This window comes from Manduca sexta, chromosome 22, assembly GCF_014839805.1.
Source record: "Manduca sexta isolate Smith_Timp_Sample1 chromosome 22, JHU_Msex_v1.0, whole genome shotgun sequence".
NCBI lineage: Eukaryota > Metazoa > Arthropoda > Insecta > Lepidoptera > Sphingidae > Manduca > Manduca sexta.
The window spans coordinates 9,781,951-9,844,753 of NC_051136.1; the positions used below are offsets into that span (position 1 = coordinate 9,781,951).

The 62,803-nt window shown below is 33.5% G+C and overlaps 1 protein-coding gene across 2 annotated transcripts; it reads left to right on the forward strand.

Moving 5' to 3' along the window:
• The first annotated feature begins 17,080 nt into the window (after positions 1-17,080).
• Positions 17,081-54,448, forward strand: LOC115448638 (proton-coupled amino acid transporter-like protein pathetic). Of its 2 annotated transcripts, none has more exons than XM_030176131.2 (9): positions 17,081-17,223; positions 41,968-42,051; positions 43,144-43,294; positions 46,990-47,111; positions 48,887-48,971; positions 50,207-50,448; positions 50,883-51,095; positions 51,654-51,823; positions 52,781-54,448. In XM_030176131.2, exons 1-9 carry the CDS (start codon positions 17,162-17,164, stop codon positions 53,017-53,019), a joined length of 1,368 nt encoding a protein of 455 aa, XP_030031991.2. In that variant the 5' UTR covers positions 17,081-17,161; the 3' UTR covers positions 53,020-54,448. The 2 variants fall into 2 exon arrangements, with proteins under 2 accessions (XP_030031991.2, XP_037297285.1); XM_037441388.1 differs by lacking the exon at positions 17,081-17,223 and adding an exon at positions 28,766-28,927.
• Positions 54,449-62,803: the final 8,355 nt, after the last annotated feature.

Consider the following 62,803-nt stretch of genomic DNA (forward strand, 5'->3'; position numbering starts at 1 on the left):
AACGTTTGTCATGTTTAGAAATACCTAGGATAGTAAATTAACATATTTATTTGCGACCTTTCGCTGTTCGCGTAATGGTACAGAAAAAAACGACATTGACTTACATACTTAAATACAAGAGAGTTAACGCGTTTCCGTTTGAACCAGTTTTTTAATTTTATTAAAACTTAAATATTAACACAGTTAAAGAAGTTTCCGTTAAATTATCATAACCGTTTTGGAGGGTCACGTAATTTTGTCATGGATTTTAATATACGTAAACCTTAGTCGTGAATTTCTGGTTCGTCTCGTACAACGAGTCAAATTTAATCAGGCTTCAACGCGTCTATTGTTTCCCAGATTTTTTTAAGGTTGAAAATATGTATTTTTATGGGCGTTGACGATAACAACTCGTTTCGTGCAGGGGCTTGGGAGTATTTCTCAAAATAAATATACGTACAGACATCCGTAAAACCTTTTTCGTTGCCTACATTTATTCTAAAAAATACTGTTGTTTGTTGAATATAAAATAATGATTACTGCTTTTTTTAATTGGAAATATCCTTTTGAATTCATGTTAGAATTATTTTAAGTATTAGGTACAACAATGAAAAATGAACATTGAAACCTACACAGTTTTGTTTACATTATACATAGTCCGGATTAACTGGTTAACTGCTTCAGAAAAATGGCGCGAAACGACAGCATTGTTGTTCTCTTTCATTAATTCAGTAATATTTCTTTTCTAAATTTTATTTTAGGTGCTTGGTCGTAATTTCACGGCCACGTTGCTCTGTACACCCGCTTTCAGTAGTGTTCACTCACTTTTCACTATGTTAAAATATTTTTTAATTAAACTTCTCTGAATTTAATTGCATAAGTCTTTTCTTTTTTCGAATTCCCATCCTCGTCTAAAGGCTTCCTTTTTTGCTATTTTTAGATCTCCTCATATTTTGTTTGTGATTTCTCCTTCATGTAAATTAAATATCCTAAATCAATAACAACCAATTTAACTTCTAATTTTATGCGCTTGTATATTTGTACAAAAATTTATCACCTTGTTACGTTTGAAGTTTTCACGAGTGAGTCATAACTGACGCTAACTATATAAACAACCATGTTTGGAAAACTGTTTGCTCCTAGTGAAATCTTTGTGAACACTTTCTATGCTGTAGAAGTAAATTTTCTCGTATTTGAACGTAGCTGTAACTCCACTGGACCCGTTGGCAAGTTACTAGTTAAATAAGTCGATCTACGAAAAACCACTGCCTCGCGTATTCGTATTTCGCCCGCAGTACGATACCGCTCTGAGGTTCCAAATTCGTATCCCAGGTTGGGAAAATGGTATAGGATTTTTCTGGTAATTATCGGGCTGGAGTCTGGAATTTGTGGACACAAATTTCACATCAAATATGTGATGTGACATTTGTGGACTTTATGGACTTCTGGGTATATAACAAAGTGGAAGTTTCTGGCAGTCGCAGCTCAGACTCACAAAGTTAGCTGTGTGATATCCCCTTGCATCGAAAAACACATAAAACAATGATGTGAACATATATAATATACAATATACAACACAATGAAATATACAACACAACAGACGATAAGGCGATAGGCTCGCCCCAGATGATAACATAGGATATAACACACATGGCGAAAAGTGGGGGCCTTGGCTGGTTCCCTGTCTACCCCTTCGGGGATAAAAATAAATGTGTGTTTGTTTAGAAAAACGGTAGATACAATTATCTTGATTCTGACTGGATGCCTGACGGTTTTAATATTTTCAAGATGCTCCAGCATTTAAATACTTACTAGCCCTAGAAGAGAGGGTTTTGTAATGTTGGACTCATCTGTTTTCCCATACAATTACTATTCAAGTGGCCTCCGGTTCTGGTCAGATTCATACCAGCTTGCCTTAATGATGTACAAGCTGACCTCGTAACGTGAATAGTCATATTTAGCTACTATGACGAGATTTTTACTATCAACATTGACCCCCTAAGAGCGACGATAGCCTAGTTGGGTGTGGAACGGACTGCCGAGACGAACGTATGCAGGTTCAATTCCCAAGTGCATACACCTCTGACTTTCTAAAATGATGTGTGTATTCTTTGTGAATTATCGCTTGCTTTTAAGGTAAAGGAAAACATCGTGAGGAAACCTGCGTACCTAAGAAGTTCTCTATAGGAATTTTGAGGGTGTGTGAAGTCTGCCACCCCCTACTAAACCAGCGTGTGGACTACAAAGCCTAATCCCTCTCCACTAGTAGAGGAGACCCGTGCCCAGCAGTGGGACAGTATATAATACAGGGATGATATTATTACTTATTATTCACTCCTATTGACTTGGGTACATTAAAAAAGTAGTACTATCTAATGCAGGGTTAATATTATTTCTGGACTGTATGGACTTCTGGGTATAATATAACAAAGTGGATGTTTCGGGCAGTCGCAGCTCGAAATCAGGAAGTTGATGGTGTGATATCCCTTTGCATCGGGAAAACACGCTAAGTCCTGCGCCTGATCTGTATCCGGTCTTGTCAGATTGTCGTCTCACCGAACTATGAATGTTAAGGAACATAGACTGCACCAATGCATTGTGCTCTATAATATCTTTTGCATACTAGGCTGATCTCCGCTGAGATTGGTGGCCGAAATTCAGCTACGAGAGATTCCAAGGAATAAATTAAACAACGATTGACGTAACATAATTATAACATCATAATTCTAAATATTCTTGCTGTCTGCGTCTTTTTCTTCTGTCTCTCAAAGAAAGGTCTCATGAAAGGCATTTGACGTAACCCTCTCAATTATAAAGGCTCGTACTCAGCAGTGGGAGATTAATGACTGATATGCTAAATGATTCACTGCGAACACGACCTTAGATAGTAGATCAAGGCGACATCGAGGAGGTGAAGCGGAAAAATTGCTTCATTGAACATGTAGGCATTCTTATGTACTTCACGTATAATGTGTTTTAGGATTTTTAATGTATTTATTAGATGTAAGTATACCCCCACCTCCTTTTATTATTGGGTAGGCATAGACTATTAATACATTTATGGCATACAGAGGTATCAGTTCTATAATGGTCCAACAAATTTCCGGGAAATTTTGTTACTGAGATTTACATATCTTTACAAATGATTTCTTATATTTACGTGAATGTTAGAAATTAAAATAAAACTTTTACAGATTTTATCATGATCGTTCATATTTTTCTCCCGACGTTTCGAAGACGTTGCAGCCTTCATAGTCACGGTGTGGACTCTCCATGAAGGCTGCAATGTCTGTCGAAAAAATAATAATATAAATAACCGCGTTAAAATCTGTGAATACTTTTATTTCAATATCTATACAAATGTATTATGGGACGAACAGGTTGTTTAAACGATTATGATAATTGTCATTCAAATCCGGACACGAGGTTTTTTCTAACTACTACAAAATTGAGCAAATATAACATCTTAATTGAAGACCACTTGTGTTCAAGAAACTTATTTTTATTATATTATTTTTTTTTCATTTTCATTTCTATTTCATACTCTCTGTATATTATACAAAACAAAATACAAACGTTGTATAATAATAATATATAAAGTCTTATAACGATTACAAGATCTCTTTACAGAAAGGCTGTTGCGGCAACCAGAGGTCTTTATAAATTAGTCGAGTAGTAAGGAAAATTTCGAGGTGAATGACCTTCAGAATAGCCTCATAATACCAGCTATCATCGTTAAGCTGGTTGAATCCTCAAGGATAAGCAAGTTCATGATTGTGGCCTTAGATTAGCGGCTTTATTATTATATGGACAAGATTCAATTTATTTTCTCTATTTATTTGATTGTGGACCTTTTTATTTTCCGGCAGCTTTTATATTATATTATTAAATTTTGCAGCTTTTCCTGGGCGTAAGTTATGACATGGAAAAGCTCTTTTCCATGTCATATTCTTTTACACTAAATTCGTTCCAAATCTTCCAATTAAGGTAAGACAGAAAAAAAATATGTGGCTTCGTCTATTTTAATTAGTTAATTGGTTCTAGAATTCTCATGAGCCTTCATCGCAACAAACTTATTGAAAAGAGTCATATGGGCTGCACATTCGCTTTGTCTCTTTCTAAAGAGTTACTTTTGTGAATATATTGCTTCCATTCTCTACGTTAATTACATATAGAGCCTTTCATTGCGCAGTAGACATAACATTTGCGTTACAAAGACTTACAATTTAGAATCAAGATTGTGTTTTTTTATACGTTTTGGACAAATTTGCCCATCTGCACCTGATGGTAAGCGGAGTGCGGTCTAGCAATGGCAAAGGATGTAATTGTCTGAAAGGGAACCCAACACAACATATAAATACTAATATGTATAAATGACAGGACTTGATAAAAGTCGCAGGAACGCGTTGGATGCAGGCCGCTTTCGACAGATCCGTCTGGAAATCTTTGGGGGAGGCCTATGTTCGGCAGTGGACTTTATGTGGCTGATGATGATGCATAGATGCGTTCTGCAAATCATTTGAATGTTAATTAGATTCTACATAAACTCTATATAAAGGGAATCCAGTAGGAAACTCTTTGCCACTGAGATCTATTTCTATTTAAATCCTACATAAAGTGAATCCGGTAGGAATCTCTTCACCACTGTGATCTAATTCTATTTAAATTCTACCATAAAGGCAAGCCGGTAGGAATCTCTTCACCACTGAGATCTAATTCTATTTAAATTCTACATAAAGAGAAGCCAGTAGGAATCTTTTCACCACTGAGATCTAATCCTATTTAAATTCTACATAAAAGAAAGCCGGTAGGAATCTCTTCACCACTGAGATCTAATTCTATTTAAATTCTACATAAAGGAAAGCCGGTAGGAATCTCTTCACCACTAAGATCTAATTCTATTTAAATTCTACCATAAAGGGAAGCCGGTAGGAATGTCTTTGCCACTGAGATCTAATTCTATTTAAATTCTACCATAAAGGGAAGCCGGTAGGAATCTTTTTGCCACTGAGATTTAATTCTATTTAAATTCTAAATAAAGGGAAGCCGGTAGTAATCGGGCTATATGAACTCCTCGCCATTGAGGTCTAGATAGTGTCGACTAACGAGAGATAATTTCCTCTCGCCAGACACGATTATGACACTTATTAAGAACCACTTATCATAGTTTTTTGCGCAAGATATAAAGTAGTCAATGATTATATCAACGGCCTTATGCAACATTAATTTAAATTTGAAGGAACTTAAAAATAATAATCTTATTTGCATACACGTGAGTTTGGGTCACGTGATCTGCTTAGAATGCTATAATTGGAATGCGAATCCTTCTTAGACGAGTTTATGTTAGAACGTAGGCACAAATAATAGACCTACTAAACTGAAACATCGACGTAGAATTATTATTTTTATCCTACATGGCCAGGTTAATTTCTATGCGTAGCTTCTGCTAAGTTAAGATTGCGTTATTGTTTTTTAAACGGGCTCAAGTGACCCCATTACACCTGATGGTAAGTGGATTGAGGGTCCAATAGAATGTTGACTGACGAGAAATGATTACCCCTTTAGCAGTCAAAACAATTATACCGGCCTGTTGGAACCGGATATACACGGGCCGATCCCGGAATGTTACACACTTACGTGGGACCCTATGGCGAGGTTTAACACCTTGTGTACGGTGGTCGCTGTCCAGGCGGATATCAGCACTTTCCGTTGTTTGTGTGTTTAGTAGACAAGAATGCTGATCTAATAATTCCCCTTTAATTGCCATAAAGGTTTATGGTTGGCGATCCTTAGTTATCATTAAATTCCCTAATTGTAAGCCCGTTAAGCAAAAAACGTTTTCATGCAGAATGACATAAAGTAAACAATCAAAAACTTTCGCCTAGACGGTCGTTTTTATTATTTTAACACGACTAAGTTACTTGTCACGTGACGGGAATTGAAACCTAATTATCTTAGCAATAAAGGTTAACCTATAGTTTACATCCATCAAATAACGTAATGGCAAAGATAAGTTGCTGATAATAACCGATTAAAAACACTACCTTCAATAGCCACTAAGACGTGTGATTATTCAACATAAACATAATTGCTGGCCTCCTTGAGCAATAGACTGAAGATATAACTAAACGGGCAAAGAACCTTGGTCCAGTTAATAAATTCAAATCCCTTCACAATTCGTGTTATGTTAGCATTGTATTTTTCTCCTTTCTAATTTTGCACTATTGTTATAGATATTTTGTACAAAGTGAATAAGCGACAGTCCATTTAGTTAACGTATTGTCGATTTATACGAAGCATCAGTGTTATGCAACGTCACATAAGTATGTAAAGAAATACAAAACTTCAAATGGCGTACACTTTTGTGTTATAACATTTTGTTTTACAAAAAGAAAAAAATACAGTCGAATCGAGAACCTCTTCCTTTTTTTTGAAATCGGTTAAAAATATTAGGAATTTATCTTTCATTGGACATAGAAATGTTGATGATGATGGATGTTTCAAATTAACTGTATTTAATAACATCTAAGACAAGGATTAAAACATACGACTAATATTTTACCGTCAATTTCAATAAACAAAACACACATATCACGCCTTAATCCCCGAAATGGTCGGTATAGGTGCAACCAGGGCTCCAACTTTTCACATGTGAGTACCGTCCTATGATGTGACAGGGAGCAAAACTATTCCCATATCGGGAATAAGCCCTAAAACCCTATAGTATCACTGCTTGACCCAGGATGATTGTAGATAAACCGTGAGATTATCCTGAAATATCCAGCAAAATTGTCTTTACCCTATCTTAAATGTCGCTACACATGGGAAATACTTAGGAATAGCTTTTGCTCGAACGCGTGAAAGAGTTTACCGGGATAAAAATCCTGCTATATCTTTCCCGGGAGAGAAAATAGCTTATGGGAAAGATTCCCAGGGTTTCAAACTATCTCCATACCAAATTCCATCGAAATTCGTTGGGGGAGTTTTTAAATTTAGCGCATCAGACAGACAGATGCAACAGAGGACTATGTTTTACAATATATTTTTAGAACGTTTTAAGAGGGACAATTCTGTCATACATGTTTGTTACGTAGCTTTAACCGTTTACGTAGGGCACGCAACAGAAGCTGTCAAAAGGAATAATACATTTACCCCGCTTTTGCAACAATTTTCATTGATGCTCCGCTCCTATTGGTCATAGCGTGATGCATCGAAAATTCAAACCAACAAACAAACTCTTCAGCTTTATATGATAGTATAGAAATATATATAACGTGTGTTAAAAGGCAGGAAAAACCATATCGTTTATAACATTTTTGTGCTTTAAAAGAACTAATAAAAATTCAATCAAAAGATCAGTATTTTTTAATATTTTTTGTATTGCAAAACCACATTAATGTTGACATTAATTTATCCTTTAGTAAATTATTATCTTCATATTATATTATTAATTAATTAATCAGGTTAATATACAGTTTAATATGCCAATAAAATATGCATATAAATTTTACATTCAAATGATTCATTATTGTTATAAAGTGGGTTAGAAGCCTGATATAAAGTTGCCTTCTGAAATAGATAGGATTTAACGAATTAAGTTTACTACTCCAGGATCGCAATAATATTTGCAAGATTAGTAAGGGAAGCGAGGGAAAAATATTTTACATTTCAAATTACTTTTCCAGCAGTAAATTACCATCAAATATTCAAGTTATCAAAGTGAAAAGTTGTCGAAAGCAGTCTTGAATATTAAAATGGAAAGCAGGACTAGTATTTTTTTTTTTTTGTGAGATGGGGTATGCAATTCTGGGTAATCTATTAAAACTTTTTATTCAAAACTAATCTGAGTAAAAAAATCTAAACTAATACAGGTCATATAAAACAAAACGCAATAATAATTTAACAATAATAAATAAATTAACTAGCTCAACAGAGATTAAGCATGTGCAAACATTTAAAAAATATACAAACGATCATCGAAGAAGCGTTTTACAAGTAAATAACGTTTTACCTATGATTAGTAAATACACAAATATGATACGCAATAGAAACCAATAACTTTTATATTTATTTATTACAATAGAGTACACGAACAGCACGACATATAACATTCAATGCTATAAAACAATAAGGTACAGCATTTGATAAGTGTACCACTAATAGATGTACACAGCATTTTCCACCGACAACGTCTTTAATTAAAAAGTTGACTGTCTCAGTGGCGTAGTTGTAATGTGTACGCGTTGCGAGTACAACTAAGGCGCTAAGGTTCTAGGTTCGAATATCAGGTCGGTCCAAAAATAAAACGTGACTGGGTTTTTCCATCTTAAACATTACTCAGTCGCAGCTCAAAGTTTAGAAGCTGTCGGTGTGATATCCCTGTGCTTCGAAAAGCACGTAAAGCCGTTGGTCCTGCGCCTGATCTCTCTTCGGACATGTTGGATTGCTGTATGACGAAAATATGAGAGAAAGAACGGAGAGTGCACCTGTGTATTGCGCACACACTTGTACACTATAATATCTCTTGCGTACCTGATTGACCTCTGTTGTGATTGGCCGCCGTAGCCGAAATTTGGCCAAGAGGAATTCAATAAAATTAAAAACCTAATATTGAAAAGGAAGATAATTATAATATATCTTCTCGATATAACGAATTCAGACATTAATAACTTAGCTTACATCATCTTTGTAAGTCGCAAGAAATTGGAAATTCCCTTTCATTTTCCTCAAAAGAAACAAATGAAATGTGCAGTCAGTAAAGGTAAAACCCCAAGAGTGTAAAGAACTTTGTTATCTCACATTCAAAAAAGAATTATAATTTGACTCTAATGGTCAGTGTTAACAATTAATCGATTCATTTTAGTACTGTAAGTAAACAAAGTATTATGTGTTTAAAATCTGTGTTATATTTAACGAGTCATCATACAAGCGTCAAGCAATAAGGCAGCCAGATAATCTGGACAAACTGGTTGTGGTGGGTAGAGTAGACGGCAAAAGACCTAGAGGCTGTACACCTACCCAATGGTCTGACACCATGATGAGAGGTCATGGGAATCCCAGTTACGGATGCCCTGCGGCAAGCACAAGACAGGATGGAGTAGAAGCAGCTGGTCAGCGCCACCATCAAGGTTTATCAAAGCGGGCACGACCTTCAGTCATAAATAAAACGACATCGAAGAAGATATACAAGCCTCAGATGAATCTGAAAAAGAATATTCAGAGATCTTACCAGGGGTTTTTATTCCATATCATGATAGATGGAAACACTTTTCAAATCAAAGAGACTAAATTAATCTAAATCCGATGTAATAATATGGTTTTTGTAATTTTTTCATCAAAGGACATTGAATTTACTGCTCTGATGTTATATGGCTAACTTCACACACTTTTTTAAGTTTGTAGCAGATTCTTAATAATAATAGCATTGACACGAATTAAGATATAGATAACACCAGTGGCGAAGAGTGACATTTACTGAAAAGTAACCCTTCACAACACATAGATACTACTAATAAACGGTTTGCATAAATGCGGTAGGTATGCAAATCGTTTCAATAATAATTAAATTTTACATAAGTTAGGAAAGGGAAGCCAGCAGGAATCGAGTTGTATCCATAAAACTCGATTCCTGCCGGCTTCCCTCGCCACTGGATTACACTGACCTATGGTCTAACGCCTCTAGCTTCCATCTATATATAGCTGAATAGTTTGTTTCAACAAAAAATGGTTGAAGACTTCTATAAAATTCCAAGATCTGTTTGGTTTTCTTGATTGCGGTAATTATATTTTTTTTCTTCTTAGGTGCATTATTATGATCCGTATTTTCTTTAATTGCCCATTTATAATAAACAATCATACTAATTGTAAACACGAATCAATAAATAATAATATTGATTGTGGATTTTGGTTATATCATTTCAAGTTTTTATTGTCTTTTTGAGACCTTGTAAATTATACCTATAGCAACGCCTTAGACAATTATTATTACTTTATAAAATTATTTTTCCTAATGATTTAACAAATGTCGTATAATTATATTTATTTTTACAATACTGTGGTTCGCTTTGGTTCACATTGGGTGTCAATGGGGAGCGAGGTTCCTCTATTTGATACGTAGCTCGCCCTACTTATTAAGGTTATTACTATACGCGAAAATATAAAACTAGTCTTGGGGAAAATCCTGCTTGTCTTTCTGAAATATCTGTCTTGGCCCGGCTGAAGGTAAATGAGGAAAGTTTATCGAGGTATACCTCTCATGTTGCTGAATCCCTATTACTGAACGGATAAAATATTGTTGAATATGTTTTAAGGCGAGAGTTCTTTTTATCCTTGCTATTATGATAAAATTAATTTGCTTCCCTTGATTTAATTACTTATAGGCAATCAAATCTATACTAATATGTAAAGTTGATAAGTTTGTTTGAACGCGATAATCTCAGTAACTACTGAACCGATTTTGTTTGTTTATATATTAGATAGTTACATTATTCCTGAGTCTTGTAGGCTACTTTTTATCCTTGGCAAATGTTTATCTTGTAAAAACTTTTTACGATAAGTTCATACATGGTGTGTTAAATTCATTAGCTTTCCTTGTTTTGCCGTAGTCGGGTAAAAAATTTGCCTCAAGTTACAATCGACATATGAACCATGAAAAGATAGGATATAGTCAAGTACACAAAAAGAATTATTAACTCAACCATTTTGCTGCGTGCTACCGATCAGATTTTTTTTTAATTCAGGCATAAATTCTCACGTCATGATTATATTTGACCTGACAAGATAAAAAAGATCCAAGAAACAAGTCCGTAAGGTGGGCAAAAAATCAAAAACTTGTTCGCTTAAAAAATATCCGCTTTTACGTGGTATATCGATACTCGTGGCAAAAATATTTTGTGGTTTTAAATAATTGCTGTCATAAAATTACATAACATAAAGACAAGTAAGTTAGGTAGTTTTATTTTTGATATTTTGTCAAGATTTGTCTATAAAATAAATCGACTTGTGCGGCTGGTATATTTTCTCTCTAAGCTGTGTTGTTTTGTACGATCAGTGCGATTTTAAAATCGATAATTTTCTTGACGAAAATCACCATCATTCCCATTGCCTTAAAGCCAAGTAACATCCTCCATTGTTATGGTATTGCTGCTGTGAAGTCAATATCAAGTGACTTCATAATCCTCATTCACTAGTTTTTCCTGGGGCTCCACGGGCAGCAAAATTTTTACTAGAATAAATATTTTTCCCGGTTAACAAGTAGCTATGGCATTAAAGAGTAATGTAGCTTCCTATTAGTAAAACAAAATCTAAATGGGTTTAGTAGTTCCTGAGATTAGCGCGCTCAAATCATTAAGCAAACTCTCCAGCTTTATATATTAATATAGATAATACTTATCCAGAGATTTTGCTATAAAACCGGCCCCTGTCAGACTATAAAGGACATACGTAAACATTAAAATTATAATCATTTTCTGGAAAATCACTACGTCCGGGTATTTTTAAAAACATATCCAAATATGTAAAAACCAATGTCCTCCTAAAATGTATCTTCTCATTAATAACAGCCAAAATCCTTTAACCAAAAATAAATCAATACGAAAATTTCGAAACGCAATGCTCTTGCAATTTGATCTGGAGGTCACCTTTAATTACCTTGACTTTTTCTCCTCAACATGATGAATATGGTCAGATTCAACGCGTGTTACGATCTGATAAAGGTTGCAAATATATTTCTTTGTTTCAATAAGCTTAAAACACCTGATAATACTGTCTAAGTTTATATAAACTGGAAACTGTAGTTATTTTTAGTTTGCTATCGCAATAAAGTTGTCTATAAAATAAATGGGCTTGTTCGGTTGCTATTATTTCTTTATGTGCTGTTTCGTTATGTACGTACTATCAGTGCGATTTTAAATTAGATTTTTTGGACAAAAGTCGTCACCTCTTTTCCATTACCTTAATGCCAACTACCATTCGCCATTTTTGTGTATGCTACTGAGGGCTCAACGTCATGTGATTTCATAATATTCTGATATCTCTATATGAAATCTTATTACCTAGGTAGGCTAAAACTGTATGAATTCATTGCTTTTTTATTGCCATAACTAAATCTGTTTTACGTTGCGATATAATTTATAGCCCGTTTTAACTCTGACTAAATATATATTTTGATAAAACTTCCTTCAACAAGGAAATATATAGGGGTCACGAAACAATAGATCATTGATATAAATGATTTCCTCGTACCACGATTAGACAACGACTGCTAATTTATTTAAATTTGATAAAATCTTGTATAACTTCAGTCACTCTTAATTATATGCAAAATTTGTGTTCCTAAGAACATTTAACAAAGTATACAACTTGAAATTTTAAACAAGTTCCAATTTAACCCAGTTCTCTATTTCCGAAAAAGCGTCCTTTTATTTATTCTTCTGCCTTCCCTATTTCTGCTCCAATGTTTGGTAGTCGACACAACATACTTTATCAATCATGCTAGAGAAGTATGCCACCAAATTTTCATTTAAACTATGGCAAATGTAAGTTGAGATTTTACTACTTTTAAGATTACGAAGCAATGATTCCGTCACCATTACGTATATTTCTGATAAATGAGGATGGGATAATGATAACAATTCCGAGAAGGTTCAATATTAAGTCACGATAATACTTGTTTGTAAGTGACCGCAATGTAAAATCCTTAAAATCAGATTCTATTTAGTTTTGAGTCATTGGGTTTTGTCGTGATTTTAATTTAATTAAAGTCATTACGTTTCTTGGTTTTGACTCATCGTTTTTTAATAGTTTTAGGTAAATTAAATGGTTTTTACCATTATTGTATTTATCATCCTTTACCGTTTGCGGTTTTGTTAATTTTGGACTTATATTTTTCGTTTTACTTACTAAATATGATATGTTATTCATGTAGTCGGTTAGTGGACTAGGTATTCGAACATTACCTAATCACCAGCTCAGTGGTCATCAGTGGAGAAAGGTCCATAGAACCCGATTCCTGCCGGCTTACCTTTATTTTGAAAATCTGTATAATTTAATTATTATTATAATGATTTGCAGATCGCATTTATGCATATTAGTACCTAAATGTTGTGCCAGGTACACCTTAGAAAAAATTTACGGTTCGCCACTAGTGATCATAAATTTGTAAAGATAAATTAATTTTGTACATAACACTGAAAAAACATCCCTGCATCAAAATCGCGCCCAGCATCCAGAAAATTAAGTCAACATACTCAACATATGTGAGAGTAGGCACCGCCGCAATATCTATTTCTGCCGCCAAGTAGCAGTGTGTAGTCACTGTTGTGTTCCGGTTTTAAGGACATTGAAGCCATTGTAACTACTGGACATAATGAGACAACATCTCACGTCTCAGGATTGCGAGCGCAGTGGAATACATACAATAATTTGTATTACGAGGTGTTGGATGGTGTTTCTACTGTTTATGAGCGGTCGTATCGCTTACTATTAGGCGAACGGTAAGCTCGTCTCGTCTTTCAAAGCAATAGGGAAAAATAAAACAATGAACGGCTCGTGTGGTGCTAACTAAAATCACATTAAAACGTGTCTGCACTTCAGCTATTAATTACCTGATAAGGTTTTATTGGCATCGACTTAATGCTGAGCAGATATGGTTTTCTGACGTCTCTCATTATAACTACATTCTTATCGATAGTACACAAAATAAGAGATTAAACAGAAGTTACTGTGTTGTAAACTGAAACCTTGTTATTTTTGTAAACAAATTAATATGTTTGGAGGCTTAAAATAATTAGTGTTATACAGTGTCATTTGAACATTGGATTATTACAAGAAATCACATACTTGAATGTACCTCAGCGAAAATGTGCCAAAAATCATCCATGAATAATAATTATTTTCAATAAAACTCCCTGTTTTACTTTTTGATTTTTAATGCAAATAGGGCGTGCGTTTAATGTATTTCCAACTGAAAGTGTGATATTGCTACTACGACCAATTCTTAAAATTAAAATGATTTTTTATTGATATTTGTTTCGTCCGAATCTGATTCTTTATTATTTAGTAATTATTACTAATTAATCTACTCGACAACATTTTTATTCTTTAGACATGTTTAGTTTAGTTACTAAATTACTTCCTACTCGAACATATCACTGGCGTAGTCTGAACTAAGCTTTAGCGCCCGGGTTACGACGTCTTAGCATTGAATGCTTTTCGATAATAGGTATAAGACGAGCAAATACAAGTCATGCTCTAAACTAGGCTTATAAGTAATAAACAATAGAGTACTAGATGTCTATGTTGATTTGTTGATAAGATTTAGTTGAACATTGTGAACCAGATTTATATCCTACATTTTTTATTGCACAGCAAAGGGATCCCACTGCACTTGATGGTGAGTGTAGTAGGGTCCAATAGAATATTGACCGACGAGAGATGATTACTCAGCAGTCGACACAATTATGCCGGCCTGTTGGAACTGAATTTTAGCACATTACAATGCCTTACATTACATTGTGGAATCGAAGTTTTGAGTGAATGTGATATGAAGTAGCTGTGACACTACATTATGAATCAATGACAATGACAATGGAATGACGACAGCCCTTTAGGTGTATTGCAAAAATCTTGAGTTATGTGCAAGTTGACGTGTTTTAAATTATTTTCCTTACATTATTGGGTCATCTTTGAGGAAAATTTCCCAAACACGCAACACTGCGGTTTGTTGATTGATGTGTGCTGCTTAACTGACAGGATAGGTCTTGGAAGGACTTTGGATTGGATGGTTTATAACTCGTCATTGAGTGCTACTTGGGTTTACTAACTCGTCCAAGTTTCTCGTGAATTATACATGTACACGATGACTTAACACTTTGTAAAAAAAAAATATCTCTATTATCCTTACAATATTGTTGTCTGTTTTGTTTGTGTTGACAGTTATGAGTGCTTTTGTACGTTTATTTACCTCGACTCTTTAAGACTGATAAAGGAGTTGGTAGATAATACCTCTTATGTTTTCAAATAATTACTCTAATAGGCCGGGTACATACAACAGCGATGTACATTTCTGCCGTCAACTCTATGGAAAATCAATTTTAAATTACATGATCTATATTTAATTACTGTTCGAAAGTGCGGGGCCTTCTAACACACATAACTATACTTAAGAGAAGTGCTCCATAATGACTAATCGTAGCTTGGTTAAAATAATTCAAATAAAGAATATTTTAGTTTATTTATTATAGAAAGCTGCACTATACCTCAAGATATATAATAAATAAACTATATTAATATATTAAATTATTTTCTTCAGTTTTTGTCTTATCCAAACAAAGTAACACCCGAGCTGGTTCGCGATCAAATTAGTTGTTTATACCACGAAACTTGTTTAACAACGTGATAAATTAATTTTAAAATACTTTGCATCTAAAACGGCAACGAGCGCCTGCGGGTCGAGATTACATTTATTTAACTCAAGTCAGATGTCACTAAAGCGAGTTTACGTGAATTTTACGAATGGCGTGACTGAAAATATATTTTACATAATATATATTTTTTTTGGAAAAAAATAATAAGAATAAAAAAAAAACTGACTTAAAAACACCTAACAATAATTTCACATTATAGTATACTGGTTACTAATTTTTGAGACTAATTAAAAATGCGTCTTTTTCGTGTTATGGTAAGTATTAAACAAATGAAGAAGAAACTAAAATTCCTTTCTATTTCGAATTCTTCGCTAGCAGTATTCGACTCCAATTAAGAACCGGCGTAATAAATTTTTTCGGATTATTTTTAACAATTGGCCTTCTGACCGTCATCAACCCTTTCTGAAAACCCATGTCACCAAATTAAGTTTTAATATCTTTACATTCTAAGTAATTACCGTAATAAATGTGAGTTGTTACAAGCCAATATCTTTATATTCAATATGTAATTTCGTTCTCTACAGGTGTTCAAGAACAAATCACCTGTACAAATAGATGAGGACAAATTATTTATAGAAGAATAAGAAATACCCATATATTTTAATTTTGAAGTTAGTGTGGTATGTACTCAAACTCTTGAAAGCAGGACTCTTTGACAAAATGAATGAATCCCTCCTAGCCGAATTCCGCTCACAACGGCCAATCTCAACTGAGGTCAGCTAGGAACGCAGAAGATATTATAGTGCACAACTATGTGCGCAATACACAGGTGTACTCTCTGTTCCTTCACTCATAGTTCTGTGAGACGGCAATCCGACACGACCGGAGAGTGATCAGGTGCAGGACCAACGGCTTTACGTGCCAAGACAATATACGCAGGACGCCACGCATGACCTTCCCTTTTTGTGATAAGTTGAATTGATCCTGCACATATTTTTAAAAAACTATATTTAGCAGATTAGTGTAAGTAAAACAGAGCAGTGATCAAAGAGTTGTAAGAACTAATTATCTATACTATACGTCTATAAATATAATAAATAAATAAATAGGAACATACTCTTTTGTGTCATTGCTAGTGGTTAAATTTAGTCATGCGTTTATAACAACACAAACGGTATAAAAATGTGTGCAGCAATTTGTTTATGGTAGTTCCATTGAAAGTTACATTATTTTGTACGTCTTTTCTAAATGGTCAAAGGTAATATTCTGAACACGTCGTAATATTCTGAAGTACTAAAGTTTTTTTTACCGTGTACTTTTTTTTTTGCTTTAAGTTGTTACACTTGATCATCTAAATAATGTGTACTATATATAAACTATATACTCATTGAATATTTCTATAACATTTTTATATCTTATGTATATGTATGTATTTTAAAATATTCAATAAACATACATATTCATACAGACTTGTATTTGTAATTCAGGTAGATACATACGTTAATTGTTTTATAGATAAATAAGTTCTTCGGGGTTATAATGTTCGACATGACAATAGTCTTATCATCCATACACTTGAACCACTGCCCATGTTTTTTTTGCCAAATGTGAACACATATGATCAGTAGTATACATAATTTTCAATAATATACAAATATTATTAAAAATCTATCTTCTCACTAAGAGTTCTTTTTAAAGGCTGTTTCTTATTTAAATTCTCCATTTCTTCGTTTCAGAAATCAAGAAAGGCGATGCTTACTTGAAGGAACACAAACCTTCGAACTTTAAAATACCAGGAGCTTTGAAAAAATCTGAACATGGAGAAAGAAAGGCCATCAGCACCAGAAATCCGCACCGTCATCGACAACTATAGTTCTAAGTAAGTATCTATATTAACGGATGAAAGGCTAATTTACTTAAGCGACAATTTTGCGACACTAAGTATAAATATTTAAAACTAGCTTTTGCTCGCGGCTTCGCCCGCGTGAAGGAGTTTTCCGGGATAAAAGTCCACTGTATGATAAAAGTCTTGATACATATTTTCCCGGTACTGATAGGTTCAAACTAATTTTATCCCCTTAGGGGTGGAATTTATCAAAATCCTTTCTTAGGGGATGCCTTCGTCATAACATCTACCTGCATGCAAAATTTCAGCCCGATCCGTCCAGTGGTTTGGGCTGGGCGTTGATAGATCACTATGTCAGTCAGTCAGTCACCTTTGAGCTATATATATTTAGATAAGCTCTTTCTCCTATGTTTTTTAACCTACATAGTAAATTTTTTTCTAAAAAAAATGTCGATTATGTCAGTTTGCTTTTCAACCGTCGATATATATGTTTAACTTATAAAAAGAAACGCGTAACATTTACTTTTCGATAACATACAAATAACCATATAAGTGTAGACATAAATGTCACATGTTAGCAATGACAGAAAAATATTTTGTATTTTAACTTATTTAATTTAACATTGAACTTTCAAGAATTTTAATTTAAAGATGAATTTTGATTACGCTGACCTCTTATAACCCTAAAATTTATTAGAAAGAGAAATTATCTACTTCGTAAATTTTGGTCGAATGCCCACTATAACGTTGTTCGATATATTCCCAAATCTATAAAATATATCATCTTTCATCTCTTTTCATTCAAAATTCTTGTTTTTTTTTTATATTATATAAATATTTATGAAATTATATTTTATAAATATTTACAAAAATAGCCACAATACTAGAGATCATTATCCATTGCGTGTGCAGTACCTTTCTCATATATCTAAATCTCCACTCGACCCTTGTCCACCGCACAATCCTTTTATCACATCCTTATCCATGATGATTAATTGCTTTTGCTACCACATTTATAAAAGTTATATGTTCCATATCAGAATGGGGTTAGGATATATTTAAGTAATCTATACACATAAGGCCGGCATAATTGTGTCCACTGGCGAGGGATAATCATCTCTCATTAATCGGCACTTAATGTAGACCCCATGATTCTTAACATTGGTGCACTTTGCCATACCCGTTTAAAAAGAGAAGTCCAATATCTTCTCAGGGGAGGACAATTGAGTGATTAGGGCATTACAGAATTTTTGATTTTGATCCAGTCTTACTAAGACGCGATCATGATATCAGGAAGCCGAAATACCTTCGTCCCTTCCATTATACCTATCATTTCTTTAAAGCTGGCAAAGCATCGGACTATTCTGTATTATGATCTCTATTGCCTATAAATTGAGTGGAGATCATTTGAAATCAGAAGATCTACCAGCCTATTTAAAAAAAAACCTAATAGTAAGACTAATCCACTCTAAGTATAATGTTGACGCAAAAGACCTAATCATTTTATATAACAATAGACACAATAATTCTAGTCTACCCAATACAATTATTGTGGTTGACTTCGTAAATCCGATTATAGAACTTCGAATACCCGCCATAATAGATTTGTGCATTGTATAATGTAATAGCAATGTAACCAAATAGGTTTCTGCCACAAAATCATTGTATCTGTACTTTATTTTGATTAATTTAAATAAATACCTCTAGATTTCCCATGCATATGAGCTCATCCTATTCAACCATTCATTTCCACTATAATTGAATTCACAGTGCCAATATCCGGTGGCTGTCGGATATATCACTGAAGTGTCATTGCGTCAAGGTTGTAGGTTCAGGGCAAAACAGCCTGTAATTACTATATAATTGAAGTAGGGTTGCTAACTTTTTGTGGGAGAATTTTTTGTATCGATGGCTCGCATAGTGACCTCACTGCTAAGTGAACTGAAGTTCAGAAAATGTCGAATGGCAAGAGATAAACATCCCTGGACGGTAAACACAGTGGTACGAGCCTAACATGGGTTTAGTTCTTAAATAAAGAACAGTATGTTATTTTTTAATTTGGAATTAATTAATATGATTGTTTGTCTTTTGCTTCACTACCTTCGAATACTGAAAAGGTTTCAACAAATAATTACATTCATTAACTGTCCTACATGACACAGTCCGAGTCACTGTATTATAAACTTTAATTAATATTTATATCTCTTAATAAAAATAACATTGCCCATTCTTCATTTAAACGGGAATTTTAGTTTTTACCAGTATAATTGGTAACCCTAAATACATGTATTTATGGGAGTTATAAATCATGAGCCAAGGTTGAAACATTTTGTCATGAAACCTGACAATCAGACTGTGATTGATAGTGGGATACGTAGTCGTCATTGTCAATTGTTCTTCTATTTCAACTTCATTATGTGTCCGTTTATAAATTACATAACATTACTGCAATCTTGTTAATTGAGATCATATACAAAATTTGTTTATAAGATATAAATTAAACTTAACTGAAGAGTCATTGTAATAAGGAAGATATTTTTGTCGAATGCGATAAATATGACGATACTGGCATATTTCGAAGTCAAACATTCATAATATTTCCAGCATATTATGTTCGATACGGAAGTATATTTCAAGTGCAGTCCAGTTTCTATACTTAATATAATTCTGACCAATAAAACCTTAAGGTCTCTTCGGTCGCCAGGACTGTACTGACCTTAAATGGATATCCAGTAAGAGTCAAAGAAACTTAACTTAGTTCAAGCAGTTTGCTATCTAGTCGAATAAAACTAATAAAACACATCCTCATAGACCAACCCTCTTATAGATTATTGCGTCTTATCTAAAACTAGATTAGTATTGTTTGCTGACTTAATATTCTTAAGCGTAATTCATCTAGTCTTATCGCATTCCAATATGAGACGAAGTGCATTGTCAAACACGTTGCAGAATGGATTTGGTTTGGCTTCTACGACGAGACGTCAATCGTCTCCTGGAAAAAAATATTTTGCTGATCAAAAAATGCTTACGAAAAACTCACTTAAACTTTGCTGATCTTAGGAACCTCAGCCTGCCTACTGCCTCTACATTCTGTTACTAGACCAACGAGGAGATAAACTTATTACAAATTTTTTAATACGTATAAATCTTTTGCTCACATTCTAACGTCTCATGTAATATCTCGGTGTGACAAAATATCACAAACTTTTTCGGAAAGTGATAGTAAACATATTTTTTATTTTCAATAAATATTTGAACGGAGGCTTTACTTTGTGCTGGTTTCAGACATGGTAAATAATGGTTTTAGGCAAATATTTTGTGCGTGCTCATTTAAAATCAAACTCTGTCACGATAAATGTAGTTAAATAATGCTAACTGTACAATATTTTACTCATACACTTTTTATTTCCAAAGAGGTATTCAGACGCACAATTATTGCACCAAATTTCATGTATGTATTCTGTCCAATGGTGTGTTAGAGAAAGTCTTCTGAACAATCTTTGTATCAATTTTAAAACTGTGCTTAACTAGGACATCTAGATAAATGATACTTGGAAACCTGAAGAAATTACATAAATCGAAGGCATGTCTGCCAAGTCTTATGACTATAATAGAAAGCTAAAGTCTTAACAAACTTATCAAGCAGTAGAATAGTAGGTATAGCATAAAATATATATATAATGTTATACTATAGATATATGACGGAGCCTTGAATTGACGTAATATATTAAGGCTACACTGCTCTAAATTTAGATTTGCGGAAACGTGGCAACATTAGTTTTAATGTAAGAAGTTCTATTAATCTTAGTTCACTCCGTAAGTCACTGAATTTATAAGTTTTAAACTAATTTCAGCAACATTTCAAGTCTGTATTAGTTTTTACATGGATACGACGTATTACATTCTGTAAATTACTGACGTTCATAACTTTGTTGAGATATTTTTTTGGTTGATCTTATTAAAAAAACTTAGCAGTATAAGGTTATACTTATTCTTAATGTTTTTTTTACCAAAATACAGATGAAAAGAAGATTATTTTTAATATTATATTTATTATCAACATCTTCAAGGTTAGGCCTTTACTTGCACGTAATGAACCTTGGTTGAAAATAGACGATATCTATAAGCCCTCCAAATCATGAGAGATTTGGAATAAATATAGTTTTACTTCTGTTTATGGGTGGCCGTACCGCTATCAGAACAGCATGCTCGTCTCGTCATTCAACTACAATGAACAAAATATATCAAACATAATGTTTATGTCAATTATCCTTGAATTGGTGATACTTCATAGTGATTAAAGTTCTACGGCATCACCATTATCATCAAACTTTACTTACGTCAGCTAAAATTGTATCTTTTTAAGTAATCTGTTTCTGATCTTATAAAATAACTGTATTTAGAATTAATAGACATTGATACCTATTTGCTGGTGGTAGGATTTTATATTCGCTCGAATAGCGACCACCGTACACAAGGTGTTAAAACGTTCTAGTAGCCAAAGTAACTGTCACGTTCCAGAATCAGCCCGTGTATATCCGGTTCTAACAGGCCGGCATAATTGTGTCGACTGCCGAGGGGTAATCAGCTTTCGTCAGTTGACATTCTTTTAAACCCCCTCCACTCATCGTCAGGTGCAGGAGGGTCACTTTTCCGAGCGCCTATAAAAAAAATGTTTGACACAATAACAATAAAAATATTCAATTTATATTAAACACTAGGCCTATTGGCTCCATTTGAAGCTCGTTTAAAAAACCTCGTGTGGACAGGCCCTAATAATCTATCAACGTGGTCAGTGTGTGGCTACATCTCAAATTTAAGGATATTTGTTATCCAGAAAATCTGTTCAGAATAATATAAAATAGTAGGCGAGGTAGCAATTAAGTTATATTTATAGGAAGTTAAACTGAAATGGGAGATAAATAAAAGAACGCGTAAAACTTTAGTGTTATCATAACTCAAGTATTTAGTGATATTCATTATCTAGACCACTTACAACTATTAGGAGTCAATCACTGCTTTAGTAGTCAATCAATGATAGCATACCATATTGATGTTTACGAAATAAAGCTTCTAGTTTTATCTTAGTCCTTATTTCGAATAAATACTTGATTGTTATGAATGCTAAATCTTATACAATCTAAAACCTGTCAGTAGCAATAAACAAATTAATATTTAAGAAGGAAATAAACAATGTAGACTGAATGCTTAGTAATTTAAATGCCTAGTGAATTATATTTGATTTCTTATCTTTAAATTCTGTCAAGGCATTCCTCTACCATTTCTAGTGCTATATCGACTGATGCCATTACTTGCTGTTGAAAGGATATTTATTTATTTATTATTCCAAAAAAGATAACATATAAAGCAATTCCCGCTTAACAAAAAAATAAAATATGATATGAAAGAATATGTATCTTACATCAGCATGCATTAAGTATTTAAGAAAAAAAAGAAAGAAAATATATTCTATATCTGCCCGGATAGCGACCGCCGTAAAGGTGTTAAAACCCGCCATAGTGGCCCTCGTAAGTGTGTCGCGTTCCAGGATCAGCTTGTGTATATCCAGTTCCATCAGGATGGCATAATTGTGTCAACTGTCGAGGGCTAATCATCTCTCGTCAATCAACATTCTATTGGACCCCATTCCTGGGGTCATTGTGCCTCGCCTGTTTAAAAAAACTGTCTTTTAGTTTCTCATCCGTTTCTTGTTAACTGCATTAACTGCAATGACCTAAAGATTTGAATTCAAATTGCCTTGGTTATCGTTTCTTTCTTTTTAATCCACAACTGGTTTTGCAAGATTATTTATAACGATTGCCGTTTTGGAGATTGAGCTCTGTATAACGCGAATTTAATTTGAAAAGTGATTAAGCATCTTTCCAAGAATAATTGTGTAGTAAATTTTACGGTGCAATTATATTTCTAGTCATAATTTGATTGGTGTGCAACGAGTTGATTACAGCTCGACTCTTATCTCTCTGAAATCGACGACGATATTGTTCAAATCTATCTCTATAAAACTCAGTACAGCATCCACTACTCTTGTATCAATGTATTCTTGGTATATATAAGTGATACACGTATTTATTGGCCTTCTATTAAAACTCAAGGTATTTTGAAAACAATGAACTGTCCTCGGATTTAATGATTCGGTATGTGGATGCTTATGGTACTAGAAAATACGTTAATGTAGGAGCATATGTGGGAGGCATCAACATTATATTATTAATTTACCCATCCCACATTCAACTATCCGTTTGTAAACATTTTATAATATTTAACTATTGTCTTTGTACAGTCAGCCACAAAAGTAACATTACAGTGCATTTTAATCATCGATATAACATATGTAATACGTACTAGATCTGGCATTTTGAACACTCAGTGTGTTCAACTGAAGTGTACTGCAATCCGGTATTGGTTGCCATTTTACTTATAGTCTATTTAAAGCGCTTTAGCACTGTATGTTTAAAGTTTGGTTGACGACGATTGCTGTTTTAGCGCTGCAGCGAACTTTAGTTCTAACTCCAGGTTTTAAACAAATACTTTATATGAATGTTCGTGTCTATAGAATATATGTCAATGATTTTAATATAATAAAAGATGTCAAACTTAGCATAACAAAAACAGTTCCTAAATCGCTTGAGGCCCCGCCTCACATTCTTTATTCAGAACATCACCTCTAATAGCTATTTTTTTCTTGTCGCGTGACTTAACAGACCGTTTTTTGCTTTATATCGAGCAAATGTCATAGTTGTTATCACGACTCATTGTAAAACTATGCTGTTTGTTGTCTTAGAAGATCCGATATCCGACGTCAAGAGCATAAATCTACGTCACGTTACAAAGAGATTATTAATATTTGTTTCACGTGCTAGTAATAAAGCTAGCAATACAAAATGTCGTGTTTTCTATTACTTCTTACTTTCTTGGAACGGCAACTCCACATATTTTTAGAACAAATACTTATATTATAATATCAGCTCTATATTATATACTGTCCCACTGCTGGGCACGTGCCTCCTCTACTACTGAGAGGGATTAGGCCTAAGTCCACACGCTGGCTTGTGCGGATTGGTAGACTTCACACACCCTCAAAAGTCTTATAGAGAACTTATCAGGTGTGCAGGTTTCCTCAAGATGTTTTCCTTCACCGTTAAAGCAAACGATAATTCACAAAGAATACACACATATTTTTTTAGACAAGTCAGAGGTGTGTGCCCTTGGGATTTGAACCTGCGAACATTCGTTTTGGCAGTCCGTTCCACAACAAACTAGGCTATCGCCGCTTTTTTACAAGTAAAGGATAATGATAACAATTCCGAGAAGGTTCAATATTAAGTCACGATAATACTTGTGTTTGTAAGTGACCGCAATGCAAAATCCTTCAAATCAGATTCTATTTAGTTTTGAGTCATTGGGTTTTGTTGTGATTTTCATTTAATTAAAGTCATTACGTTTCATGGCTTTGACTCATCGTTTTTTAATAGTTTTAGGTAAATTGACTGGTTTTTACCATTATTGAATTTATCATCCTTTATCGTTTGCGGTTCTGTTAATTTCGGACTTATATTTTTCTTTTCACTTACTAAATATGAAATGTTATTCATGAAGTCGGTTAGTGGACTAGGTATTCCAACATTACCTAATCACCAACTTAGTGGTCATAGTTTTTGTTTTAATGATTTGTGTGACGAGACGATGTATGAATGTTGGTAAGCGATACGACCGCCCATAAACAGTAGAAACACCATCAAACACCTTGAATTACAAAGTATTGTTTGGCATTCCACCGCGCTCGCCATCTTGAGACATGAGATGTTGAGTCTCATTATATCCAGTAATTATACTGGCTACAATGCCCTTCAAATCGGAACACAACAGTGACTACACGCTGCTGCTTCGCGGCAGAAATAGACATTGCGGTGGTACCTACCCAGGCGGACTCTCACATGAGAGACCTACCACCAGTAAGTTAAACAACGAACGGCTCGTGTACTGCCAACTGAAATCGCATTAAAACATGTCTGCACTTCAACTATTAATTACCTGATAAGGTTTTATTGGCATCGACTTAATGCTGAGTAGATATGGTTTTCTGACGTCTCTCATTATAACTACATTCTTATCGATAGTACACGAAATAAGAGTTTAAACAGAAGTTACTGTGTTGTAAACTGAAATGTTGTTATTGCTGTAGATACATAAGTTAATATGTTCGGAGTTTTAAAGTAATTAGTGTTATATAGGGTCATTTTGACGTTGCTTTAATAAAAGAAACCACATACTTGAATGTACCTCAGCGAAAAATGTGCCAAAAATCATCCATGAACAAATATGTTGACTAAAAATCCCTGTTTTAATTTTTGATTATTTTGATATTTAATGCGAATATGGCGTGCGCGTGGGTGTATTTCCAACTGAAAGTGTGATATTGCTACTGCGCCGAATTCTTAAAATTAAAATGATTTTTTATTGATTTGTTTTGTTCGAATCTGGATCTTTTTTATTTTAGTTATTATTACTAATTAATCTACTCGACAAAATTTTTAATCTTTAGACATGTTTAGTTTAGTTACTAAATTACTTCTTACTCGAATATATCACTGGCGTAGTCTGAACTAGGCTTTAGCGCCCGGGTTACGACGTCTTAGCATTGAATGCTTATCGATAAATAGGGTTAACACGAGCAAATACAAGTCATGCTCTAAACTATGCTCATAAGTAATAAACAATAGAGTACTAGAAGTCTATGTTGATTTGTTGACAAGATTTAGTTGAACATTGTGAAGCAGATTTATATCCTGAATTTTTTTACGTACACGGCAAATTAAACCCACTGCACCTGATAGTAAGTGGAGTGGGGTCCAATAGAATATTGACCGACGAGAGATGATTACTCGGCAATCGACACAATTATGCCGGCCTGTTGGAACCGAATTTCAGCATATTTCAATGCCCTTACATTACATTGTGGAATTATTTTTTTAAATGAATGTAATGATGAGGTAGCCATGACGCTTCGGAATGAATCAATGACAATCACAATGGAATGATGACAAACCTATAGGTGTATTGCAAAAATCTTGAGTTATGTGCGAGTTGACGTGTTTTAAATTGTTTTCCTCACATTATTGGGTCATCTTTGAGGAAAATTTCCCAAACACGCAACACTGCGGTTTGCTGATTGATGTGTGCTGCTTAACTGACGGGATAGGTCTTCGAAGGACTTTGGATTGAATGGTTTATAACTCGTCATTGAGTGCTACTTGGGTTTACTAACTCGTCCAAGTTTCTCGTGAATTATACATGTACACGATGACTTATCACTTTGTAAAAAAAAATTATCTCTATTATCCTTACAATATTGTTGTCTGTTTTGTTTGTGTTGACAGTTATGAGTGCTTTTGTACGTTTATTTACCTCGACAGAGTGTTTAAGACTGATAAAGGAGTTGGTAGATAATACCTCTTATGTTTTCAAATAATTACTCTAATAGGCCGGGTACATACAACTGCAATGTACATTTCTGCCGTCAACTCTATGGAAAATCAATTTTAAATCTAATATATATAAAGATTATATCAGTAATATAAATGATGTGATCTATATTGAATTGTTGGAAGTGCGGGGCCTTCTAACACACATAACTATACTTAAGAGAAGTGCTCCATAATGACTAATCGTAGCTTGGTTAAAATAATTCAAATAAAGAATATTTTAGTTTATTTATTATAGAAAGCCGCACTATACCTCAAGATATATAATAAATAAACTATATTAATATATTAAATTATTTTCTTCAGTTTTTTTCTTATCCAAACAAAGTAACACCCGAGCTGGTTCGCGATCAAATTAGTTGTTTATACCACGAAACTTGTTTAACAACGTGATAAATTAATTTTAAAATACTTTGCATCTAAAACGGCAACGAGCGCCTGCGGGTCGAGATTACATTTATTTAACTCAAGTCAGATGTCACTAAAGCGAGTTTACGTGAATTTTACGAATGGCGTGTCTGAAAATATATTTTACATAATATATTTTCTTTTGGAAAAAAATAATAATAAAAAAAACTGACTTAAAACACCTAACAATAATTTCACATTATAGTATACTGGTTACTAATTTTTGAGACTAATTAAAAATGCGTCTTTTTCGTGTTATGGTAAGTATTAAACAAATGAAGAAGAAACTAAAAATTCCTTTCTATTTCGAATTCTTCGCTAGCAGTATTCGACTCCAATTAAGAACCGGCGTAATAAATTTTTTCGGATTATTTTTAACAATTGGCCTTCTGACCGTCATCAACCCTTTCTGAAAACCCATGTCACCAAATTAAGTTTTAATATCTTTATATTCTAAGTAATTACCGTAATAAATGTGAGTTGTTACAAGCCAATATCTTTATATTCAATATGTAATTTCGTTCTCTACAGGTGTTCAAGAACAAATCACCTGTACAAATAGATGAGGACAAATTATTTATAGAAGAATAAGAAATACCCATATATTTTAATTTTGAACTTAGTGTGGTATGTACTCAAACTCTTGAAAGCAGGACTCTTTGACAAAATGAATGAATCCCTCCTAGCCGAATTCCGCTCACAACGGCCAATCTCAACTGAGGTCAGCTAGGAACGCAGAAGATATTATAGTGCACAAGTATGTGCGCAATACACAGGTGTACTCTCTGTTCCTTCACTCATAGTTCTGTGAGACGGCAATCCGATACGACCGGAGAGTGATCAGTTGCAGGACCAACGGCTTTACGTGCCAAGACAATATACGCAGGACGCCACGCATGACCTTCCCTTTTTGTGATAAGTTGAATTGATCCTGCACATATTTTTAAAAAACTATATTTAGCAGATTAGTGTAAGTAAAACAGAGCAGTGATCAAAGAGTTGTAAGAACTAATTATCTATACTATACGTCTATAAATATAATAAATAAATAAATAGGAACATACTCTTTTGTGTCATTGCTAGTGGTTAAATTTAGTCATGCGTTTATGACAACACAAACGGTATAAGAATGTGTGCAGCAATTTGTTTATGGTAGTTCCATTGAAAGTTACATTATTTTGTACGTCTTTTCTAAATGGTCAAAGGTAATATTCTGAACACGTCGTAATATTCTGAAGTACTAAAGTTTTTTTTACCGTGTACTTTTTTTCTGCTTTAAGTTGTTACACTTGATCATCTAAATAATATGTACTATATATAAACTATATACTCATTGAATAATTCTATAACATTTTTATATCTTATGTATATGTATGTATTTTAAAATATTCAATAAACATACATATTCATACAGACTTGTATTTGTAATTCAGGTAGATACATACGTTAATTGTTTTATAGATAAATAAGTTCTTCGGGATTATAATGTTCGATATGACAATAGTCTTATCATCCATACACTTGAACCACTGCCCATGTTTTTTTTTGCCAAATGTGAACACATATGATCAGTAGTATACATAATTTTCAATAATATACAAATATTATTAAAAATCTATCTTCTCACAAAGAGTTCTCTTTAAAGGCTGTTTCTTATTTAAATTTTCCATTTCTTTGTTCCAGAGATCAAGAAAGGCGATGCTTACTTGAAGGAACACAAACATTCGAACTTTAAAATACCAGGAGCTTTGAAAAAATCTGAACATGGAGAAAGGAAGGCCATCAGCACCAGAAATCCGCACCGTCATGGACAACTATAGTTCTAAGTAAGTATCTATATTAACGGATGAAAGGCTAATTTACTTAAGCGACATTTTTTTGCGACACTAAGTGTAAATATTTAAAACTAGCTTTTGTTCGCGGCTTCGCCCGCGTGAAGGAGTTTTCCGGGATAAAAGTCCACTGTATGATAAAAGTCTTGATACATATTTTCCCGGTACTGATAGGTTCAAACTAATTCTATCCCCTTAGGGATGGAATTTATCAAAATCCTTTCTTAGGGGATGCCTACGTCATAACATCTACCTGCATGCCAAATTTCAGCCCGATCTGTCCAGTCGTTTGGGCTGTGCGTTGATAGATCACTATGTCAGTCAGTCAGTCACCTTTGAGCTATATATATTTAGATAAGCTCTTTCTCCTATGTTTTTTAACCTACATAGCTAATTATTTTCTAAAAAAAAATGACGATTCAGTTTGCTTTTCAACCGTCGATATATATGTTTAACTTATAAAAAGAAACGCGTAACATTTACTTTTCGATAACATACAAATAACCATATAAGTGTAGACATAAATGTCACATGTTAGCAATGACAGAAAAATATTTTGTATTTTAACTTATTTAATTTAACATTGAACTTTCAAGAATTTTAATTTAAAGATGAATTTTGATTACGCTGACCTCTTATAACCCTAAAATTTATTAGAAAGAGAAATTATCTACTTCATAAATTTTAGTCCATTGCCCACTATAACATTGTTCGATATATTCCCAAATCTATAAAATATATCATCTTTCATCTCTTTTCATTCAAAATTCTTGTTTTTTTATATTATATAAATATTTATGAAATTATATTTTATAAATATTTACAAAAATAGCCACAATACTAGAGATCATTATCCATTGCGTGTGCAGTACCTTTCTCATATATCTAAATCTCCACTCGACCCTTGTCCACCGCACAATCCTTTTTATCACATCCTTATCCATGATGATTAATTGCTTTTGCTACCACATTTATAAAAGTTATATGTTCCATATCAGAATGGGGTTAGGATATATTTAAGTAATCTATACACATAAGGCCGGCATAATTGTGTCCACTGGCGAGGGATAATCATCTCTCATTAATCGGCACTTAATGTCGACCCCATTCTATTTAATATTGGTGCACTTTGCGATACCCGTTTAAAAAGAGAAGTCCAATATCTTCTCAGGGGAGGACAATTGAGTGATTAGGGCATTACAGAATTTTTGATTTTGATCCAGTCTTACTAAGACGCGATCATGATATCAGGAGGCCGAAATACCTTCGTCCCTTCCATTATACCTATCATTTCTTTTAAGCTGGCAAAGCATCGGACTATTCTGTATTATGATCTCTATTGCCTATAAATTGAGTGGAGATCATTTGAAATCAGAAGATCTACCAGCCTATTTAAAAAAAAACCTAATAGTAAGACTAATCCACTCTAAGTATAATGTTGACGCAAAAGACCTAATCATTTTATATAACAATAGACACAATAATTCTAGTCTACCCAATACAATTATTGTGGTTGACTTCGTAAATCCGATTATAGAACTTCGAATACCCGCCATAATAGATTTGTGCATTGTATAATGTAATAGCAATGTAACCAAATAGGTTTCTGCCACAAAACCATTAAATCTGTACTTTATTTTGATTAATTTAAATAAATACCTCTAGATTTCCCATGCATATGAGCTCATCCTATTCAACCATTCATTTCCATTATAATTGAATTCACAATGCCAATATCCGGTGGCTGTCGGATATATCACTGAAGTGTCATTGCGTCAAGGTTGTAGGTTCAGGGCAAAATACAGCCTGCAATTACTATATAATTGAAGTAGGGTTGCTAACTTTTTGTGGGAGAATTTTTTGTATCGATGGCTCGCATAGTGACCTCACTGCTAAGTGAACTGAAGTTCAGAAAATGTCGAATGGCAAGAGATAAACATCCCTGGACGGTAAACACAGTGGTACGAGCCTAACATGGGTTTGGTTCTTAAATAAAGAACAGTATGTTATTTTTTAATTTGGAATTAATTAATATGATTGTTTGTCTTTTGCTTCACTACCTTCGAATACTGAAAAGGTTTCAACAAATAATTACATTCATTAACTGTCCTACATGACACAGTCCGAGTCACTGTATTATAAACTTTAATTAATATTTATATCTCTTAATAAAAATAACATTGCCCATTCTTCATTTAAACGGGAATTTTAGTTTTTACCAGTATAATTGGTAACCCTAAATACATGTATTTATGGAAGTTATAAATCATGAGCCAAGGTTGAAACATTTTGTCATGAAACCTGACAATCAGACTGTGATTGATAGTGGGATACGTAGTCGTCATTGTCAATTGTTCTTCTATTTCAACTTCATTATATGTCCGTTTATAAATTACATAACATTACTGCAATCTTGTTAATTGAGATCATATACAAAATTTGTTTATAAGATATAAATTAAACTTAACTGAAGAGTCATTGTAACAAGGAAGATATTTTTGTCGAATGCGACAAATATGACGATACTGGCATATTTCGAAGTCAAACATTCATAATATTTCCAGCATATTATGTTCGATACGGAAGTATATTTCAAGTGCAGTCCAGTTTCTATACTTAATATAATTCCGACCAATAAAACCTTAAGGTCTCTTCGGTCGCCAGGACTGTACTGACCTTAAATGGATATCCAGTAAGAGTCAAAGAAACTTAACTTACTTCAAGCAGTTTGCTATCTAGTCGAATAAAACTTATAAAACACATCCTCATAGACAAACCCTCTTATAGATTATTGCGTCTTATCTAAAACTAGATTAGTATTGTTTGCTGACTTAACATTCTTAAGCGTAATTCATCTAGTCTTATCGCATTCCAATATGAGACGAAGTGCATTGTCAAACACGTTGCAGAATGGATTTGGTTTGGCTTCTACAACTTGCGCAGTGACGTTAATCGTCTCCTGGAATAAAATATTTTGCTGATCAAAAAATGCTTACGAAAAACTCACTTAAATTTTGCTGATCTTAGGAACTTCAGCCTACCTACTGCCTCTACATTCTGTTACTCGACCAAGGAGGAGTTAAACTTATTACAATTTTTTTAATACTTATAAATCTTTTGCTCACATTCTAACGTCTCATGTAATATCTCGGTGTGACAAAATATCACAAACTTTTTCGGAAAGTGATAGTAAACATATTTTTTATTTTCAATAAATATTTGAACGGAGGCTTTACTTTGTGCTGGTTTCAGACATGGTAAATAATGGTTTTAGGCAAATATTTTGTGCGAGCTCATTTAAAATCAAACTCTGTCACGATAAATGTAGTTAAATAATGCTAACTGTACAATATTTTACTCATACACTTTTTATTTCCAAAGAGGTATTCAGACGCACAATTATTGCACCAAAGGAGAATGCCCATTTTTGTATGAAAGTTGGGCTACGCTTGCGTCTGTACAAAACCTTCACTAAACTATAGGGAATATATCCTAGTTTTTATAAAAATTTAAAACAATTGGATATTCGATGGGAGTTCGGAGTAATCAGATTTTTATAACGCGGTTATTTTGAGGTTAAGTATGGACTGCAATAATGTACGGTAGAAAGTACTTACGTGCCTAAGTAAGTTCAATATGGCAGTATTGTTATTGCAATAAGCAATTATTGGATGTTCTTTTCACCTAGCTTTAATTGCCCTCATAAGAAACTGATAGGTACTAGCATATCTGATAAGACGAAACTTCAATAAAACTTCTAAGACAGTATGACGGAATATTAGTTTTTCCACGGAGGATATGTTACCTAACCTTTTGTGTATATATTTTTCTGAATAACGACTTATTCTATTACATGGATTACGTAATCTTTTTTTCCACCTACCATTATCTCACTCCAATCGTCAATACTTGTAGAATAGATTCAGCTTAACTTTTATGACCGGCTGTATGCTTGACGCCAACCGTCTTTAGAGGATTCCGATCCCAGGCAACTCACTTCACAGCCTGATTAGGCTAATAGTTAATAATCATCGACAAAGAACAATAAAACGAGAAATACGATATCCGATGTATATTTTTATATAGATGCACATTTTTAATAGAGGTATATATTCTTGGCATCCCAAAATAAAAAAAAGAATTTGATATAGCTGCAGCAGGTTTATATATACTCCTGAAGTGAGTGAATGACTTCTTGCAGCGTTGGCCAGGTCATGTCATGTTGTTGTCTGTGAACCTCTCTATTAGCTGATCTCCAGCAGGCAGCACAAACTCATTTCAGCCTTGAAACCTAAAATATAATGTAGAAGTTGAGTAAACATGTTTCTATTATTATTATTGTTAAACTGTTTTCTTTAACTTTGGCAAGATTTTTCCCACATTGTGGGTATGTTAATAATAATCTACATAACTTACAAACCGGACAGCTCGTCCAAGAAATATATTTATTGCTTTGGCACCGCAAAGGTGCAGTCAATACACCGCCGGGTTATGTCGTCTCGATAAGCTGTCCTGGGTCTAGGCTCTAGACGACATTGCGTTGCTAACTAAAAGCCTTCCGTCTCAAAGTTCGAAACACACACTATACACGTTGTTTTTTAACAGAGGATTTCTCGACTCAACATTAAAATACATAAAAAACACTCCGATTTTGAGTAAGATAAAATATTAAAATATAATATATAATGATTTAACATTCAAACAAATCAGAAGTGTCAAAATGTCACTAATTTCAGTTGCCAGTGTAATAATAATCTGTACCCATATTTTTATAATTAAAAAATAAAGTCCAGATATGTTTTAGCTGACTTTAGTATTTCTGTCAATACAAGTACAAGTCGCCATTTGGTTGTTTTTGGAACGATAAATATTTTCTCTTTTTACGCGCGATTTGGAGTTTGGTCATAATTATTAAGGAAAATGTATTATTTTGTAACAATATATTTGAGATGAATAAATATATTGTTATAAAATAATATACATATATATTACAGATTCAAGTACAAGCACATTTATCGTACTTATTTGCTTTTTTATTACATTTAAAATGGGAATTTGTTATAAATTGGTATCATTTCGCCTTATCGGCAGTAAATTATCCGGTGTTTCATTTGCAACAATTAAACAACTTTTTTCATATCTTTTAAACCCCCATTCGCTTACGACTGAAATAAATACAAATGAAGTAATAATTAAAATGATTATTTTTCGTGGATATTTGGTTAAGACGCATGACTGACGCAAAGATAGCCTGGTTTTGGGCATTGTCCTTTCATGTATGTATTCTGTCCAATGGTGTGTTAGAGAAAGTCTTCTGAACAATCTTTGTATCAATTTTAAAACTGTGATTAACTAGGACATCTAGATAAATGATACTTGGAAACCTGAAGAAATTACATAAATCGAAGGCATGTCTGCCAAGTCTTATGACTATAATAGTAAGTTAAAGTCTTAACAAACTTATCAAGCAGTAGAATAGTAGGTATAGCATAAAATATATATCTAATATAATGTTACACTATAAATATATGACGGAGCCTTGAATTGACGTAATATATTAAGGCTACACTGCTCTAAATTTAGATTTGCGGAAGCGTGGCAACATTTTTTTAATGTAAGAAGTTCTATTAATCTTAGTTCACTCCGTAAGTCACTGATTTTATAAGTTTTAAACTAATTTCAGCAACATTTCAAGTCTGTATTAGTTTTTACATGAATACGACGTATTACATTCTGAAAATTACTGACGTTCATAACTTTGTTGAGATATTTTTTTGGTTGATCTTATTTAAAGAACTTAGCAGTACAAGGTTATACTTATTCTTAATGTTTTTTTACGAAATACAGATGAAAAGAAGATTATTTTTAATGTTGTATTTATTATCAACATCTTCAAGGTTAAGCCTTCACTTGCACGTAATAAACCTTGGTTGAAAATAGACGATATCTATAAGCCCTCCAAATCATGAGAGATTTTGAATTAATATAGTTTTACTTCTGTTTATGGGTGGCCGTACCGCTATCAGAACAGCATGCTCGTCTCGTCATTCAACTACAATGAACAAAATATATCAAACATAATGTTTATGTCAATTATCCTTGAGTTGATGATACTTCATAGTGATTGAAGTTCTACGGCATCACCATTATCATCAAACTTTACTTACGTCAGCTAAAATTGTATCTTTTTAAGTAATCTGTTTCTGATCTTATAAAATAACTGTATTTAGAATTAATAGACATTGATACCTATTTGCTGGTGGTAGGATTTTATATTCGCTCGAATAGCGACCACCGTACACAAGTCGTTAAAACGTTCTAGTAGCCAAAGTAACTGTCACGTACCAGAATCAGCCCGTGTATATCCGGTTCTAACAGGCCGGCATAATTGTGTCGACTGCCGAGGGGTAATCATCTTTCGTCAGTTGACATTCTTTTAAACCCCCTCCACTCATCGTCAGGTGCAGGAGGGTCACTTTTCCGCGCGCGTATAAAAAAAATGTTTGACACAATAACAATAAAAATATTCAATTTATATTAAACACTAGGCCTATTGGATCCATTTGAAGCTCGTTTAAAAAACCTCATGTGGACAGGCCCTAATAATCTATCAACGTGGTCAGTGTGTGGCTACATCTCAAATTTAAGGATATTTGGTATCCAGAAAATCTGTTCAGAATAATATAAAATAGTAGGCGAGGTAGCAATTAAGTTATATTTATAGGAAGTTAAACTGGGGCCTTATTCTCTATCCCGCACGTTATTTTGACAGTGCGTAACAAGCACGTAACACAACGCATCATGTTTAGGACTATAGAAATTTGGCTTACAGAATACCATTCCACAAACATTTCTCGAAGATAACATGACACGGCCGCGTTACGCGTTTACACTATCATACAGAATAAGGGCCCTGAAATGGGAGATAAATAAAAGAACGCGTAAAACGTCAGTGTTATCATAACTCAAGTATTTTGTTATATTCATTATCTAGACCACTTACAACTATTAGGAGTCAATCACTGCTTTAGTAGTCAATCAATGATAGCATACCATATTGATGTTTACGAAATAAAGCTTCTAGTTTTATCTTAGTCCTTATTTCGAATAAATACTTGATTGTTATGAATGCTAAATCTTATACAATCTAAAACCTGTCAGTAGCAATAAACAAATTAATATTTAAGAAGGAAATAAACAATGTAGACTGAATGCTTAGTAATTTAAATGCCTCGTGAATTATATTTGATTTCTTATCTTTAAATTCTGCCAAAGCAATCCTGTGCCATTTCTAATGCTATACTTATGCAATTACTTGCTTATAGGATATATTTTATATCCGCCCGAATAGCGACCACCGTACAGGTGTTAAAACCCGCCATAGTGGCCCACGTAAGTGTGTCGCGTTCCAGGTTTAGCTTGTGTATATCCAGTTCCATCAGGACGGCATAATCGTGTGGACTGTCGAAGGCTAATCATCTCTCGTCAATCAACATTCTATTGGACCCCATTCCTGGGGTCATTGTGCCTCGCCTGTTTAAAAAAACGGGCTTTTAGTTTCTCATCCATTGCTTGTTGACTGTAGCCTGCATTAATTGCAATGACCTAAGATTTGAATTCAAATTGCCTTGGTTATCGTTTCTTTCTTTTTAATCCACAACTGGTTTTGCGAGATTATTTATAAAGATTGCTGTTTTGAAGATTGGGCTCTGTATAACGCGAATTTAATTTGAAAAGTGATTAAGCATCTTTCCAAGAATAATTGTGTAGTAAATTTTACGGTGCAATTATATTTCTAGTCATAATTTGATTGGTGTGCAACGAGTTGATTACAGCTCGACACTTATCTCTCTGAAATCAACGACGATATTGTTCAAATCTATCTCTATAAAACTCAGTACAGCATCCACTACTCTTGTATCAATGTATTCTTGGTATATATAAGTGATACACGTATTTATTGGCCTTCTATTAAAACTCAAGGTATTTTGAAAACAATGAACTGTCCTCGGATTTAATGATTCGGTATGTGGATGCTTATGGTACTAGAAAAAACGTTAATGTAGGAGCATATGTGGGAGACATCAACATTATATTATTAATTTACCCATCCCACATTCAACTATCCGTTTGTAAACATTTTATAATATTTAACTATTGTCTTTGTACAGTCAGCCACAAAAGTAACATTACAGTGCATTTTAATCATCGATATAACATATGTAATACGTACTAGATCTGGCATTTTGAACACTCAGTGTGTTCAACTGAAGTGTACTGCAATCCGGTATTGGTTGCCATTTTACTTATAGTCTATTTAAAGCGCTTTAGCACTGTATGTTTAAAGTTTGGTTGACGACGATTGCTGTTTTAGCGCTGCAGCGAACTTTAGTTCTAACTCCAGGTTTTAAACAAATACTTTATATGAATGTTCGTGTCTATAGAATATATGTCAATGATTTTAATATAATAAAAGATGTCAAACTTAGCATAACAAAAACAGTTCCTAAATCGCTTGAGGCCCCGCCTCACATTCTTTATTCAGAACATCACCTCTAATAGCTATTTTTTCTTGTCGCGTGACTTAACAGACCGTTTTTTGCTTTATATCGAGCAAATGTCATAGTTGTTATCACGACTCATTGTAAAACTATGCTGTTTGTTGTCTTAGAAGATCCGATATCCGACGTCAAGAGCATAAATCTACGTCACGTTACAAAGAGATTATTAATATTTGTTTCACGTGCTAGTAATAAAGCTAGCAATACAAAATGTCGTGTTTTCTATTACTTCTTACTTTCTTGGAACGGCAACTCCACATATTTTTAGAACAAATACTTATATTATAATATCAGCTCTATATTATATACTGTCCCACTGCTGGGCACGTGCCTCCTCTACTACTGAGAGGGATTAGGCCTAAGTCCACACGCTGGCTTGTGCGGATTGGTAGACTTCACACACCCTCAAAAGTCTTATAGAGAACTTATCAGGTGTGCAGGTTTCCTCAAGATGTTTTCCTTCACCGTTAAAGCAAACGATAATTCACAAAGAATATACACATATTTTTTTAGATAAGTCAGAAGTGTGTGCCCTTGGGATTTGAACCTGCGAACATTCGTTTTGGCAGTCCGTTCCACAACAAACTAGGCTATCGCCGCTTTTTTACAAGGACAAGATGAAACAAATACTTACTTCGTCTTATCTATTTTCTTCTTTCTGAATGCATTCTGGTTACAACAATGTATAGTCATATGACCCAATTGCCGCCAACCGAGTCAATGTTCAATAGTTTCCCCAACATTACATAAAAAATGAAAGTCCATTGTATTGCATCTAAACCACAAATTACTCAGAAATCCCCGGAACGATAATACGCGTATCTTCGCGGTAAATTTTACGAGTTGGTAATCTCACGATCTCAGTAAACCTCCTTTGTAGTGTTGTAATATCACGCTGCGCTATTTAGCTACACTACTTGCAAAACTCATAGTAAAGTTTAAGATCATATGGGAAAAACGACCTTAATGTTGAACTCGAAGACCGGTTTTTGATCTGAATGCTGATATAAAAAATTTACGTCATAAATTATTTACGAGAGTATGCTAGGCGTATGAAGCAATCTATGTCAGATTTTTGTATTACAGGCTTTTCCAAATTCAAATTATCATGACTCCTGTTCATGCTTATGTTATACTTCAAAATGATCACTGTATAATGCCCTATATGTCATAGGATTTCGGTTGTTTTAAACCCGAAAATATTGTGACCACTAAACACGGTCAAAAACTTTGACTAATAGTAACAAGTCGCGTTATAGAGGCAGACAATACACATCCAATAAAACAGGCCACCATAATTCTAGCAACCATCAAGGAACGCATTATATTCATCGGGTGATGATGTATTAACTAACCTTGTTTGTAAGTCATACTTTTTCGGGCCAGGACAAAATATCTAGTTTATATCGGAATGGCGCAATCTTATTTATGAGGAAGTGTTTCTGCGAAAGATTATGCTAATTTGCCAATTTTGTAACATTTACCATATAAAATATTGCTGCTAGTAAATTAAATTAAATTATTTAAATCGGAAATATATTAGGCACAAATAAAATAAGACATGAAAAAACACTTAGTTACTATTTTGTCAGTGGGTTGCAGTTTTAAGTGGGTACATAAATTATTTTCTAATGCATTAGCATAGTCTCCTATTTTAATAGAATCTGAGTGATATAATCAACTTATGCAGTATTAACAAAAAACAAACAAACATCACGCTAGTATCCCTGAAGGGGTAGCCAGAATCGTGACCAGGGTACCTATTTTTTGCCTCTGTGTTTCGTACTATGTTAAATAGGGAGCGAGCCCATATCATATCGGGCACAAATTCTAGACTCCATACTGATAGAGCACATAAATCCAATATCACTTTCTCTATACGAGACTCCAACCCGCTACCTTAGAGCGATGTCATACCGAGCACGCAATACAACTTCGCTTCCGAGGCAGTCTAAACAGTCAATCCAATATTCAAGAAGTCCTTATAATAGAACTAAATTAAGTTGATCTTGATGATAATCTTTGGATTATCAAAATGGAACCTCATTTTATAATTTAAAGAATAGTTGTGTTCATTTTCTCGCTGTCTGAGGGATGACTTCTCTAACAAGCGAACGAATTTTATATTTCCGCATTCAAATATATAAGCACCAAACATATTATTGTTCTTTATTGTTGAACAAAGCGAACTAATAATTGATATATAATTGTCTTTGTAAAGAAAGAAGGTACAAAAATTGGAGCTTTATAAAATTAGAAGGTATTAATATCCATAGTTTATATGATGATGATACTCTTTAGAGTTATCTGCTAGCAAATTCTAATATATATATAATACTAAAATATTAGTCACGTAGGCGTACATAGTTTTAAAGGTAAAGGAAGAAAACCTTTTTTTTAATCGACAAATGTAGTCTATACTTCACTACATAGTATAAAACAAAGTCGCTTTCTCTGTCCCTATCTATGTATGTTTAAATCTTTAAAACTACGCAACGGATTTTGATGCGGTTTTTTTTAATAGAGTGATTCAAGAGTAAGGTTTATATGTATAATAATAAAATCCATTAAATAGTCACCATTGCACCCGTGCGAAGCCGGGGCGGGTCGCTAGTAATATATAAAGCTGAATAGTTTGTTTCAACGCGCAAATCTCAAAAAGTACTAAACTGAAAACTACACTTCTCCTCAGTGTTAAAGGCTTCATTTATCCCAGGAAAACTTTTGCACGCGGGCAGAGTCGCGAGCAAAAACTAGTAAAATAGAAACTCGTATGTCAAGATAAATTCCGCTTATTTTGATCTCGTACCTTGCAATTAATTTTACGATGAGATTAGCCCTCAACTAGCTAACTCCATTGTTTCTCAAACAATAGCTGATAACTAATACCAATTATAAATAGCATGACATAAGTGAGAATTAATTTCTTTGTTATAGTTTCAAAACAATATTTAAATAATTATTTCCTGTCTTATGAGATGGAATATCGTGCTCTATTGCTAGTATCAACGGCAATTGAATTATCCTAGTTACAAAACCATAATTTATTAGTACCAGTAACCATAATAGTATAAGGAACTCTTCAGCTGCCTTATAAAGGATATGATAGACAACTGCAAATATAATTATTTTTCTTTAATGTCTTCATTGGATAATAATGTAGTACGACATAATAACCTACATTTTAAATGTTTTTTGTCGCTAATTATGAAGTCGTGTTACTTACTATCAGGCGAACAGCATGTTCTTGTCGTTATTCTAGTTTATAAATGAACATTCGTAAACAAATAGCGCATCAGAAACAGCCATTATTTAAAATCTGCACTAACCATCTCACATGTCTTTAATTAGAACAAGTCAGCAATTTTAGGGACATTCATAACATCTATTAACATTTTGATCTATATTGCAGTTATCAACATTCCAAACCTAAAATGCATCATCATCTTAGATTCAATGAGTGACGTAGGTGTTGTCTCCACGTGTATTATTTGATATTGTAATTGTATATATTTGTATGATGCAATGATAAACAGAGATTTCATCAATGGCCTTTTGTAAGTAGATTGGGGTTAATTCGATGTCGATTGGTCAAAGCTTGAGATGTCGCGGTTGAGGTTCATGAAGGCTGCAGTTCTGCAGGAGTCTAAATATTTTTGGATTCCAAAAATACTTAAGGCTAATTTTGGAGCAGTATTTACAGAGTGGATTCATGTTCTACATTTCACGCAATTTCTAGTCTTACGATTCTCTGTTTTACGACCTGAGAATTTCATTTAGACTAAATCCTTGTGATACATAATAAGGCTTTGATTTCCTTTCTTCTTATGCAAACCAGGCATCTATTCAGTCACATATTTCTCAATCGATTAATGTTGGAAATGCATTGTTTATTTTGACACTATTCAATTTACCAATTATATCTATAACAAAGGTCCCATTTAATTCTTCACTCGCACACGCCATCAATTTAAGGGAATTCACTTCACAGTCGTGTCAAATATGATTGACTATATAAGCTTGATGCCTTCAGAATTGGTCCAATTGTCATCGAACAGGAAGAGTGTGAGGTTGAACTACTCAAATGGAAACCTCTATGTGTGTCGTTAAAACTTGACTGAAATGTGGTTAAGGTAATCTTGTTGTGTCACAAAGAGCATTATGGCCTATGTGGACTTCTCAAAGAGATCCAGCTTCCTCAGTCAGGTTTAGTTATTTGTAAAGTATTTTATTACTTTAATGTATTAGTAGCAAAGCTGGCTGTTACAATAAAATTGTTAATGGAATTAGATTTATTATTCATAAAATAACTATGTTTTTGTTTGTGTTTTGCACGTTGTATGTAATGTTCGTTTTTCATAAATTATACGTATTAGATCTATTAGCAACTCCATAGATAATTAATATGAAAAGCGTGTTTATTTTGTAATTTACGTTAAAAGTTTTTTTCTAAACATCGTTGTTTATTTACAGAATCGAACTCGCGTACAATGGATCGAGGGAAGATTTGGATCCTTACGTGCCAGCTGAACACAGACCGTCGGAATCAAATACTTCGTGAGTACTATACAACATATTATTGCAAGCCTTTTCTCAAGGGTTAGACAGAGGTATTAACCACCATAGGTATAACCTACCATAAAATCATTTTTTAATGTGGCCACAATCGAAAAAAAAATGTGAAAAAATATTTTTATTAACTTTTATTGATAAACAAACTATAGCTAAAACTGTGTCTTCCTCCCTGGTAAACGTTACTTTGTATTTATCTAATTTAAGTCTTTTTTTTTGTTATTTGAGTGTCCAAGAAACCAAACAATAGTCACTGTTCTAGCTTACATTAATCATTGATTAAAAATGTTAATCTTTATTAGAATGATCTAGAAATATCGCAGTATATAGTTTTATAATACCTAAGCTTGATATATGCTACTAATAAATAAAACATTTGACCATAATACGTGATGTTGATTGAACTTAAATGATAATTATGAGCAGGTAATACAGTTCTTTGTTTGCGTTTGATATGATTTATTTTTAACTTAAGTTCATGCATGAATTACTAATATGCAGTGGTCAAACTAGTTTGAAGCACTTGTCTTTGTCGAGTTGTTTCCGGCTCTCGAACTCTGGAACAAAAAGTAATCTCAATCAGATTATGTAAGGAACTGGCTCGAATTAAGGAGTCGAATTGTTGTTACACTTTATTTATTTAGGATATCCAGTGGTTGTTAGATTATTACTAGGAAAAATAGGATATACGAATAATAACAAACTTCAATGCACAATATTCAAAGATGTCACAAGGTGAATAGAAAAAACTAACACGAGTAATTAGTATTAGGTATATAAAAATGTGTTTTTTTTAATAACTACCAATTATATTAAATTTATATTACATTAATGCCAATGAGAATCTAATAATTTTATAAAAGTTAAACAACATATGAGTATAATAATATATACATAACTTGGAGAACGTACACAATTACATATTTTATTTTCAAGACCGAAACAACTTTTTGAACCCTTAAATTGTAGGTGTACACAAAATATAGTGATATAAAATTCAGACCAGGGAATTAAAGCCTTTATTCAAACCGAACCTCATCGATTTTAGAGCATGTCTAAAAAGAAGTCGCTTTCCAGGAGTTTCGGCGCGCTAGCCCATCTGCTGAAGGCGTCCCTCGGGTCTGGTGTCCTGGCTATGCCACTAGCGTTTAAGAATGCTGGTCTCCTAGTGGGGTGTATTGGGACCGTGCTCATCGGCTTCATCTGCGGTCATGTCATTCATGTTTTGGTAAGTTCGAAAACATAATTTTAACTCGGCTTGACAACTTGACATCCAATTGTTAAGATTATCTGTATAACATCGCATTAGTATTAATTGTTATGGTGTTATAATACTTATATGCATAAATAAATAAATAAAACTTTTTTACAGTCGTTTTTAATAAAGGATCACAATCTCAATCTTTATTCCAATTCCGAGAATGAATCAATCGAAATAAGTAATTTGTAAGCATGTCAAATTACTTTTTTCTGATTGGTCCATTTTTGAAATAGTTCAAAAAAGGAATTGAGATCGTCTTTTAAAAACGGCGGTTAAAGGTACGGTGTTAATGAGACTAGAAAACATCTTCCTTCTTAAATATAAACTCACAAATCTAGTCATCATCATCAGCCACATAAAGTCCATAGGCCTCTAAAGATTTCCATTGATAATTCTATTAATTAGTGTTATTATACTACATTATAGTATCTCCAAAGAGATTAGTAGTAATCTAATGTACTCCCGAACAGCCAAATTAATTTCCGCCGCATGCATCTCATAGCCAGCCTCTCCTCATATCAGAGATTTTCAATTTCAGGCAGCATTTGTGGTTATGGAATCGAAAATTGTACACCAATATTAACCTAAATGGAGCCAAGACCAATACGTGCTAATTATGCTGCACAGATAAATTGAATATTTTTAAACATTTGCTCTAGCTCGCTTCCCCGGAGCAATAGCGTAATTTCATAAATAATTTTCGACAACAAATTATTATGAATCAGTATTTTCAGTATGATATTATGTAAGTAATTAATATATTATTGCTTTATAAAAATAAAAGCATTCAATAATATCTTTTAAGTTTACCATCCATATACAAAAACATTCAACTAAGATTACTCATAGTTTTTTTTTCATTTGTGAAGTATAAAATATTTGTGAACAGGAAAAAAATTAAAAATATTTTCACTATAAAAGTATGAATCCCTCCTCTAATTTCGGTTATGGTGGCCAATCTCAACGGAGATAGGCCAGGTAAGCAAGATATATTATAGTATATTATAGTGCACAATTGTGTGCGAAAAACACAGGTGTACTCTGTCCCTTCACTCTCAAAGTCCAGTGAGACAGTAATCCGACACGATTAGAGGGACATAAAAAGAAGTGTATTTTAGTACAGGATAATATATTGCTTAAAAAATGCGGCGATAGCCTAGTTGGGTGTGGAACGGACTGCCAAGACGAATGTCCGCAGGTTCAAATCCCAAGGGCACACATCTCTGACTTTTCTAAAATTATGTGTGTATTCTTTGTGAATTTATCGTTCGCTTTAACGGTAAAGAAAACATCGTGAGGAAACCTGCACATCTGAGAAATTCTCTATTTCGAAGGTGTGTGAAGTCTACCAATCCGCACTAGGCCAGCGTGGTGGATCAAGGCCTAATCCCTCTCAGTAGTAGAGGAGGCCCGTGCTCAACAGTGGGCAAGTATATAATACAGGGATGATATTATTATTATAATAATATATTGCAAAGAACAAAGAAAGAACTTTAATGTCCTATTGCTAATGCCCATTAGACTAGCGTTGTTATATTATGAGCGCACTCCGTACACAGCCACAAGCATCAATATTGACACCATACTAAAATCAATTTGAATGGATTGCAGTTCAATTCATTTGAACACAGTGAATGTCTGGAACGCTAAATCTAGTGCGTAGTACATATATATCGATGCTCATGCCATTATATTCTACAGACCTGCATACACAGTGCATGCCAAAAATCGCCATAATGCGTTCCAAATAAGAAAGTGTCATTCCATTGCGTCACGGCAGCGGTCACTTTCATGCCCTTTTGTTTTATTTATGACAGCAGAATTTTGATCCGCTTTGTCATACTTGATCAATGTGTTACGCGACTTGAATTTGACCATAAAGAGCACCTGGTAATGTTTTGTACTACTGGCTTAAATCAGCAGGCTGTGAATTAGAAATGACTAGGTCCGATTTCCCAGGTCGTGAACCACATTGAGGAATTTTGATAGTAGAAATTGCCGTTTAAAGTGTTGCTAGCTTCACCCACGTTAAAATTTAAGACCTTTCCAGGATAAAAATTAGTCTATATCTTTAAATATGGTACAAATTTACTTCGTACTTTCAATATCATTCACATGGATAAACAAATAGAATTACTTTCTCATTTATATTATTAGTATGTATTAGATATAATCGTTAATACAATGATATTATATTTTACAGTTTCCTTCTCTAGTTTAAATTGAAATTATTTATAGATAAAGAAGGCAACAGTTCTCAGAGCTCACTAACACATGAACATTCTTAGCAAAAAAGTAAATTTATCGATTCGTTTTGATTGCCACGGTGGCGTAGTTGTTTTATAGTATGGCTTCAGTGTTGAGGTCTTGGGTTCGAACCTTGGGTCGGGCATTGTGATATTGGGTTTTTCTGCTCAGTATCAGCCCGGATTCTGATATTTGTGCACGATGTGGCTCGTTCCCTATCAAGTTATGGGACGGTATACCCACGCAGGAAAACACGTGCACCATTTGCGCCTCTGCCTACCCCTTCGGCAATAAAAAATGTTAGTGTATGAATTATTTATTTGAAATCATAAAAGAAGTTAAAATCAGGTTTCAAATTGTCATTTTAAACGGACGCTACAAAAAGTTGAAGAAAGTATTTAACTTTTAACATAGCTTTTGTTAGTAGGCCGTCTTAGTATAATGCTCACCACGGCTTTCTAATTTAGCAACCCATTGACATTAGAGTTACCGCACAAAAAGTGTTACGTAACAAAATAGAGCCCTTCGTAACAAACTGGTTTCTTAAAACATTTAGATAAAGATTTAAATGCCTAGCAGAATGATTGTGTGCAACTGACATAGAAACGACTTCAAATGTTACTAATCCTACTAATCAACACAGTACTAATGTTAATGCGAAAGTTTGTGAAGGTGTTTGTAATTTGAATAAAAAATCGATCTATATATTATATACAAATAAATATGTGTAAAAGAAATGAATAATGGGATTAACTAACACTGAGATGTTACGGTTGTTTCGAAGATTGTTAAATGAAATCACGTCTTTTTGAAATCTAAATTTGATCTAGAAAAGTCGAGATGACATGATTTCGAAAAATCTTTAGATCATGTTCTGCGAATTAAGACATAAATAAGCCAGTGGGTGCTTTATCTAGTCATAAAAGCATTTAATATTATTAGAATAATTTGACCCAGTTATACTTATATGTACCAATCCACAAATGTATCCAAACATAAGTTAATAATATTTAACATGCGATTAATCGAAATGTAATACTTTACTGTTCATCAAAATATCCCAAGATCTATTTATGTCTGATATAAAAAAGTATGGGTAAAGTTATTAAAGTTGTTTGTACATTTTGGCATAACTCCGTCCAATTATTATTTTAACTGTATATTGCAATAACTATTACAAAGTGAGGCAATAAAAAATAAAAAGAATGATTAATCTTAATGCTATTCCGCAAGCCATAACACGGTCAGCCCCAAAACGAATTTAGACATTGACAGGAACATAATTAGGTATAATTTCGCAACACACACAGAATTTATCCACATTTGACGCTAATAGTACCATTATAGTCGAGTCCAAGGCAAATAAACAACTACATCGCTTAAAATTGTAAGTGCAATCACCTTCTGAATTGCAGGTACGAACATCGCAACAGCTGTGCGTGGAGGTCAAGAAACCGGCTCTTGGTTATGCGGAAACCTGCGACCTCGTGTTCCAAAATGGGCCCAAACCGGTGCGGAAGTACGCGACGTTTGCGAGGTAAGGTTAAGTGACAACATTTAAAGAAAAGGAAGAAGGTTAACGATGATTAATAGAGAGGAATTTAATTATAAATAAGCCTTAATCATAAATGGCTATAGCGGCGATAGCATAGTTGGGTGTGTAACGGACTACCGAGACAAATGTCCGCAGGTTTAAAACCCAAGGCACGCATCTCTAACTTTTCTAAAGTTATGTGTGCATTCTTTGTTAATTATCGCTTGCTTTAACGGTGAAGGAAAACATCATGAGGAGACTTGCATACATGAGAAGTTCTCTATACGAATTTTCGGGATGTATTAGTCCACCAATCCTCACTAGGTCAGCGTCATGGACTAAGGCCTCATCCCTCTTTGTAATAGAGGAGGCTCGTGCCCACCAGTGGGACAGTACACAATACAGTGCTACAATTATCGTATATAGGTACTTATTTTAAAAATATGTAGAGTTGCCGTTCGAATAAAGCAAGATTCAATAGGAAATACGACATTTTGTATTACTAGCTTTATTACTAGCATGTGAAACAAGTCTTAACAATCTCTTTGTAACGTGACGTAGATTTATGCTCTTGACGTCGGATATTTGATCTTTTAAGACAACAAACTGCATAGTTTTACAATGAGTCGTGATCAGAACTACGAAAGTTTTTCGATATAAACAAAAAAAGTATTAAATGACGTAACAAGAAAATTAGCTATTAGAGGATAATTATACAGGGCTGATATTATTATGCTGAAAGCAATATAATTTATTGTTGCTGATGCGCCACTGCTGGGATAGGTTCTCTCCAGTTCTCTTGATTATGATGAGATGGATGCTCATGTAATGTGAGTTGGTGTTTATAGTCGCTAACTGCCCATTAGTTTTTTTAACAATTTATGACTTATTTTACTTGGCTCACTGTCAGAATTAGATCAAAGATTAAGATAACGATTGTTTATTGAAATCGGCCGAAGAATACTACATTTTCGATCCAAATTGCAACATTGAAATCTAAATCAAAATTTAAAATGTTATCAGCTTTTACGTGATACGTGAAGATTTCCACAATTACGTCGATTATCATATTGATGTCAACTATTAAAAATGTTTCTTGGATACTAATCGTAGGAAACGACAAATAATAATATTTACTTAGAATACTGAAAATGTTATTAGCAAATTGTTTAGACGTTTAAGTTCCTTTACATTTCAGTGGCGGCTGTTTAACAAAGGAAATTAATTAAATCAAACACAAAGTACCAGTTTCTAGTAAATTAATTCGTAATCCCAGAACAGCTGATGTAACCTTTTACGTCAGTTGAAATGAATGGCCTAGCTTGGCCTAAAGGAAAATTTAAATATACTGACGAGTATTCCTTGAATGAATTCAAATACAAATATTGCCGGCAGGAGCTATTACTATCAATGGCGAACGGTCTATATAAACCGATTACTATCGGCTTCCCTTTCTTAATTTATGTGAGATCTAATTATGATAAGAACCATTGCCAGATCGTATTCATGTATTAGTACTTACCTATACCTATGTTGTGTCGCGCTCCCTTGCGAAAAATTTTAACATTCGCCATTGATTATTATACTCTTGTTACGCTGTGGATTTTGGCTTATACAACCAGCCGTCTGTAGAAAAAAAAGCCAATTTATGCACACCAAATCAGCCCCCTAAAATTCAAAGTTTTGACTTGTGCAATATTGTTTAGGAACGACAAAATATAGAATCAAGGAGAATTAAAAATGAAGTAAAGTTTAAAGTTAGCATGTTTTCTTTTCAGAGAGCTGGTGGACTGGGCGTTAGCGGTGACACATATAGGAGCTTGTTGTGTCTACGTGGTTGTTATAGCAGAATCTTTCAGACAAGTAAGTAGATGTTATAAAATCTTTACTACAATCACGTATAATTTCTCTGGCGAGTCGCGTTTGACAATTTTCAAAGTAACGTTTGTATTGTTTATCAATTAGCATTCGAATTAATGGCGAAGGAAAATATTCTGAGGAAACCTATATACTTGATAAATTTATTACGCCAACCTAATTCCTCTGAATACCTGAGACTTAAGAGCCCATTTAATTGGAACTAAACGATTATTTAACACGAAACATCAACCGTTCGATTTGAGTCTACAAGTAGCGCCATCTAGTTTGTATTTTGTTAATCTTTTTAATAGCATAGCCAAGTGATTTCACAGCGCCCGGTGTTAATTGGAGACTAAATAGCGTTGTGTTAAATTAATACGTTAACACTAGTTTTATTATTATGCTCAAGTACCAACTTAACTATACAAAACTTAAAATTATGAGATAATATATTATTATTTTATGTGTATTCTAGCGTTTTGCATACTTATTCAATAGACATATTAAGCCTTGGATTTAACGATGTACATATAATTGGCCTAGTTAAATATTCTTTACGTGTTTCTACTCGGATTGTGCATTTTATATGTTTATTAAGTTTAATTATTCGTTGTACTACACGCAGCATGTATTATTATTTATATTTATGATATATAAAAATAAAGAATAAGTATTTTTAGATAGACTTAAATTTTAAAAATCTAATGGAATGCAGTAACCCTAGTGAACAGTACGCAAACAACGTAAACAAATACAAAATATTATAATTATTATTTTAACTAATTATTCTCTTAGAATAAAATATCTTGTCACTGCATAGATTATAGTTCAAAATATATACAAAGACAATTGCCTCTCTCAACAATCGCCAGAATTGGGTAGTTGACTATATTTTTTAATATCTTTATTAAAATCCACGCAATGATAAACAAGTTATAAAATTTTTAAATCTAGTGTTAAGGGTAGCTTTCAAATAACATAAGTAGCAGACTGTGACGTCACCTAGTGTCACCGGCTATAACGGTGCGTGCGTGTGAAAGAGATGGCATGATTATCCCTCCCCGGACCCAATTTGGTTACAATATTTAAAATATGAATAAGTGGTTAGTATAAGCTTAACACGTGAATTTCCGTATGTTTTCTTCTCTTGTTTAGTCTCCGGAAGACCGAACTGATTTTAACTTTGATTACTTATGTGAATACCAAAATTAAAGTATATTTTTCAATCTCTCTTTCAGGTCTCAATATTCTACGGAGGTCCAAACTGGTCAGTGACGGCATACTGCGCTTTAACTTTAATAGTGTTAGTGCCGCTAACACAAATCACGAAGCTGAAATACCTAGTGCCGTTCTCAGCGCTGGCAAACTTCGTCTGGCTGGCCTCAATTTGCATCTCCATCTACTACTGCTTGAGAGGTACCCCTAAGATCTCTGAGAGGAACATGGCCACTTCCATTTCCGGCATACCTACGTTTATAAGGTAGGTCTATTTTATGATTGGAAGGGAGATGGTAAATATTAACCTGTTGGTAATGGTCACTGATGACCATGGATATAGATAGCAGTTCCCCAGTGCCACGTCGAAAAACTATTGTTAAGAAATATATCCTAAAAGTAAATAACTAAGTAGGTATATTTGAAAAATTAAGATGGACGAAGAACTTGTTAAACAATAAATAAAAAATGTTCAGCACAGTGCAGTATCGTCACAGCCGTTACAGTGCAAACGCGTGAGCGAGATGGCGATACATCCCCAAGACGAACGGAGACTATTTTATATTTTTCACTGCAATAAAAATTTCTGCTTCTATTTTCAATTCGAAACTTTCTCTACAGATGTATTTTGTTATTAAAGATTTCATACAAAGTAATATAAAAAGGTGAATTTATGTAAATAATCATCAATATTTACAGTACAAGCTTGTTCGCGATGGAAGGCATCGGCGTGGTGATGCCGATAGAGAACGAAATGGTGAAACCACAGCAGTTCCTCGGCTGTCCAGGAGTGTTGAACATCGCCATGACTGCTGTCGTGATGCTGTACGCGTTCGTGGGGTTCACAGGGTACCTGCAGTTCGGGGAGGAAGTGAGAGGCAGTCTCACATTGAACTTGCCACAAGATGAAATGTGAGTTGAGAAGATTATCAAGTCATCTCTATTATAATACAAGCAAATAACTTAAAAGTAAAGTAAATATTAATTTCATTAAACTTTGCGCATACGCTGTTAAGTTGCTGTAAAGAAATACTACACTACTATACAATTATCTGCAACTTTCAGTACATTAGTGTTTCTAAACAACTAGTTAATTACATTTGCGCGACGTCTTAAGAAAATTTTCAGCTATATTGACAAGTTTTTTGTTTAAAGTTTCTTGTGTGATTGTAAATTAAGTCTTTCAATGAACTTACAGAATTGACAGAATAACTCAATGTATACTTGTGAAATTTTTTATTTGATTAGTTATTTAGTTTCTGTATTTAAATATTTACAATACAATTATAGAGTCAATACACTCGTTATTCATTATTATAATTTAAAGTATCATTTGTAAGCTAAAGGGAAGTAGATAGCAAAAGGCAGAGTAAATTTATTATTATAATTTAAAATATAATTTGTAAGCTAAAAGTACTAGGTAGCATAGGTAGAGCAAATAAATTATGAATAAATCCTTTATTGTTCCAGTCTTGCCCAAACAGCGAAACTTCTAGTAGCCTGTGTGATGTTACTCTCATTCGCGCTGATATTTTACGTGCCTGTGGATATCGTGTGGAAGAGAGTGCACGAGAAGATTCCAGCTAGAGGACAAAGGTGGGGGCTTGCTGGCATCAGATTAGTCGGGACTTTGTTTACAGGTAAAATACTAAAACTATATATTTTTTTATTAAATTTAATTGAAAAACAAACAGACGTTTTGATATTGTTAAAAGTGACGTTTAAAGAAAAAATAAAAGAAGATCAATATGATAAAAGTTAATTCTTATAAAGCAAAAGACGCAATTATAGGTATATGATTGATTAAAACATATAATATTAGGAAAGTTACAAACATAAAATACTTCTTTATAACAATGGCAATATATTTTATATCGAAGACGTAGAAAACGTAAAATAGTCGTAAACACAAACGACTGATTACGTAGGCAATTCTTTGTTGCAATTTGCTCACAATAAGAATGTAAGTGGTCTAATAAAATCTCACGATTCTTTTTATTAAAACTGGGATTTATGCGCGCTGTAACTTAAACAATTGATTAACTTTGAACATAACCAGGCTTGATATATCGCTCTCGCGAATTTGAGGTTTTCTTAACGGAATAAGTTGTATCATTTGGGATTTTGAATTATTCGAAATTTAATAGGTAATTTAGTATAGGAGAAACTGAGAAGACTTCATTGCATTATAATTTTAAAGTGGTACAAGAGTTGGTAGATAAACGTCTTCTACAGCAAACTTCTTAACATCTTTGAAGTCTCTGAAGGAATCCCAACAAACCACAACGATCCCACGCCACACTTCCTCAGGGAGTTTATTCAGGAGCCTGGTTAACTTAAGGTGTCCTGCTTGTTGGTCTCTCGTTAGCCATAACACCTTTATATCAAATCAAAAATCCCTTACGGCACGTGTTTATATCTAAGCGAACACAATTTATATCTCACTACCTACAAAGCATCCCTACTATAGTTTGAAAGTGTTAATAATTTGGTAGTAGTAGAGGAGGCCCGTGCTCAGCAGTGGGCAAGTATATAATACAGGGCTGATATTATTATTATATTATTATAATCATTTGGTATATTATCTTCCTTTTCAGTCGGTCTTGCCTGCGCGATACCAAAACTGGAGTTATTCATGGAGCTGGTGGGGGCTGTGTGCCTCTCGGTCCTCGGCCTCCTTCTGCCGTCCCTCACCGAGACGGTCTGGCGATGGGGGCGCGACATCGGCCCCTGCCACTGGGTCGTCTGGAAAAACGCTATTCTCGGCGTTTTTTCGATCGTCGCTATGATATCAGGCGTGGCGTACGCCATTATTGCCATGATTGAGAAACTGTGATATTTAAATACAGTATTAGAATATATTAGATATCAGTTACCTGTTCGTGTTTTAGACAAAATGTTTGTATATTTTGTTACTGCCATTTTGATAGGCATGGTGTGAAGATTTATACAGAGTAATCGTTTGATACTTCATGTCGGCTGATGACCAACAACCAATTATATAATCTAATTGACATGCTGGAGCATTACGTCTAATGGTATAAAATATCGCTCATCTCAGCAGCAGTGGCGATGGGTCCAAATAAGCAGATACCGGCCGGCTTCTCTTCGGAATTTATGTAAAATCATAAGAGCGATTTGCAAACCACATTGATGCATATCAGTAGTAGTTCCTGATCTGATACATCTGAGCAGCAATATATCGTGGGGAAAACTAAATTTCGCGCGATATTTAATAAATATTTTACGACTATTTATGATGCTGGACATAGTCTTATGGTGTGGTGGCAATCACTCGCATGAACATAAAACATTGATTCCAAGTACTCGTGATGAAATATACGAACAATCACAAGAGTGTCCTAATTGATGTTCTTGCGATCAGTAAATTGTTGTGTGAGCATTGCGTCCCTTTAATATTTCAAGTACCAAATTGCTTCGCCGTAGAAACGACGGACTGTATGAATCTTTAACACTGTGACTTTGTGATATGTTGTAGAAGAATAGAATTTATTTTATATAATTTGACAGAAGAAAGCAACTAATTTATAAACATATTTTTAAGGTGGAGTTCCGCGGTACATAACATCGCGCATAGTATACATCGTACAATATGTCGAGTCGTGGTTTTGTCCGCGAGAATACGTACCACGGAACTGAACCTTAAGACTCGACGCTTTTAAATATAATTAATATATTTTTAATAAAAGCTTCGCTACAATATATTCAAAATATAAATAAAATTAATAAATATTTAACACAGATTTTTTGCGAGATTATCAACTATAATTAATATTATAGTTGGTATTATTATTGACAGGTTGATATGTAATGAAATTATAATTATGTAATTAATTAACATAGTGTAAGTAAAAATTTCTATACATACATATAAGTGAGTGTGTTGCCAATTTAGATGTATTAAATTAGATTATAGTGCCGATATTTTATAGAATTGATTTTCTTAGCAATTCGAGTAAAAAATATATCTGATTTATATATATTGCATTTAAGTAAACACTTCTTCACCCTAACATATTACCAAAAGAGATTCTTGAATGTTATTTTTACTCAAATTTAGACAAAATCTTATTCTTTATTTTTGTATTAAAATTTCTCCTTTCGTAGTGTTTACTTCTAAATGCACTTAGTGTACCTAATATAGACCTCAAACAATAATATTTGCGAAGACTTTACATACATAAGAATTCTATGATAAACCCAGTGAAAATAGAATAAGAATAACTAAAAATAATTATGATTAACAATGCCTTTTATTTAATACAGCAAAAGACAGAATATATGTATGTGTCATCATAATATGTAATAATTTAAGGCTAAGGTATGTGTTTTTTTTTTACTTGCACAGCATTGTAACTCTACTGCACCTGTTGGTGAGTGGGTCGGGTCCAATAGAATGTCGACTGACGAGAGATGATTACTCCTCGGCAGTCGACACAATTATGCCGGCCTGTTGGAACCGGATATACACAGGCTGATCCTGGAACACGACACACGTGGGCCACTATGGCGGAGTTACTTTTTGTAAACGGTGGTCGCTATCCGGGCGGATATAAAATACTTATATCCTAATACGAGCAAAACTACATGCATAGATGGCAGCACTGTCCTATTGTACTCAACAACGACAAATACTAATTGTATTGATAATTTCAAAAACAGAGTGAGACTATCCAAGCATTAATATGTGGCCGATACACGTAAACAATTTTAAACGTTAGGTACTGTTGCATCAGACCCAACAAAAATGAACCAATCAAATTGAAGTATACACGCTAGTGCTTACAAATTAGTTATTTTATTTGGCTACCTGAATGGGTATCAACAACTTTTAGTTAACTTATGGGATTTATTTAAATTGGGTTGTTTAGTCTTCTTTAATCCGAAGGAAACATCACATTACTTACGGTCAATATATCGGCGACTCACTTGTTGAGAGTTCCTGAAGTTTATTTTTGAGCAAATATATAATCCGTCTCATTTTGTAATATATAATTTAAATATTTAAATTTCAGTGAATGCTTCGTTGAACAAGTAGTTTCGTTCCTATTTATAACTCATCCTCAAGCGATAGTTCACCTTAATATTATGATAAAACAAAAAAAATATAGAACTCAATCCCATGTGTACCATCATTATAAATGGATAGAATATTACAATAACTTATAGATTTGTAATAATAATATAAATATATTTACCTCAGCATCACAGTATTAAAACAATTTAAATGTAATGAAGTAAAATATATAGTAAATTCTAATGTTGAAATATCAAGTACAACGAAAAATACAATTAATAATACGCAATAATACAATGTCTAAGAATTAAAATAATAGTTTAAAAAAACTAAAAAAACACGCTTTTATTGCTAATCGAACTAAAAAGGAGAAAATAATTTCTAAGTACAAAGAATTTATATTACAGTAGTAGAAGGTTGAAGGATCAATCATAGTTAAGTACCTCAAAATAAAATTATAATAAACTTGAAGTTAGTTATTAACAGAATAATTTAACTCAGAGTAAAAAGCGTGGGGTGCTTGATATAGTATGTATTATAATCATTCTATTGGCTACTATCTATAAGAGGAGAATTATGAAAACGAAGTAAAATGCACCCCACGCTTTTTACTCTGAGAATTTATTAATCCTGGCGGTTCTAATAAGGATAATGGGAAACTCTTATCAAATTATTGCATTGTCATCGGTCCTTGATACGTGTGTAAAGTTTCAAATTAATCAGATTTCTGGAAATTGGTGAAAATTGAGCTCAAAGATTCCGTTACATACAAAGATACAACCCAAGCTAATAAAAGCGTGTTGAAAAAAAATATTCATAACAATACAGATTCTAGACATATCCCATATTTGATCTCTAGGTTAGAATTATACGCGTTTTTTGATTCTGAGTACACTATAGCCTCTCTCGTATTTGGTGTCCAATAAGACGACAGACTTGCTCTTGCTACACTATTAAAAAAAAAAACTGCAAAATTGACTCGAATAGATTCCTGCTGTCTGTAAAGAAGTCGTCTGTATACCACTGTGTATACCCAGGCGTATTTACACCTTATGCTTTTGTTTTTCTGGTTCAAAATTGAAGTTATAATTAAAAATACAGAAAACGAAATTAAGAATCTTCCCTTTTATGAATTCAGTTAACGACATCCTTTATAAAAGTTTATATGAAATGACCATCTGAAAAGATAATGCAAAATCATATATTTAACTCATTCAGCAACATTCTTCAATTGATGAACTCTATAAGATTCTACTAAGCTAACAAACACTTAACAGATAAATAGGTTAAACTCCGTAATCAGGTTACTGGGAAAACAAAACTCTCGAGATCCCCTCCCTTGAACAAAAGCTAATTGTTCTTATAATCCGATGATGATAATGATCAATCAATATACAATTATGGGATAAATTCAGACGTTATAAAACATCCAGTAAGTAACTTACATAGAATATTTGACACGCATTTATCAGGAAAAGGCTTTTATACACAATAATAATGTAAAAGAAACAGAAACAATTTTGAGTAAAGGGTTTATTAAAATTCGGATAAAAACAATTTTTCGGATTTTATTGCGGTTTTTATACCTATTTTAAATTTCTCTCGACGTTTCGAAGACTTTTTAGCCTTCGTGGTTACGGAGGGGGGCGCGATAGAATCCGAAAAATAGTTTAATTTTAATATCTAACATTCGCATAAACATGATAAATCATTAAAGGTTTTATGATATAATCGCTACATAATAATATAAGCTTTTTACTTTCGATCCTTGAAAATCTTTATAAATACCACCACGGCATATTCGAAACATTTACAGAAACAGAGGGACCAAAGATAAATTGGAATTATATCCTTGAATAAAGATGTGAAGGTAACTGGATGCAACAGGCACGTGTAAGAAAGGTGTGGAGAAAACTAAGAGAAGCCTACCGGAGAGAGGCGACTGCTATAAAATAAATAAAAAATGCTTGTTGTTTAGTCGAAATAAATGTAATTTTATTTTGTTTCATATATCCCACTTAAAAAGCTGAAGTTTAAAGGATAGTGAGAAAAAATTAAAAGCAAAATTGACACATCTATATAATTCACACAGCAAACATAAAGAATTCCCTCATCTCCAATGATTCATTAGAATCATTCGATCGACTAATCATAAAAACTTATTAACCTTTTGACCACAACAAATCTACATCTTTATATCCAATATTTATATAATTTTCAATATTCTCTCTTTAACTTCCACTTTACCTTAATCCGTTTCTAAGGGATATGATCAGTTACGTTAATTAACTGACGTCAATTATACAGCGCAATAAACATGGAACTGCTTTCGGATTTTTAATGTTAATTAACATTACTAGTCGAACATAACATTCCGACAATTTAAAGACATTACAAGGTTAAAGCTATAAAAGTAAAGTGTTGAAATATTTTGTAGTTTTTGGAAGTCCACATATAAAAGGTAGATTCAGGTGTGCAAATAAATATTAATTAATCGTATGCATACACTTAGGTAGTCATGTTACCATATTAAGATACAAGAAAGAGGTCAAGAGCATCAGAAAATATTGCGTAGTATTCTAATACTCTAGTATTATTTTTGAAAATAATATTATCTAGGTTTTGGCCTAATGTCTTCAAACATACTTACAGTTGATAATGAAAACTAATGAACGTGCTTAGGTTCCAGATTGAAGATAGGATAGTTTTGGAGCCGATAGATGGCGCTGTTGTCGTGATCTAAAAAGTTGAAACCTAGTCCACATAAAACGCTATCTATCTAGAAGGCCTTTGGCCAAACAACATGATATCTGAGGCCACTAGCTATATAAAATTCCTTGCCATTTAGCGGACGATTTAAGACATACATTTTGCCTCAATACCGACTCATAGCTCACCCCGTTGACCAACAGTTGATGCAATGACCCATCAACCCGCATTGGGTCGTTAGGCACGGTCTACAATCAAAGGGCACTCCATAATTCTAGATAGCATGAGATAATACCGTCTATTTTGACAATAGATTACACTGAACTTACCATAAGATACCATACATAAAAGCATAATAGGAACACCATTTGACTCCCACCATTAATAGAAGCCATAGAAAGTTGTGCGACAACTCGTTAAAACAATAAAAAACAGCGCATAAAAAGCTGTCTTTAATTTTCCTAAAGAACTAAAAATTTCATTGATGTATTTATAAAACCAGAACTATGTTATTAATGACGCAACGTAAGTATTCTTTAGAACTTATAAGACAAAAACTTAACAGGCGTAATATGGACGAGTTGATTTCACTAGCGCTATAGCACCACTGACGTTGACTGACACTTAATAGCGTGTCAGTGGACGTCAAGTTCCTTATGTGTGTCGACTAGTGTGGCCATGAGACAAATAATAAATATATATTTTCTGATTGGGAAATTACTTGAAAATTTACGACTATATTTTTTTTTTATTAAGATCAGGGTATAAGACTTATTTTTGAAAGCCTTAGCAATATGCGCGAAGGTATTCATAATTTAAAGATATTATATGTGATATTGCCACTTTTTATGAATAGTCAAAGGACTTACAGATGGTAAACGTAACGATACCCTAAAAAACGCAGAAAAATTTGTTAAAAAAATTAAAAAATAATGCAAAAAGACTATATAGGGTCATTTTGACATTGTGTTTCTAAATTAAACCACATACTCGTCTTCAACTTTGCTGACATTGTGCCAAAAATCATCCATTAATAACCAATATTTTCACCAAAATCCTGGTTTTAGTTTTCTGTTTTTTTTTTTTATAATTTTTTAGTTTAATGCGAATATGGCGTGTGCGTGACTGTATTTTTGACTAAACGTATGATAATGCCGTGGCGACAAATTCTCATAAATTAGTAGTAGTGGCATTAGGACGCGTAAAATTAAAATTACTTTTTATTAATATTTATTTTGACCGAAAAGTGTAAAGTGTTATTTCCAAGTAGTAAGTATGTGGTTTCATTTAGTAATGCAATGTTAAAATGACCCTTTATATACTATAGAGCTGATTGCAATAAATAGATAACATAATTTATTCTTCTATCTTATCTTTTTTAACGTGTGTTACTGCATTTTATGATCCCGTCTAAACCACCGTTCATTAGCGTGCATTACATACTTGTGATCACAATGCGCATCGTGTTTACTACAACCATGATTTTTACTCCAATTAATTTGGTATAGCGTTTCCATTTAATAAAATGCAATAATAGACCGTATTGTATGAGCATGAATGATGAGTATTATATAATATGCATGAGTGTGTATGGCAGTTTCTTTAATGGGGAGGTCTCTTGTAGCTAGGTTTTATTCTTAAGGCAATTACGCAAAATACTAGCAAAGGAATTGAGTTACCTATCGACAAATAATGACTATTGTCGACCTATTCAGGAGAATAAAGACAAGTTACGGAAAGAAATTGAAGAAGTCTATTACGAACGTCAATAGGTAAGAAAATGCGGTCCATTTTATGAGGCAAATAATCATATAGATAATAGATCACTATATAGTCTATTCACGCTTTTTTCCAAATGTTAATCCATTAATTTAATATCAATTCATCAAATGAAAAGACTCCCCGAGCTTCACCGCTTAGTGACATAAAATACATGCCACTGCGGATCTTGGCAGAATTTGTATTGGGGGTTGTAAGGGCGGGATAGTCTCCAGCTCCGTAACAAATTTCTTTCAAACCATTTCAGTAGTTCAGCCATAAAATCGTAGCCGACAGAGTAACTTTTCTATTTATATTTATTTATATTATATGTATAGTATATGAAAATGGATTATTTATGTTTTTATTCAATTAGTACGCAATGAACCCAAGGGTAACGTCACGTGTCAGCGATGAGATCAAACCCACGACCTTTGAACTCCATTCCAATCCCCTCTAGGCTTTCGTTGTTGTTAAAACACAAAAATATCAAATTAGGAATTAAATTAAAACCCAATTTAAACTTGAAGAAAAAGTAATAACAGAGCTTTAAAAAAGTTAAGATTTATTTCATTGAAACTAGTATTTTCATAGCAAAAAATTACTACTTAAAAAATTTTCTATCTAATTTGAAATATGAATCTTAAAAAACCAATCCAAAGTTTAATAAGTTAATTTCTAAAACTATGTGATAGTAGAGATTAGCTATAATATAATATTATATTATATATTATATATTCTTATTTACTTACGTAACTCTTGTACCCAAAATGCCTTGTAAAAGAAAATTTATAACTTGGACAATTATGATTAGTAGAATGATTAATTTAGCAACATCGTTACGCATAATTTTTATATATTATATATATATATATATATATATATATATATATATATATATATATATATATATATATATATATATATATATATATATATATGTATATATATATATTTATATATCTATCCATTGCCGACTAACCACTGAACCAATTGTAATAAAATTCGGCACAAAGTAAGCTTAAACCCCTACAAAGGACTCCGATTACTATTTTATTACTTATCACAAACGGGATTCTACACAACCGACACTGCGAGCCAAGAGTTGTGATCAAATAAATGCTTCAACAGATATTAGAAGTCAACACCAACGTTGTAAGTAGCGAACAAATTGAAATTCACAAGTGTACCAGAAACACGTAAGCCGCTACACGCGGCATAAACACCTAGCGGAATTTCCCACATGATTTATTTTAACCCACATGGGGAAATAATGAACCGGCTTGAACTGACAGGCATTATGGCACAGCTGGTTTTAAGCGAAGATTTCGTTGGTGAGAGGATACCTGATATATTTTGTAAAATCAATAGCAACCGCATACATGATGATAAAGTCATAACAGAAGCTCTTTTCAGTCTTCTTGTAAAAGCTGAAGCGTCAGCCGATAAACAATCAGTAAAACTGTTTAGTACATTTGTAGTTGCTGCAGTAAAAGAACGTTAGAAGGTCTCTCATATGTGAGAGTTCGCTTAGGTAGGTCCCATCAGAGTATCTGTTTCTGCCACCAAGCACCAGTGTGTAGACGCTGTTATGCCCCTGTTTAAAGCAGAATGTAGCCAGTTTAATTACTGGTCATAATAAGACTTAACATCTTACGTCTCAGGATGGCGAGCGCAGTGGAATACCAAACAATACTTTGTAACTCAAGATGTTGGATGGGATTTCTACTGTTTATGGGAGGTCGTATCGCTTACAATCAGGCGAAACGCAAACTAATCTCGTCATACAAAGCAATAAAAAATGGAATTTTGTTGATGTACATACTTCGTTCCACATGCATCGTATAACAGATATTCTAGAACTATAAGGTAGTCGAAATTCTACAAATGTTTGTGTGTTTCGTAAATATTTGTCTCGAGTTTAAGTGTTATAGCTCCGAAAGGTATTTGTTATTCTCAACACGACACAAAACCTTTGTTTAATTGCGGGACCAGAGGGAAGTTACTGTTAGGTGTATTTATTTACGTACTTATATTTTTATATTGGAAATAAAAAGCGGTAGCCTAGTTGGAAGGGGAACGCACTGTCGAGACGAATGTCCGGAGTAGTGGTAGTCTTTGAGTAGTACAGAAGACCTGTGCGCAGTAGTGGGACAGTATATAATACAAGGCTGATATTATTCTTGTGTCATAATACACGACTGATATTATTATTATGTCATAAATATAAATGAGTGAACCTTTTTATTCGCTTATATTTTGACTGTAATATTTTATGACCGTATTACCGATGACGATTGACATTAAAATCCTTATATAATATCCCACAAGTTAAAAATATATCAACCTACAACATATATTTTCCGTTGTACTATTTATGAGGAAAACAAATATTTTAGGGATATCTTATTTGAACTTGCCAATTATTTTCGGTACCAACCTATAAAAAGTTACCTACTATTTCAACGGAATCTAATAATTGTACGAAATTAATTAAATATACAAATATAATTTTTATTGCTTTAATGACGAGACGAGCTCGCTGTTCGCCTCATGGTAACTGATACGACCGCCCATAAACAGTAGAAACACCATCCAACACCTTGAATTACAAAATATTGTTTGGTATTCCACTGCGCTTGCCATCCTGAGACGTGAGATATTATTTCTAGTTATACTGACTACAACGTCCTTCAAACCGGAACACAACAGTGACTACACACTGCTGCTCGGCGGCAGAAATAGACTATACGGTGGTACCTACCCAGGCGAACTCTCACATATGAGAGACCTGCCACCTATAATCTATTAGAAAATCACACAGTGCACAATGTCAGCCAGTATATTCTAAATCGTTAAAACAGAAATAATCATTACCACTCTTATTATTTACTTGGCATTTCCCGCCTATTTTGTTGATACAATTCCAAACATACCACAGTCAAAACACACGTGCTCGTTGTAGCGGGAAAGTCCTGTTACTTCTCGACGCATGGTCACCATACGCCATAATGAAGATTTAGCCTGCCTCAGATATCAACCATTCACTCCTTCATTCCGTTGCAGAGAGGAACGTATTGAGTTGTAAAATGTAACTTATAAATATTGTAAATAC

Excerpts from the sequence above, each read along its gene's own strand:
- LOC115448638 (XM_030176131.2), top strand. The coding sequence starts at position 17,162 with ATGGAGAAAGAAAGGCCATCAGCACCAGAAATCCGCACCGTCATCGAC. Across the intron at positions 43,295-46,989 it reads GTCATGTCATTCATGTTTTG|GTACGAACATCGCAACAGCT; the intron begins GTAAGTTCGAAA and ends TCTGAATTGCAG. Across the intron at positions 48,972-50,206 it reads TAGCAGAATCTTTCAGACAA|GTCTCAATATTCTACGGAGG; the intron begins GTAAGTAGATGT and ends TCTCTCTTTCAG.